This window comes from Strix aluco, chromosome 3, assembly GCF_031877795.1.
Source record: "Strix aluco isolate bStrAlu1 chromosome 3, bStrAlu1.hap1, whole genome shotgun sequence".
In the NCBI taxonomy this organism is placed as follows: domain Eukaryota; kingdom Metazoa; phylum Chordata; class Aves; order Strigiformes; family Strigidae; genus Strix; species Strix aluco.
Genome location: NC_133933.1, coordinates 16,719,505 through 16,791,402, shown reverse-complemented (window position 1 = coordinate 16,791,402; position 71,898 = coordinate 16,719,505).

Sequence of the window (71,898 nt, the reverse complement as noted above, 5' to 3'; positions counted from 1 at the left end):
GCAGCGGCTGCTGCCCAGCCATCCCTGCCCTCTTGAAGCAGTCCCTGTAATTGCATATTTACCCATCGGAGGCTCTCATTATCTCATTATCATGAGAGGTTAACCAAATGGCTCTGGGTCACCAAGAAGGTCACTAACAATGCTAGGAAGGGTTCAGATTCATTCGTTGGCTTGGCATCATTTTGGTGCTGAGGCACTGATCCTGAGGATGCTGTGGCCACATCGCTTCCCAAGCCAGGCAGGACATTCCCTCTCCCTTGCATGCCCCTGGCTTGCTCTGGCAGGTTGGATGCAGCGTACCATGCATGGGCGAGCAGGGGGGCAAGCAGAACATCCTCACATCCCTTCCCTTTGCACCCCAAACTCACATGAAATAACCGTGCCTTCATTGCAAACAGCTGGATGATTGCAACCAAGCCCCCAGCTTCAGAAGCCAGTTTTTTCATTCCTTCAGTCAAAATGAAGCAGCTAATAGGGGTGACACGGCTTTTCCATGCAACACGCCATCTCCAGGCAGCAGCTGCCGGTTCCTGCCTGCAGCCTGCTCCCGGGGTGTTTGCATTGCTTTCGGCTGTTATCCACCCTCACAAGGAAATGCAGAGACTAATAAATAGCCCGCCAGCACCGAGAGTGAGACTTGAGCTTGGAAAGAGCACCTAGAAAGACAAGGATTTCCACCCCACAGCAGGAGAAGCGGCCCCTTCCCCTTCCCCTGCCTAAGCTAACTCTTCTGCTATGTCAAATAACAGGCGGGCGGAAACCCTGCCTACACTGGCAAGGGACAGAGGCTTCCCTGTTTGGATTTGAGATGGGGATTTCTGTGGCTGAAAGTACCTTTGTTATTTTTCCAGGAAAGCTTCCTTTTTGGCTGGCTTCACCTCTGCGTAGGATGCATGTGGCAAATTGACTGCAGCGATGAAGAAGGAAAAATATTTAAACAAGCAATTATGAATGAGCTTTGGTTGCTAACTCAGAGAGCAGTTTCCTACGTCTGTGTTAAAATGTAAGTGATTTACCCTAGAAGTCCAATCGCAGTCTCAGGAGTTCATTAAGAACGCCTCTTAGATTAGAGCTTTGTGGCCAGAGAGGACCATAATTAGTCTGCTGTGCTCATTAATCACTTGTGCTACTAGAAAGCTGTGCTCCGCTTCCAGTGTGGGTATGCCTGGGAGCAGGTCCTGCCGACTAGTTCCCATTTATCATCTCCTCACCAGATTAAAGAGCCTTTTAGCACCCTGGATTTTCTGCCCAGGGAGCTGCTCCTATACTACAGTCAACTAATTTCTCAATGTTCCTGAGCAGCCTGATGTCAAGATGTCAAGCCCCAGTCCCTGCCTGTATGGCATATTGGTTCCTTGCTCCAGCCTTGCATTAACCTCACAGTTCTCCCCTGCAGCAGAGCCCAGCTCTGCATCCTCAGCTGGAAGACATAGCCCACTCCAAGCTAAAGCCTACAGAAAGGCACGAAAATCTTCCCTCTAGGTTTCTAAAAGCTTTAACTCAGAGCAGAGCAAGCTGCAGCACCTCAATAACCAAGCAAAGCAGGAACTTCAAATCAAACACCACTGCCAGCTTTGAGCAGGAGAATGTGGGGAGCTATAGGCCAACCAGGAAGAAGTCCAGAGACCCCTTCTCACCTCCACGATGGTGGGATTTTGCAGAAGGGAGTGTAAACACTGGTCCAGCCCTTCCCACTGTCCTCTTGGCCAATCCTGGGGAGCCCTACCCTACAAAGAGGGCCCAGGGACCCATCCCACCTGGGATGCAGAAGGGGAAGGTAGCTGTGTGGTGGCTCCAGGGTGGGGAGAGGTGACTGTGAGTAGCAGCAAGCACCAGGTTCTGGTTTCTTCCTCTGTAGCAGGGCTCTCCATCCTAGCCTAGGTGCTTCCCATGGTCTGACTTTAAAACCCTCATGTTTATTTGGCTGTTTTGAAAAAGTCAAAAGTAAAGGAGTGAGTAAGCACGAGTGGCTAAAGGGACCAATCCTGACCTAGCTCTAAGCACAAGATGGGGGTTCAGGAATGGTGTCTTTGAGTGTGATAAACTTCATTGTTGTTGCCAACAAGCCCTTGGCTGTGACGTGAGTGTGCAGGCATTTCTCAAGGACAGAAGAGCCCTCTGAGATCTGGCCTCACGGGTGTGTGCACGGGTGGTTTTATTGCCTCCAAGGAGTGGAAGCTGGCTCTTAGCTACGCGAGAGTATTTTAAGTTGCATTCTTTGTTATAGCTGTTCTGTTAGACCCTTGTTACAAAAGAGCTGTGCCTACCTGGATGTTTCAAAAGGCTAGGTGGAGATCAAAGCTTTCGGTGGCCTTGGGGCTGCAATGCTCACTTGTTTTTTTAGGAAATGTGGCTGCAGAGTGTGCTGCTGCCCTGAACTTGCTCTGAAGTCGGGATGTGTTCCCATGTGTTTGATGCAAACCATGGCATGTGGCCTCTCACACCAGGGATACTTTGATTTGAAGTACATATGCAGGCTGCTATAAGCACATGTGCTTAGAAAGGGATTGGTTCTATTTACAGGGGCTATTGCATACAAAATCTCTCCCCTCTCTCAGTCACTGGGGTCTCTAGGTGTGAGGATGAGCACTTAGGAAAAATATCACTGCATGTATCTTATCCTTCTAATCTTTAGATACCTATTATTTACTACTGAAAGGCCAGGTATGGACTATTTGTTCCTCTGGTCTGACCAGTCTGGGGGATGCTTATGTTCTTGCATGGGCTCTTCCTTCACCTACAAGTCCCACTCTGAGCCCAGTTGTACATCCAACATCTACACCACTGGCAGAATTAACGGTGCAGTGTCTCATCACATGGCATGTTTCATCCCATGAGGCACTAGAGACCTAAGCCAGTCGTGGGGTGCTCTCTGGATATTGGTGACCTTGGCAACTTCTCCAGACAGAGCTCAGTCCCATAAGAAGCTTTCAGGCTCCTTCAACGTCCTTGGGAACCTTATCTCCTTGAGTCACCATTAGCTGGCCTGTACAAATCTGTTTAAGGGAGTTGCCTCTTTGATCTGAAAAAAAACTGGCACAAGGAGTTGGTGGCCCGGCCCCACATTCCTCTGGTGGCTTTGGGGCGTGCCAAGATCATGAGGAACTTGGTGGCAGGACTCCCTGGGCCAAAAACCTCTTGAGCACAAATTTCTTTGCTGCCTTGCATCTCCTGAGTGGAGCTCCTGTTTCTCCTCTTGCCAGGAGGATGGTCTGCAAGCCCAGGTTGCCTTTTCCACCGTTCAGCTATGGGCATCCCAGGGTGACCAGCATGTAAATCCATGGAGCAAACGGAGGAACCCACCGTATTTTCCCAGCGAGCTCCGTCCAGCTTCCATAGACAGCCCTCTGTGACCAAGAGGGATGCAGGTAGCACGTCTCAGCAACAGGGGACCAAAAAGCTAAGGAGTCATTTAATTACTCATTAGATTTGGTATTTGATATGCTTTCCATCTGCAAGGGTGCTAGAGGAAAACCTCACTTGCATGAAGTCCTTAAATGTACTTGAGTGTCTGAACTTGGAAATAGCTGCAGAGTGAAAAGGGGCACTCATCTGTGCTCTGGCTAAGCAAGGGCTTTTTCTACCTGCCTGTGTTTAAATGCAATATCAGGGCTCTCTTACATGCAGCTGCAGTTAATAGGAAGCATTTGTTTCTTTAATGTTGGTGTGGTTGTCAGCTGCAGAATCAGTAAAGCATTGGGGCTGAAAGCTTTCCAACTGGGAGCACAGGGGGTTTTTGTTGGGTTTCCATTTCTGGGTGGGATAAATGGAGGGACAAAGCACTGAGAAGACCCTTGGCATGGTTCTCTCTCCATCACCACATGGTTTTGGTAGGCTCTGCTTTTGGGGCGGACAAACAAAATGTGCTGTCAGGGTTTGACAGGGTCAAGGGAAAAGTTCAAGCACCTTGAAGTTTGACTGTGATTCTCATTTAAGCTGGCACAAATCACCTTTCCCAGCAGCTTTATGGGGGCCTGGGGACCTACCTGTCCTTTATGCTACAGAATGGGGGTTTCTGTTCAAAACTGGCACAAACAAAAGCATTTTATTTGCTAAGTCAGAAAAAGCAGAACCGGCCACTGGCGCATTTATCAGTGTGTCCAGGAAGGGGGACCATTCACTCTCCTCTTAAACCACATCCTTAAGAGGTAAGGTCCTAAAAATCCCCAACACCTGGAAGAATCAGGCCCTCAGCAAACAATTTGGAAAAAGAAAGGCAATGCAGAAAATATTCAAGCCCCTTGGTGACACCGGGGGGGAGGAGAGGAGCAAGGCAGTCTGCATTCCTCCCCATCCATACATTATTTGCGAGGGATTATTTGCTCAAGCCCAAAGCGCACGCACACACACAAATTGACAGCTGCTAAGAAATACAAAGGGCTGTATTCAGATGACCAATATGGAGTGTATGGGCTGCCTGCTGATGTCTCAAACGTGCTAGCCCCATGTTTTATCCCAAAGGAAGTAGGAAAGAGTTTGAGGTTGGAGCAGAGGAAGCTGCATGCTTGATGGTGTAAAATCACAGGAGGTCTTCTGCATTAGCTTGGACCTGCTGGGAGTCCTACCCAGGTGGAAAAGGGGTTATATATATGTCCATGGGTGTATGCACACAGATAGGCATATGCCCAGGGAGCTGAGGGCAGGTGAAAGGAAATCTGCAGACGGCAGGCGGGCAATGAAACAGGGAGGCGTGAGCCAGGCTGTTCATTAGTACCTGGGTATGGCTGCCGCTGACCTGATGGCAAATATGAAATATCAAAGCGCTTGTCAGCACTCCTGAATGGGACAAAGAAAAGGCGCATTAATGATTAACTCCGCTAAAAGCTCAGGCTTTTTTATTCCCATGGCGCTTGGACTATCTCGCTGCCATGTGACATGCTTGGGCCATTTTCTAGCAGATTGGGGAAAGCTAGTGAGCAAACACAGGTGCTTTCGAGTCAGCAGCGCTGTCAGGGACAACCACAAACAACACCAGCTATGCCTGCCTAAATTAGCTCCTGTGTTTGCCTCCATTTTTCCTTCCTGGAGATTTTACTTTCTAAGTCCAGCGTCTTTCGCTCCTGTCTTCGACTATTCACACGCAGAGTTAAAAGAGAGAGAGAGACAGAGAAAAGAAAAAGAGAAGAAAAGGGAAAACACACAGAAAGGCTCTTCTTTGAACCCACAACGTTGCATGGGGACCGAATGCAAAAGACCCGAGTAAACTAATTAAAACTACTCAGGTCTTTAACTGCAAAAACAAAACGCGTTTATTGTGCTCAAGTGGAATTATTTTAGTGATCCTCAGCAAACACAAAGTCCTGCAAACATGTGCAGGGTGCTGCAATTGCAGTTTCTAATAAGCCCAGAGCAGCGTGTTGCTGGTGGGGAAGAAGGGAAGGGGTCTGGGCTGGGCGGCTGCCGGGCATGGGGGTGGCTGGGGGGGGGTTTGCCATAGCTTTGCTGGGACTTACAACTCAGACTATGTGTGTGACCTCCCTGGTGCCGCCGTTCAGAGTGAAGGTCCCTCTAGTGGTATTATTTGTTTTAATTTATTCCTTCCATAGCACAAATCAGACAGACTTTCTTTTCCTGTTCAAATATTTATATATGTGTGTTATTGCACTATGCTTAGACTCCTTGCAATCACAGCGGGGCAATAAAGAACAGACTATCAGAGTGTGATGATAAAGGTACTTTGGGTAAACAGCAGAAAATGAAATAAAGTTATAAAAAAGAAGGCCTGGGATGGTATAAATGTCTACAAATAATCACTATATCAGCCTGCCTGATATTGAAGCAATTAACAACAACAGGGGTGAAATTGTACCCAAGCTGTGCTATTGAATTGAAATGCTGCCGCCTCTTCAGGCCCTTGAAGGAGGAGTAAAGCATCCTGCCTTTCCAAAGGAGGGATTTGCAGCCTTTCAGAGGTTGGGTAATCCAGACGGCAGCCTCCCCTGACTCTCCCAGCTATGACAGGAGAGGGACTACAGTAATTCACAGCATCCCAGGCTCCCACAGACCCTTGAGGACTTCAGCTTTAGGGGACTGCCAAATTCAATGGGATGATAAGGGGTTGGCCATGCAATGCTAAGGCTGGTTGTGCAAAACATCTGCAATGTCCAAGAGTTTTCTTTGGGCTTGTGTTGAGTCTTTGCTGCAAATGCCCAGTGAGCCCGGCAAGGCCCCATGTGCCAGCCAAGTGCTGGGCAGCATCTGTGAGACCGGTCGCAGCCCATGGCAAGTGTGGGGTGAGTTGATGGTGGTAGCATCCCTTGTCTCAGATCAAGTGACTTAAGCACAAAGTGGATTAAAGTTGTATAAGCAAAAATTTATCGTGGTTCAGCTACTGGATGGCATTGTCAGGAGGCTCTGGCAGAGCAACCGTGCTTCTGCAAACCTGCCCTTGCAATATCGTTGCAGGTCAAACACCCAATAGGGCCAAGCAAGAAGGCAGTTCAGTCAGAAAGTGGACTTCTACAAGCAGTGAAAAATGCAGGAGTTTGAAACCAGTGTCCAGATTTTGTACCAAGGACAATGATTGCAGATGCAGCATAGTTCACTTAGGGGGGAAATTAAAATCTGTGTATTCAGTGAGATTATGCTTGAACTGGTACCAATTTATTTTGCCAAATTGAGCTGCAGCCAATTTCTCTCCCATGCGATGGTGGATAAATATCATTAAATAGGAAAAGATGAAGGCGATTGATGCCCTTGCATTAGCAGGAACTAACATCGTGTGCTCAAGAACGAAAGGACAAAATCGTGGAGATCTGGATGCAAATCATCCAAATGAGACAGATTAAGCAACAGGGGCCAAGAGAAAACGGGATCTGGAAAATGCGATGCTGGGAAGAGTGGGAAACTGCTCGGGTTGTGTTTGCTGAAGGAGTTAAGAATGGGGGCATGGAGACTGGGAAAACTTTGTCCTTTGTGTACAGGTGTTGGCCCCTTTGAGACACCCCAGATCTCCGGGTCTATTAAAGCCAGGGTTGCCAGAGTCACGTCCCATCTCTGGACATTGGAAACTTTGGGGAGACCAGAGCCTGGTGCCATCTGTGACAGGGTCTTCTGCCAAGAGCTTCACCCACAAGCCTTCCCAACCTGGAAGTCAAGCTAGGGCTTATTGAAGGAGAAGCTTAAAAGCGATTCTCTTGTCAACTCAAATCTGTTGGTGTTGGAACTTTTTGTTTTCCAGCAAAATTTTAAAAGAATCTACAGGAGTGGTTTGTCATAACTTCTGGCTTTTGAGTTCTTGGCATAGTTTTTGAAGAGCTAAATATTCCTGAGTTTGGGAAACTTTGTCATTTCTAACAAGACTTTCTTAGTGAACACAATGTCTGATATTTTTATAAATTACAGTAAGTTTTTGGGTTGATGGCAGAATTCATAGAAATGAATTTTACAAGTAGTATCACAGCAGGGAAAAAACACCCCAAACACTTCCTTTTATCCACTACAGACTCACTTCCATGCAGTCTCAGTGAATGCCCCCCTATTTCTGTGTTTGGATAGGCCAAAGATAAATCTCTGGTTGCCACCTGTAACAGATGCACAGGTACTGTTTAACCCTTCCTTTGCCTCCTCACTAAGCTAAATACTTGCGGTCTTTGATTTGTTGGTTTTTTTTTTCTAGTTAAGAATTTTTTCCTATCTATTTTTATTCCTCTTTATTCCACCAGCAATTAAACTGGTTTTGATGACTACCTATTGAATACATGCTCCACCTTTCCTTGTGCAGTGTAACACAAGAAGCCTGCTTGCTGCAGCCCTCATCGTCCCATTGCCTGAGCCGCAGCTCACCACCCAGGCATGTTGCCGGTACTGAACTTAACAGCAACATGCTTTTCCTCCTTCAGCACGCTGAAATGTGCTCATCCATTTACCTTCTTCATTTTTCTGCCAAGCAGTTTCTGATCTGTGATGTAACACTATCATGACTTGACAGAGCTGGGTGCCAGGTTCTCTTCCCTCTGTAAATCCTCTGCTTCATCAGACTCTGAAAGTCTGACTAGATTTCCCTTTGACACGCTGCTTTTGGTTTAGAAGAAGAAAAAAGTCTTCTAGTGGAGAAAAACCTGGGTCTGGGGTGTGTTGGGCTGCTCTAGCATAGGGTCATCACTTGGATCTTTTATAAACCCATTTTAGTGATTGCTTTCTAAGAAAGCTTGCAGATTAGTATTTCCCAGCATCATGGAAAGATGAAGAAGTTCCAAATTTTCCTGCTTGTAGAATGATTGCTGATATAGTTATAAATATCACCACTTTCTTCTTGGGTTCTCTGTGACTATAGACCCTCCGAGCGGGAATTGTTTGACTTTGTCCCGTGATAGTTGATATGCTTGTGGGCACTAAGGGGGCTTGGTCTCTGTCCCCAGCTGGAGTCTGTGGGGAGATTCCTAGGGGTTTTCTTGGTTTGAACACATCTCTACCTGACTCATCTGGGACAAGGAGGACTCTTTGCAAAGCTGGTACTTAGGAGGATGCGGAGAGGTAATGCAAACCGTCCTCCAGCAAAACTACTTCACCTCAGGTACAGGTAGAGCTGGGGGAGGATGTGTGTGTCAGTACCTCTTGCAGGGTGAGACCCGGGAGGGTGAAGAGGGAGATGCCAAGGTACAGGGGAGGTGTGGGGGTGTTCTGCCTTGTCCTGGGATTTGTCCTGGAGAGGGCATGGAAAAAATGGAGAGGAGGGTCCAGAGGCAGGCAGGAATGGGCACAGCTTGCAAGGCAAGCTGTGCGGAGGCATGCTGAGCTCTGCAACCTGCACAGGGTTGTCACCATCTGCATGAAGGACTCAGGGAAAGTCACCATGGGTATTGCAACATCCCTGCCCACCCTAGCCTCATCAGCAGCCTTTGGGGAAATAACCGTGACCCAGAGCACGCTCTCCCAGCCTCAGATATTCAGTAGAGGGTTTGGGATGTGCTTGCAGCTGGGTCAAGTTATTTTTTCACTGCTCTATAAAAAAAGAATAGGGGGGAAAGGAAGTGATACTGTTGCAATCAGCATGGTGTGTGATAAAGATTTATTACAGGTAGAAAGCAAATAAAGGTATGGTAGGAACTTCTTTATTACCCATATCATGATTGCTTATGTGATCAGTGACCTGGAATACATTCAAATTCATGTTAAATAAAAGCCTAATAGAATTTTTTTCCCCTGCCTTATGGTGACATGTGGGCAGTAGAAAGAGCAGCCAATTGCCATGTTTACCTGCTTCCTGCTTTTCTGGAAAGTCAACAGTTTTTAAAGGCTTAGGCTGGCTCTGAATTAAGAAACTTGCACTGGTTTAACTAAGGTCATTGGCAGACAAATGGGATGTAACTGTGTTGGGTTTTTTTTATTAAGAAGTTGCTGTGCCAGGCTTACCCCACCCTGCCCCTCTGCTCCCATGATGCAGGCTGGTCCCTGATTTGAGAAGAAGACATCACCACAGGCAGGCAGCAGAGGACTAAAATGTCCCAAGGCACCCAAATGAGTTGCAGACACCATGTTCATCACTGCCCTAAAGTGGTCACAAACCCATCCAGGCACTTTGGTTTGCAGGGCAGCCCAAGAGGTGCAGGCAGACCTGATGCCACCTCATTCCCAGGTGGTCATCACTGATTGCACCAAACCTTCTGCTTTGGGCTGAGACCTCAGAAATTTGCTCCACGGGCAAGTCCTGGTGGTTGCAGCTCCAGGAGGTACCCATGGGCTCAGATAAGGCCTGGAAGGTCTTATCTGCTCACTGCTTTCAGACCTTTCTTCTTTTGGTCGTTCATCCATCACTAGTTAACAGGGTACCCTTGCAAGGCTGGCTTTCTTTGTGTGGTATCTTTAACCTCCTACAAGTAAATACCCTTTGTACACATGTATCTCACTCCCTGATAATGTATTGTATTCCTTCCACCACCAAAAGCATTGGTGGCATGAGGAGAAACAGTCCATTTAGATAAAAAACAATTAGCACCTCCCAGGCTGGCTTGGTATATATTGTTAAAGAAAAGGGCCCTTGCAGGAGGCTGGCAAAATTCCTCCTGGCTGGGAAGAATAAAAAAAAGGCTGAGGTTATTTCAAAGGAAACCTCTCCTACAGATTTGCAGATATTGCTTTTTTTCTGAAAATCAGACAACAAAACCATATTTTCTTGCAGCTTTAGGCCAGGAGTTAGGTTTTGGTAAACAAGTTGTTGTGGTCTCTTGAGAATGGAAGAAAAGTTAGTAACAAGCATTAAAAAAAAAAAACCAAACACATCTTTCATTTACTTCCCCATGGTGTGGTCCTGGTACACCCAGCTGGCTGCTGCCCCGGGCAGATCTAGGGTGGGTGGCAGGAGGGGTTTGGGGGCTGGAGCATGGAGATTCAGCCCAGCAAAACATTTTGATTTATTTTATAGTCCCCTCCCATCAGTTTTATCATTATACATGATGGGCTTTAACAACACAGTGTGAAGCAGTTTCTGCAAGTCTCTAGGAAGAGTCATGTATCTTCATTTATATGTTAATTTGCATTAAATAAATGTCACTATAAACAACTTGTATCTCGGGAGAAGGTGGAAAACATATGGGCGTTTGCCAACCAGGGGTTATTAATTTTACACTTTCCATCTGGAGCCTATAAAGGGTCCATTCTCAGAAACAATAAAGATCCAAGGTCGCCGGAGAGTGCGGGGAAGGCCACTGGCAGGGCTCTGCCGTGTGTGATGTGAGAGCCATAAAGTCTTTGTTCCACCTCTGAGGTGCACATGCCCATGTACGAGTGCCTCGATAAAGCTGGCGCACATGCTAGGGCATGCTCTCCTCTTCTGATGAACTATCCTGCCTCTGCAAACCCAAGAAGCAGCTGGCGTCTGTGCCAGGAGGAGGCACAAAAAAGGACACCTTACTGGCGGGGGTCCAGGGAGGAAACATGGAGCTTCCCCCAGCCATGCTGGGGACAGGATGTGCTGCTGTGAAGTCTCCCTGTCCATGGAGAGGAGGGGGTAGATGTCCCACACCTTGGAGAGGTCCAGCCTGCATGGGACATGGGTGGGAAGAGAAGGGAGCTTGGTCACGTGGAGGATGTGGGTGGTAGGAAGCAATGAGGTTAGTATTTCATGCAAAAAGTAATAAGATTGTGCCCAAAAGATCACCCCCTTTCCATTTGCACATCGGGTTCCTTAAGAGCTGCTGCAGGGAAAAAAATAAAATGCCCTAAGGAAGGTGAATGGGCCCATCCCCAGCATCCTGGGGCTGGGGACACTGGTCTGTGCTGGCCACCCCAGAGGTCGGCAGAGCTGATGGTGGTGCAGTCACACCTGCTAAAAACAGGCTCATGGTAACAAGAGTGCCAGTACACACTTTTAAACACCGTGACGTTGTTGCCTCATATGGGCTGCTGCTTTTCAGATACTTGTGTAAGCAGCCCCTTGCCTGCCCCTCCGGCTCCTCCTAACCTGTCGTCCTCCTGCTTTCCTTGGTTCTTGTTCCCTTTCTCCTCCTTTTGTTGCAGCCCTTGTTTGCTTTTCTCACCGCCTGCCCCTCTCCCTTCTCACGGCTGCATTTATTGGATTTGTCTTCTTTCTTCTTTCTCCTCAGTTCCTTCCTTCACCCGCTTTCCTGAGCAGGAAACAAAACTTGACGGTTTTGGTGTTGGTTGGATGAACTTTTGACCCTCCTGGGTGATGTTTGAGTGAATTTGAGATGTAGTTGCATAAATGCGCCTCTACCCCTAGCACCTGGATCCTAAGCATCCTCCCAAACATCCTCCCGGGTGGCCTGGGATGCTGGGGCTCCAAACTAGGCTTGGCAATTGTGTCCCAGTGGGACCCGAGCTGCAGAGAGGAGAGCAAGGAGTGACCCCAGATACACATGCAAGGGCCAGAAATGTGTTAGCCATGAGTTTGTCAGTCTCAAAGGCAAAGGGAAACCAAAACCAAGGCGATGAAGCTGTACTGAAGCACCTTCACTGGAAACAAGCTACTATTTTTTAATTTTTTTTTTAATTCCCTCCCAGTCTCCTGTTTTTTTCAGACCTCCCAGTGTGTCAGCCAGGAGATGTTATTCCCTAAACCGAAAGGCCTTTTGTTTAAAAAAACCCCCAACAAACCCCCAAACAAACAATAAAACTCCATCTTAAGTTATCACAGGAGAAAATGTCAAAAAAATACCCAGATTCTTCTGGGCACCCAGGTTTTATTCTAAAAAGTGACTGAGAGGCTAGACTTTTAAAGGGCGCCTGAAGTTTTAGTGGGGTCTGCAGCAGTGCCAGGGTATTCTGGAAATGCTCCCTGGATACTGGCCATCTCGGCATGCAAATATCTTTTAAAACTGGTTCCCTAGGAGCCTCAAAAATCACCAAGACTTACATTCCTAAGTCATTTAGGTGAGCTGAAAACACTGTCCTGGAGCTCCAAGTAGAGCTCCATTTGTTCGGGGTGTGGGGTTTTCGGTTTTTTTGGTTGAAAGTTGATTTACTTGCTGGGAAGAGAAAACTATTTTAGTGTTGTTTCGAAGAACATCTTGAGAGGAAGAGTTACTGGGTGGTTATTTCTCAAGAAGGCTGTTTCAGATGTGGCGCCGTACAATCCTTTTCTAGCCTTTCCAGCCTGTAAAAGGGGAAAAGAATGCAAAGAATAATTTCTCCTTCTGTGGCTGAAATCAATCCAGCCCTGAAATGAATGGGATGGTGGGGTATGAAGCATACTGAGGGTGGTGGTTGGTGCCAAGCCGGCTGCCCTGGTTTGCAGCATGTTGCTTTGCCCTGTGGCAGGGTTTGTGTGCTGAGGGCTGGTGTGCCCTGGCTCACAGGTATCCCATCCCCACTGCCCCACCTGCCACAAGAAAAAACCTTCCCAGCGAACTTTCTCGCACCCAATTAAATACAACCACGCCAGCTGCCTGGAAGCGCCCGATTTCCAAACACACATGTTTTTTTTCAGACGTATAAGGCTGGCCGGCCTCTTTCTGGGTATTTCCATACCACTCCTGCCTGGCTCCGTCCTGCCCCATTCCCAGTCCGACCCGTCCCGTCACAAATCTATTCAGGGAGGCCTCTGAAAAGGGAGAAAGAAATGCCATCCATTCAGCAGCCCCTGCTCCTTCTGACACCCTCTGTCTCCCCATCCAGTTTATAAAGGACTTTCTGTTGGTTCGCAGCAACCAGGGAGCAGGAATGCCGCCGGCCGATCATGGTTTATGTTGTCTACAAAATGCCAACAGTATGGGGATCAGATGACCCTGGACGTGTTTATTGTAGTAGGGGAAATTAGCAATAAATAAAGGCAAGTGGGCAGAAGAAAACTGGGACCCTCTGGGACTCTTGTGTCTATAGGGTCAGAATCAAAAGAAGGCTTGATTTGCTCCTATAATTTAACCCAGCCCCTGGGCTCCTTTATCAGAGCAAGGACAAGGACATGCTAATCTGAGTGCCCATAATTTAACGGAGATATACTGTACTTACACTGTGCATTTAGAGGCAGCTGGATGGTTCTGTGGGGCCTCTGGTCCTGGCCGAGACAGTTTCACATGAAACTGCTGCAGTGGGCTTGTCCTGCCATCAGAAAACATCAGATTTTGGTGCTTTGAGGCTGTTTAGTGCCCGTGTGGGGTTTCTGGCCAGAGCTGCTGAGCACAGGGTTTTAGGGCATGTTTTTGCGTTGGGATGCTGATTTTCTCCATCATGACCCTGCAGCGTGGCAAAGTGGGGGAGCCAGGCATTGCTGCCTTATTTCCAGGGGATGGGTCCCCTCGTCCGACCCCTCTGTCGGACACTGCATGCTCAGACATGTAGGCACTGTGGGGGGGTTATAAGCCCCCTCTTCTCTTGCACTCCCAGCACTCACCCATCCCATCCTGGTGGAGGGGAGGCATCCCTGCAGAGCCCGGTCCTGCTCCATCCCCTCCACCCCACTAAACAGACAGACACTGGTCACCTCCCCTCCTTATTTAGGAGGTTAATGGGATTACCCAGTGGCTAAGTGGTGTGTGCATGGGTAAATGCGGCGCTGGATGAGGTCCCAAAGGCCCTGCGCTCCCAGGAAGAACAGCAAAAATGGCCCTCTGCAAAATGCCACCCCCATGTCCCACTCCTGGGGCTGCCAGTGACTTCGTGCTGGGCTGGGGGACCTGAATTTTGACTTGTGTCAGCTTGGGAGAGATGGTTTTTTTCCTTCCTTCGAAACTACCCACTTGCCTTGTTCCTAAGATACTTTCCCCTTCACCAAAGATTGTACTTCCCATGGAAAAAAAAAGAAAGACGTTGGGGTTTTCAATAATCTGGGATGGTGAGCAAGCCAATAAATTCTCTGCTTGAAAGATGAAAGACTACAGTTAAAGAAAACAAAAAAAACCCCTAACAAAACCCTCTTCCCTCAGCCCCTGTGTGCTGTATCACAGGTGTCTGCAGCACCTAACCAAACAGCCTTCTGCATAGGAAAGGCAGGGACTAACAAAGTGTTTTCTTTCCCTTGTAAAACTCGTCTTCAATGACCAAAAAAAATTTCAGCTTTTTTTTTTTTTTTTTAGTGCATGTGTGTGTACAGATGCTTTTATCTATTTCTGCTCTGTAACCACTGCGTAAAACTGCAGTTTTTGGCTCTGGCAGCCCATGGGTGCATGGGATTAGGTGCAGGAGCTGGGGCAAGACCCAGTGGGCTCCCATCAGCTTCAGTATTTGTGCCTGGCAGCTTTGAAGGGGTTTCTAGCCCAAAACTTGTCTGTGGCCAGGAGTCCCTTTGCTCTCTCACTGCAGTGACCCATGTGCACGGGCAGTCTGGATCTGTGATGCCAGCATCACTGCATCCCGCTGCCCCAGGAGTGATGGAGCTGCCAGGAAAACACCAATCCCAGGTGCCTGCTCCCGCGCCTTCCCTGACGAGATGGCGGTGGGGAGCAATTAGGGACCCCACTGAGACGTAAAAACCTCTTTATATAAAATAAAATGTTAAACCGTGTGATAATGGAGGAAATTAATAATGCCCAGATGACGCTAAAGGTAAATATAATTGTAATGTAAACATAATGGCTTTAAATATTGGCTTTCATGTGACAGCTGCTCTCTAAGCACCTGCTTTAGGCTCTTATTCACAACAGTAATTTGCAGGCAGCAACTTTTGTTGCGTGGCACAAAAAAAAATGAAATATCCCTATAATTCTTATTGTCTTGGGGTTTTTTCCCTTCCGTTTCCTTGCACAGGATGTATTATTGACTGCGCTTCATCCCCGACCCAGTAAGACACGTTAACGCTGTTAGAATCCTGATGCTGGACCACAGACTGCAAAGGAACGCATGAAAATAACGCCTCAACCCCTTCCCCGAGAGCAGCTGGTATTTGCTCTTTGGGTAGCCAGGTTTTTTGGAGCCAAGAAATGTATGGGGCTGGGGGCAGCTGCTTGAGGGGTGCAGAAGCTTGAGGGGACAGACCCTGGAACACCAGCTCTCTCTCGGCTTGAAATATTCTTGCCTAGGCATCGTTTGGCTGTCTAAATATGGGATGGCAGTGGTGAGGTAGAGGGATGGAAACAGTTTTAAGTGCTGCGAGCTCAAAGTGCTGATTTTCTGCTTTTACACAAAAAAATGTGTTTTCTTTTTGGACCATATAGTTGCTTATTTAGGAACTGCACTGTCCCTATGTTTTTCCCCCTATAGATGTTTATCCGCAGGCCCTGGCAGCGGCAGGGGGAGATGCCGGCGGCACCACCTGCACCACGCACGTTTATGGCCCCAGGGCCAGTGGCCAGGCACCTGGTGCTGGCCCGGGAGGGGTGGAGGGGGGTCTGGCACCGGTGAGTCCATAGTACAGCCGGTGACCGTGTTTGCCCTCACCGCCTTACCCTGCTGTGTCCTCCTCCCCTGGGGGTTCCTCGCTCCCCCTCTCCTTTTTTTTTGCGACAGGTCTTTTCTCCCCTGCAATGAAAGATGGTGCAAATCTGGCAGCAGTTTTTCTCTGGGCCCCTGCGGTGTTCAGCTCAGCGATGCACAGTGCAAGAATTGCAGGAGTGCCCGTGACTATAAAAATTATAGCAGTTCTCATTTTTTTGCATACTTTGCTGATTTTAAAATGCCAGTTTCCAGAGTTGTGTCATTCTGCAAAGAGTCTCTCACATTCACCTAAAGAAAAATAAGCTTCCCTCTTTTTTTTCTTTTTACAGCCTCAAAACCAAGGAGGGAAGTAAAAATTATAGCCATCCAGGATTTTTTTAATTATGTCCTTTTAAAGGTCATTCCATCACTGGATATTAGTTTCATGGAGTCCTTTATGAATTCTGGTTGTTAGCAGCAAAGCATTTCTAAAGAAAATTCAACTCTTGGGAGCAGGACGGGGTGATGGGTGTCCAGCAGAAAGGTCCCCCTGCACCCTGGCAGCTTTTTCACAGTGATTACAAGTTTTGCCTCTGGATGAGGCTGTGATTTCTAACTTTGCAGAAGTACTGCAGAGCCAAGGGGTTGCGTCACACTGGATTTGAGGGCTGGAATATTCCCAGTGATACCGATATGGGGAGTATGGTAAACTTTTACCTTAAAAGAGCTGTGGGGATGGATAAGAGATGTACCAAGCTTTGTATTTACTTTAAGATTAGCGAAGAATTGGCTAGAACAGCATGTTTTCTGTTGACTGCGAAAACAATCATGGCCCTGGCCCGGGCTGAACCCAGTGCGGGGACGAGCCCCGCGCTGGCAGTGTGTGGTCAGGGTCCCTGCCTGCAGCTGGGTGCAGGTTAAACCTGGCAAGAGCCCTGCTTTCAGGGTGGGATGGCAAAGGCTTCAGTGGTGGTGGCTAACACAAGCCAAATTTGCGCTGGTGGGTGTGAGCCCACTGATGCTGAGGGGGTGGCCAGGAGACCCACTTGGCTCTTTGCTACTCCAGGATGTTTTTAAAAGGTAACGAACGTACAAACGTGGGAGGGAAAGAGTGCTTGGGTAGTGTGGCTTAGGCTCATGATAGAAAATTCAAACAATATTAGACTCAAAAAGTCAACATTAGACACACTTCTACTAAGGGCCTACAAACAAACAGAGTTCCTCTGTACACACATTAACAAACACAGCTCAGATGATGATGGCTGCTTTCACCTTTTCACTGCCTCTGTCTTCTACCCGGGCATTGTGGTGGTTATTGGTGGCTCCCGGCACGGGGGAGGCTGCGTTGTGGAGGGCTCTTGCTGCCCACTCACCTCCATCCAGCCACCTCTTCTCTACCTGTTGAGCCTCTTTGGGGAGCACAGCCCTGGATTTAGCACATCCTCTGGGGTTTTGTCCCTCTGGGTCCAGGAAGGCGGAGAAGAGTTCACTGCAGGGCTGTCAGCATTCGTGCGAGCCCCGTGGTGGAGCATGGAAGGGTGCAGGCTCCCTTCCCTGTTTGCTTAAAAGGTTTTGGACCTTGCTCTCAGCTGGGTGCTGCTGCTGCTGCTCCTCGGATTTGCTCTGCGGTGAGGAGCAGGAGCACGAACAGCAGCGGCTGGGCAGAGGCTGCCCTGGCCTGTGCTGCACCTGTGGGTGCAGGGCAGCTGAGTGGGTTGCAGGTAGATGTTGGTGGTGACATAGGAGGGCTGGACCTGCAGGCAGATGGACACTGGCTCTGCCTGAATCCAGTGTCACTGCTTCAGCAGAAGCCACGGTTGCTGCTAACAGAGACGAAGTGCCTTGGGCACAGCTTGAAGTCTGATTTTCCATAGCTTTGCAGTCGTCCTTGGGGCTGCGTGTTTCTAATGTGTGGAGGGAGATCAAGGCTCTCCTTCCTGAAGCTGAAACGGTCATGTTCCCCCAGGCCCTACTGCTTAAGGAATGAAGTGGGAGATGATCTCCTTTGAAAACCTGCCTTTAAATATCGAACTGAATAATGAGCCCTGCATTTGGGGAAAAGGAAAAGCAAAGGGACCCCGTGGGCTCTGCTGCCGCTGTCTCCTATTCCATGTTTCACCCCAAAGATCGGGGGGGTGGGGGGGTGGGGGGGGAAGTGAAGGGAAAGCCTCCCTCCTAAAGAGCATCCTAATTGTCATTGTCCCCACGCCAGACAGTCAATAGCACCCAGCAGGCACATCCAGGGCTGCTGCCGCTCCTCCAAGTCCCTGGTAATGCAATGCTCTTCCCCAGGATCAAGGTATTAAGGTTTAGGTTATTTGTATTGATTTTATGTGCTGCCATGCTGTGTCAGTCATGCTCATATTTGTGGTTCACAAATTCCTCCTTTAAATGTCACAGCCATTTCATCTCCCTCTGCCATCAATACTTCCAGCCACGGGGGCTGTTTATTAACCCCTGGTGCCGAGGGCGGCTCCTCACACATGTACAGCACTTCTCCTTTCCAGACCCCTTTTTATTAGCAAAAAAGGAAAAATAGAGTTACTTCCCCACCGAGGGAAAATACCTCCTGAAAGTGCGTCTCCCTGGTGCGGGCGTGTGGCTCTGTACAATTTTTGGGCCCTCTAGTGGTTAATGTCATTTTTGGATGAAATTTCGGCATATCCCTGGTGCTGCGGTCGTGGCGGTGTGAGCAGCTGTGGCTTCCTCCTGGCAAAGCTGGGACTGTGTTTGGATAATGTGATTGCTGAGCAAGCGCGTATAAAGAAAACAGCAGAGACGGCTTCATCGGGAGTCCGCCTTGCCCAGGGATTCCCCTGGAAAAGTTGGAGCAGGTCTGGCACGTCACCCTCCCCAGAGCCTGAGCTATCCAAACGTGCTGCCCTCTCCGTGAAGTGACCGGGAAGACCCATGGATACCTCCAGAGATGTGGGGGTAATGACTGTATTTATTAGTCGGCGTCCTATTTTCTTTGCAATCCTTTAACAAACAGGCAGTGGAAATAAAAACAGCAAACATGTTTTTCCCCTATTCTTCTGCAAGCGCTTACTTAAGCTTTTATTATATTTGGCCATGGGACGTTTGGTAAACTTACTGATGATATCAGAGAATGATTTTACAAACAGTAAAAGTTACACTATTGACACCTCCAAATTCGGGAGTATTTACATTGTGTTAGGTGCACACTTGCTCAGCGAGATTAACAAACATTACTCGAAAGGCTATAGCCAAATCCACCGTGGTTGTTTATAAAACCTTTACAACTCATCAGCTTCTACTAACACACTGGCACTGTTCAATTACCATCACTTTTAGAGAGCCTTAGCAAAACACCCAGTGCCCATGTAAATAGACAAATCTGAAAACTAGCTGGTCTGTTGGCTTACATACTGTAGGTAATGTTTTCTTTTGCTCAAATTTGTTCTAGAAACTAATCACGCTCTGATAAAGCCATCTGCAAATATGAGAAAGATTGACATCCACATGTCAAAGTTTACACAGCCTGACCAAGTGTACATATAGTGCGGGCGATGCGAGGGCCTCGCTGCGCCGAGTTCCATAGGGCCGTGCCGGCAGGGATGCTGCTTCAGGGACCGAGTCCCCTGCCCAGGTGCCGCTCACCACAGCCCAAAACACGACGCCTTCCCGGGGAGCGGGTTAAAGCCGAATTATTCCAAAGCAAACAGCAGATCTTGGCTGAGCCCAGCCAGGATAGAGATGCTCTGCTGCATCCCCAGCTCCCCCGAGGCATCAGGGACTGGCCCTGGGATACTCCCACAATAGTATGCTCCCACAACAGTCTGAACTTAGCTTCCATGTCCCACTTAGAGCAACTTTACCACCTCCTCCTTCTCCAGGAGGGAAATAAATCTCTCTTCTCCCAGGTTTTTGCCCCGGGTGCATGAAGGAGCCTGCGTGGAGCTGCGTCGTTGGCGGGGTGCCTTGAGGCGTAAGGCCAAGGGGGCAGGATGCCGAGTGGTAATGCCACGGTGGGGCTGGAGGCAAGTGGCTGCACTCGTGCCACCGGCTGCTGTGCAATGCTTTCTGCATGGCAACGGCCAAAAAAAGTTGGAAAAAGCTTCAAGGTGAAGCTTAGCAAAAGGTTTTGACACAAGACTTGTTATCCCGAGGAGCGATCATTAGACTTGGTCCAAAGTACAGATTTCCGTTTGGCTTTCAGTTGCTAAACATGGCTTTTGTTGACTCCTAAACAAGCCCAGTGCTCGAGATTTGGAGCCGACCCCAGCGGCTGGCACCCAGGCCCTGAAAACCCAAATACAGAAGAAGAAAATAAATCACTAACGTTTCACTTAATCGTATTGCTAAAGAAAGGATTTAATGGACTTCCCATCCTTCTTTAAATCAAATAAAATATCCTGCCCGCACGGGGCCAAGCCTGGACATTTGCCTCGCCAGCACGGTGAGGGAGCCAACTTGGAGTGTGTGCTGGGGGGAGCCAGATAAAACCTCGGGCCAGCCACCCTGGGCTCAAATCCTCATTTTTCAGCTCCCATGGGCCTGGGGCAGGAGTCCGAACTGAGAGGCTGGGGAACACTGCTGCTGCAATGCATGACCCACCTATGTTCTCTGCTGATGCTGCTTCGGGACCTGTGCTGCCCCTGGGATATGGGGTTTGCTATCGCTTGCCTTGCTGCTATTGGCATTATTTGCACGTTGTTACGGAGCCAGGCTGGGATGGAGAAATAAGGAGTTTTTGGAGCTGAGGGGGAAAATGCACAGAGCTCCTCTCCTGTGCTCTCCCGAGCAGTTTTTTGCAGGTTCCCAGAGCAGAGAAGTCACAGGCAGCATCGCTCTTGGCATCCCCTCAGTGCTGAGCCAAAAGGAGTTCTGGATTCTCCCTTTGTGCTAAGTGGCTGTAATGGCTGTGGCTGGCTTTTTCCATTGGTCCTGGTTTTGGCTCTGTATTTCCAAACAAACTGTTTTCTCAGCCACTTGGGTAAATAGACAGATAGATACACAGATAGGCATAATGGAAATTACATGCCCCTTCCCTTTTTCCCTGCCCCTGCTGGGGCTGGCCATGCTGAGCTGCTGCTGCCCGCAGGAGCAGGCACCTCTCCATCAGGAAGGGGCAGCTGTGCCATCCCGGCTTTCCTCACATCCCTGCAGAAAGCCAGGCCTGATTCCCTGGGTTTCATGACGTTAATGGGGCCGTCTAAGCAGGGATCGCTGGGGTAAACCCCAACCGCTCCAGGGCTGCTCCTCACCGGGAGGCTGCTGCAAAGGGGACCTTGTCCAAGGGGAAAAGTCAGCCTCCAGAAGGACCTTTAACGGAATAAATAAATAAATGGCTAAATCCAGGCTCGCGTTTAATAGGGGCTCAAGCTGCAGGTCCATACGTGCTAGCATTAGGTGTTTAAGGCGACTTGTTTGAAAGCACATCAGCATCAATCATTGTCTGCTGCTACTTGAAAAACAACGCTGATAGACTAGCGGGGAGCAAAGCTTTCTGCCTGCCTCCGCAGCATGCTGCAATTCAATTAGTCATGGTCAGAGGGTGGCATTATTATTCATACATTACTGATTGTTCCCAAAGTAAACAGCGCGAGGATGGGGTCTGTGATCCTCTCCGTGCCCTTAGCCAGGACACAAAGGGAAATGTGATGCAGACCCTGGGGTGGGACGTTGTTTGCAAACTTCACAGTCAGATCGTGCTGGTTTTCATCCTCCTTGCAGATAAGTGTCGGTGTATGCATACAAAAAAGCCTTGAGATATTTTACCCCAGTCAATTCCATGATGGTTTCTTTTAGCACTGATAACTTTTTTTTAAAAAAAAAAAATCAAGCCACATGCTAATTTTAGATAGGATAGATAGCTTAAACTATGCAAATACAAACCCTGTCACCACAGAATATAATAATGATCGACAGCTTAGCAATTAGCAGTAAATAACCTCGCTATGCAACACAGCAATATCATTTGCATGCTTGCAAAATAGTCACCCAAAGCTGTAATGGCCTTTGAAGCCATCTGTTTATCGGTGGTATGGCAGCAAAAGCCAAAACATGAAGACTGACCAAAGTACTGGGGACCAACTTCTGTCCTTGCTCGCTCTTGGGACTGCAAGGGGCTGTGGCAGCAGGAGAAACCTTTCCCTGGTTTCAGGGAACAAACATAAGGAAGAAGGTTCCTGACAAGACCGCTAATTGCTTTACACCTTTCCGTCTGTCCCCCCCTCGCCCCCCTGCTCAGTTTATCACCTCTGCTAATGGTGCAAATTACTGCCCAGGCTGATTTCCTCGCCTTACCCACAATTTAATAAGCGAATGCAAAGCTGTGGGGAAGGAGGTTAGCATTGCCTGCAAAGCAGTGACAAACTTGCAAGAGGTCACAGCACCAGCGAAGGCAAAACTCCTGCCAGCCCTGGTTGCCATCCACTTTCCTAGTGATGCTGTGGAACAAAATATATGGAAATATATGGAAATATGATGGGCAGATGTGGGATAATCGGTCACTCTGGTCTTATACTAAAGTAGAGGTTTAGGTGGAGGCTGGTGCGCGGGTGCTTCACAGCAAGTGTACAATAAAGTGTTTAAGGGCATGAGTATCCTCTGAGTGAAACAACATTACAAGGAATAGAATGAAAACAAATACAGTCACAATTAATATAAACATCACCTATGCAGGTACTTATATATGATACTTATGATATATGCATTGGAAAACATATTTTCAAACATTCAAGCTTGGCTTGATTAAAGGCTAAGTAGATTTCGAGCATTGAAAAATACAGCACTTCCCATGAATCCCACATGAATGCAGAAGGGTTTTATTTTTGGTTTGTCCTGATGTATTTAACAAACTTGCAAGCTCCTCCTTAATCTTTGTGCTTCAGAAGCATTAATTAAATGTTCTGCCCAAATAGTCTTTTCTTTTGGGGCAGGGGGTTTGAAATGCAGGTGGTATTTCTTCTTCTTATCAAAAAATTAAAAATAAATTGTACAAATGTATAGAAAATTAGTCTTCTCCCTGGAACCAGCTCCTGGCTCCTCCCGTGGTGGGGATGTTCTCTTCAGTGCAGCTTCTCCACCACTCCCCAGCAAACCCCTCCTCCAGACAGCTAATGTATTTGCACAAAACTTGAAGGAGTGCGATCTACGTGAGAGCCCTACTGCCTCCGGAGTTATTATAGAGACTGATGTGCAGATGCCCTGCAAATCAGCGTATTTGCTCCATTTCCTTGGGGAAGCCAGCTGGCTACAATAAAAATGTGCTCTTTCATAACTGCTGCCCTGTGCACCTGATGAAGAGGAAGAGGAGGAAGATTGCTTTGGGCAGGGTGAGGATGAAGATGTCCTACTGCTGCTGTCTGAGGAGAGTAAACTGAGTGAAGAAGTTGTGGTACCTATAGGTAAATAGCTTTAAGACTCAATAGCAGAGCTGTTGATGTGGCTGACCCATTCCTGGGAGGCACGCAGCACATAGCTTACACATAAAAAAATCTGAAGGAAAATAATCACCTGATATGCCAACGAACTCTAATTTTCTTTTTTTTTTTTTTTTTGTTTAAAAAGAGAGGCCATCTTTTCCATCTCATTGAAATTCTTCCCCTGCCCTATTCCTCTTCTAAAGGGCCAACCCAAACGTAGAAAGGGAGCAGCCGCAAACCTCCTGAAATGACAGATGCAATGCCTGGTGTCAGTCAGCAGCGTTATTTTGCATAGCAGTACTGTTCTGGCCCCTTGACAGCTTGATTTAAGGCCGCCCTCGCTTGTCGTGTTGACATGACAACTGTGGGATATGTCGTAAATATCCCAGGAGTGGACAGGAATTGTGGGGCTGGATTGTACGGGTGGTATTGTACGGCATGTGGCTGAGCCCTCAGCCCGTCCCGGTGGCCAAGCAGGGTTTGCTGTGGTTTTGTCTGTAAAAGAAAGAAATAAGAAAGAAAGGAAAAAAAAAATGTAAAAAGAGTAAACATTATTTTTGGTTGATTTTGTGACTCTTTGCAGTTGTGGGATCACTCATGGCGATCAAGGACCCAGCCGGCTGAAAACCGTCAATCAACCAGTGGTTTTCTTAAAGACTCAGAGATATCTATTCCCCATCCCCAAGGCTGAGCTGCTACAGAAGGTGAAGCCAAGGCTTTTCAAGACTTGAAGTGGAGGACGGGCTTTTAAATCTGAGCAGGCAGGATGTTGAGAAGGAGCGTTATCAAAGTGAAGTCTTGACCTAAAGCCTGTCAAAGCCAGGGCAGGGTCTTACCGAGCACTGCACAGGGTCCTGCTGGCTACAAGAGCCTTTGGAGCCAGGTTTTGGGGCATGTTGGTCGATGGTAGCCCCCAGCCATCCTGAATCCCATTGATGTTATTGGCCTGTTTCTGTCCTTGGTGACCGTGGAGCAGAGGTGGAGTGGCTCCCACCACAGCCACCCCATCCAGCACATAGGAGCAACCGCATCCTGGCAGATGGGGAGCAGAAGATGGAGACGAGAAGGTCCCAGAGGCACAGACACCAGTACATAGTGTTGCTCTGCCCAACTACACAGTATCTGAACAGCTTGGCAATACCTGGAAACAACGGTTATAGATAAAATGGTACAATTGGTACAAAATACAATTTTCCAAAGAGACAGTATTTGAGCAGTGAGTTGTACTGAAGCAACAGAATTTCATTATTTCCTGGACTTCTGACACCATTCTGGGGTAAAACAGAGCAATCCATGCTTGGAGAAATACCTGTCATCATCTTCAAAACATACACTCAGGTGGAACCCATTTAAAACCCTTTTCTCAAGCTAGCATCCATGGAGGGTGACATTTCCATTCTGTTATTTTCTCTTGGGTTTGGAGTTTATAAGGCAGCACACACGCATATTGAGTTTTGTTTCAAATTGAAATGAGACATTATTGAGACAAAGGAAAAGTTTCCTTTCCTCTCCCTCCATTCTTTTCTGCTATTATATGCAGTAAGACAAATGATGGGGAAAAGCTCCTTCCCACTTTTTTCTTTTCTTTTTTTCCCTTTGTAATTTTGAAAAAAGACCCCCAACTTGAAAGGAAGATGAGCCAGAGCAGCAAGGGAACAAAAACCATCAGCAACTCCATTGCTGGGATTTTAAAATGTTTAAATGCACCAGGGTTACAAGGGAACAATCTCTGTCATTTCCAAAGTTTCCCTGAGCTTGAGGAGCTGCAGAAAGGAAAAAGAGGTGAAGGAAAAAAAAGAGGGAAATAATGACAATTTCTGAATATGAAGGATCAAATGTGAAAAGTGAATTTAGACTCAAACTTCAGATTCATTTTTAGGACAATTCATTCAGAGGAAGGCATGTGCTGCCTTGGTCTCTGCAGCTGCTCCCCTGGAGATGAGCTGATCCTGAGTCCTGCTCACAGGACACAGGGGCCCCGCATCCCCCAGCCCAGTTAATCATGGTCTTGACCTGGAATGGAGCCTGGAAACTGAGTAACCTTGATTCAATCTGAGACAGGCATGAATTTACCGGGAGCTTTACAAGGACTCTATTGCTACTCCTACCTTCCCTATTGATAGCCCCAAATCGTCAAAATCATCAAAATCACTCAGGCACCTAAAATGCCCCCCACACCAGTTCCCTTCCCTGCAGCATGGGGTGGGAAACCTGGTGGGTGCAACAAGCATCCCACCGAAGGTCCCTCCTGCCCTGCCCCACCTACAACAGCAACATGAGGCAGATGGTCCAGGGACAGCAGTAAGAGGAGGCTCAGTACATGAAGTTCCCTTCCCAAATATTCCTTGAGCCTTCAGAAAGGACCTCTCTAGCTAGAAGTGGTTTGTAAATATTTAGTAACTCTCCCCTTGCAGTGCTGATTTATTCCAACCTCTTCTAAAGTTTCTTCTGCAGCTGCAGGCTGGTCCTCTTGAAGCAAGCCCTGATTGCCAGAGCGCCAGTTTGGTTTTTGCATGGCCTATCCTTGACGTGGTGCATCACCTCTGAGCATGGCTGCTGCCTGGAAATTTCAGCATGGAAAGGTGTTTGCATGGGTGGGTGGGCTTGACACCCAACACCTCACCCTCTTGGGTCATTTCATAACTCTTAGCAGAATATGTTTATTAATGAGTAAACTATAATGGGGAAGAGCATCTGATCCCACCACCAGCAAAAGCATCACCTCTGCACAGGGCTGCACAGTGGAGCATGGAGCCGCTGAAGGCAAGGGCCATGAGAAATCCTAGAAAGGCCCTTTAGTATTGGCCGGGGCACATCCCACCGCCTAGTATGTGAGCGGCTTGGCAGTACTTGCAAGCAGAAATCATAAATGCAACACTAGTCCTTCCTTTCCTTCCTGGATGCTGGGAAATGTCTTGATTAGTTTTTGTTTGCCTGTTTGCTTGGGCTTGTTTGTTTGTTGATGTGTGTTGTGTATTTGTAGGTGTGTGTAGGCTTTATTGACTGAACGCTAAGTTGACGCATAAGTGGGGTTACAGGGAGGCATCGAGGAGGAGAAGCAGGCTGGCTGGATTGATAGATATGGCATTTACATTCTCTGTTCAATCTGCATCAGCGAGGAGGGTCATTGCAATATTAGTTTTGACTGAGATGTACTTTGTAGAGCTCCGAGGAAGGCACAGGCACAGGGCTAGCAGAGGGAAACCCTTCAGCCTTCCCCAAAATCTGGCCAGAACCACCAGATTGACCTGTCAAGTTTCATCCCATGGGCTGGTGGGAGGAGAAGGGGAAGGTCACAGTTGAGGGGCTCGTAGGGGAACTTCTGCTGCTGGGAGCAGCTGTGGGGCTGCCTGAGACAATCCTTGTCATTGCCATCACCATCACCATTGCCATTACCATCGCCATGGCCATTGCCATCATCGTCACCATGACCATAGGAGTGCCAGGAGAGCTGGGGTTGCTCGGGGGGCACGTCGCCTCCGTGCTGGGTGACAAGTGCTGTGCCAGGAAGCTTGGCTCTCCCTCCCTGTCATGGCAGTGGGGGCTCCAAGCTGTGCTTCAAGAGCACTTATCAAGTTTCAGGACCCAGAAGGTAAATAAAAGGCACATTTTTTTAAGATTCCATACTTACCAAACCAGTCTGGAGCTTTTTTTCTTTGAGGTTTGACTCAAGGTTTTTAAACACTAGGCGTAGGGAAAGGAAGATGAGGCCAGATGGGAAAAAAATTACTTGCATCCTCTCCCCAGTGGGACAGCCAGCCCTGGCTGTCTCTGGGCAAATGGCTCCTTTCCCTCTCTGCCACAATATGTAAAAACAAGATATTTATGCACAGTTTGTGATTTGGCTACTTCCACTGTTGGCTATCTTGACCCAAGATTGGCAGCAGAGGTCTGGCTCCCAAACAGCCCAGGAAAACTGGCTCCAAAATGGTGCCCAACACCAAAAATCAAACCTGCAAACCAAAAATAATGTCTGAAGGCTCCAAGATAAAAGCGAGACAAGTCAACAGAAATTCATCCCACTTGCACTGTCTCTCTCCTGATTTACATCAGCTCAGTGCTTAAGCAATAAATATGAAATAAATATCCTCTGCGTCCAACTATCTATAATACAGGTGCATGCATGGACAAGTGTGGGGTTCGCAGCCTCCGCACAAATGGGCAACATCTGCAGCTGCCCCTAGACAGACAGACAGACAGACAGACAGACTGATGTGAATTATTTAACACAAAATGCCGTGACCTCTATTAACAAAGGGAGATGCTTCCAGACCTGCGGGCAGCACCATGGGAAGCAGCTGGATCCAAATCAATCTAATTGAAGACGGGCCTGAATTTATTATAGCAGCCGGTGGCAAGCATCCTGTTGAGGATGCTGAGGGGGAATAGATGCCGGTACAGTATCATTCTTTTAGCTCAGCTGGAAATATCACTGCCATAAATTGTGCTTAAGCAAAATCTCAGCAGCTGAGCATGTCCAGACATGCACGCACATGCACTAAGAGGGGGGATTGCTTCGTGCTGGGGCGCTTTGGAAAAATAAAATTATCTTGAAATTTCCTGACTTTTTTTCTTTTTTCTTTCCCCTTCCCCTTCCTCTGCAATCAAAAGAAAGAACTGAAAGAAACGTGCACTTCAAGGCTTTAAATCTGAAACTTCCTAATCCCCTGAAGTCCACACTAGACTTCTTGCCTCCATGGAAACCCCAAAGCATTCATCCAAGTGATTGGCCTCCAATGAATTTTAGATAAGACAGAATGGAACGGAATTGATGTGATTTTAATGCAGAAGAAAGCGGTGGAAGGGAGGTCCACTTGGTTCATATTTGAATAAAGCAAACATGACAGACAAAAGGCTGACAGCTGTAAATGACATTGTCAGTACAAAAATTATCAGCCAGTTTACAATCTGTTTGCTTATGTTGAACAAACAGAATGTGTGTGGCATCCCTTGGCTTCATGAATGGCAGAAATACTTGCAGGCTCCAGAGAGAGGCAGATATCTGTTCCCTCCCAGCCCTCCCACTATAAGATATCCATTTGACAGCCGCATGAAAAGGAAAATTCTCTCTTTTTTTTTTTTCCCTTCTCCTCATGCTTTTTTTCTTTAAATTTTTTTAGTCTTTTTTTTTTTTTTTTTTTTTAGCCCTTCTCTTTTTCTCTCTCTTCTCTCTTTGCCTTAGTTGTGGGGTTTTTTTTGGTGGTGTTTTGTTTGAGGGAGGGAAGAGCTGCAGCTGGGCAAAGCCCGCGCCAGTGCGGCAACAGTGCTGGATGAAGCCGTTCAGCAGCGGAGGCTCCGGCATTCCAGGCACCAAACCTGCCATTACCTAGCGAAAGCTGCGACCGAACATGCCTTCATTTTATTTTCTTCCTTCCTTTCTTTCTCTTCCTGCCTGGCACAGGAGGCAGATCCCAGGTTCCCCTTTTTGGGGACAGCACTCCTGTGGCATTGTCCAGGTTGCCACGGCACGGGCCTTGGCTTCAAACCCCTTTGCTCTTTCATTCCTCAGATCAGCCAAAATGTGAGCACCTCCCAGAATGTTAGCTGTGACAAAAAAGCCCCCTTTTTCCTTTGGGTATGAGTTTAATAAAGTAGTGATCTTCCTCCTCTGAAGACACACGTCCAAGGCACATGTGAAGTGAGTTGTGGAGTCTCAGCTTAGCACCGTGGGGCGTTCAGGGCACAGAAGCCATCCCCCTTGTTTCATAAAACCAATTTTTATGTGCATATTTAGCTCAAGTGCTAAATATCTTCCTTTTTTTTTTTTTTTTTTTCCTGGAGGATTTCTATGGTCATCCTGCATCCTTGGTTGTGTTTTTCTGTCTGTTATTTTACAGTCAGACTTTGCAGAAGCTCTTGCCCATACCCCCAGCCCATCCCCGTGACATCAGGCTGTGCTGGCACCACATAGCTTGCAATTCCTGGAAACGAGCTGCCTACTGGCATAATGTAATTCTTCATTAAAAAAACAACTGAAACTGAAAGCCCACCTTCGGGTTTCCTATTTGCCCATTTTATTCCGTCCTGACCCGAGCCTTAAAGATAGAAGGAAACCCAATGGCTTGTTGCAGTGAATCAAGTTCCCTTCTTTTATGTAAATGTAAGGGGGAAAAAAAAAAGAGCCCATGCCAGAATTTGTTTAGTGGCACTTGGCTTGTTCGATCAGAAGGAAAAAATAATGACAGGTGAGTACGGTCTGTGTGGGTCAGATAAAGGGACTAGAATAACACCGGGAGAATACGGCAATTGCTTTCTGGTCAGCCAAGCATCCAAACACAGGCATTCGTATGAAAAGTTTATCCAATTATGGCAAACCGGATGACACTCATTATGTTGTGTTACTCTTTTCATTTTAATCTAAATTGCCGTTTCTTTCTCTCTGATATGGCAATCGGTCATAAAGGGTTGACCACCATTAAAGCTGTTTGATTTGGAACCCTGTAGTGTTTGACTAAGAGGGTAAATGCAAATTTGATGACAGAATAAGGATAAATTTACATATCAGCTTCGGCTCACATGGAGAGAGTAAACATTCTGTTTATCTCAAGTGTCACTTTATGATTTCAGTAGAATATAAAACTGACCTTGGTCCAGACATTGCAAAAGACCTGAATGAAATATATTGTTGTCTAAATACAATTTACTCAAGTAGAAGTTGTCAGCAAACCCAGCGTAACTCAGCAAACAGGGTTAGACAGCGGGGTCGCCAGGACAAAATTGTTCCGGTCGACTCCGAAATGAAAATCTCCATGGCTTTCTAGCTGCCGAGCAGGTGGGAAAGGGAAGAAGCTTCCCCCGCCGAGGCTGTTCCCTAAACCACGGCGCCTTTTTCCAGCTGCAAGCTCAAGGGAGAATCTGCAGAATTGCAAACTCTGTGATGAAGCAGGCGAGGGACACCAATATGTGGAGGGCAAATTTATTTGGACAAAATTATGTTAAAATCTACATTTGGTATTTTGATTTTTTCAACAATTTTTTTAACCTTCTGGCTGTTTCACTTTCCTTAAGTTTACAGTCATCCTTTACTCAACATCACCTACAAATAACTGCACTTCAGGTTGCACACAATTCAACAGCCCTTTATTTCTTTTCTGCTGCTTTGGGGTTTGTAGTTATGGGGAAGAAATATGAAACTTTAATGGTTAATGGAGATTCTTCCACTGCAATACTTCCAGGCTATTTAAATTACACTGAGCATTTTTTCCCCCTGCTCCGTCAAATCATCCAAAAGGAAAATAATGTACAAAGAAACGGAGATTTTCTCTCGCTGTCAGCTAAGCGATGCCTAATAAAGGCTCAAAACATGGACCGTGATGCTTAATGAATGACTTTGTGTATTTAACAGAGAGATGAGTGAAAATGACTGAACAAATAAATAAGAAAGTAATCGGAACCGACACACAGAAACAAGAGGAAGCCCAATCTGTTTTTCCAGGTAACTAAACAAATCGGCTAGTGCAATGATGCCGTGGGCTCTCCCCCGAAACGCAGAGCTGCCCGCAAGGCACAGGACTGAAGTGAAAGGAGCAGACAGTGAGCAGCGGGGTTGATTTGGCTCCATACCCCCCTCGCAGCAAGGTACAGGCAAGGTACAGGCTGGTGGGACCCCTGGTTTGGGGAAGGCAGGGAGGGCAGAGCATCCTCGGGCCCCGGCGGCAGCACTGCAGGCAGCTGATCCCAGCAGAGCCCAGGCACTGGCAGCAGCCCCGGCCCAGGGAGCAGCCTGGGCTCGGCAGAGACAAAGACTGGAGGGGAACAAAAGGCAGAGGGAAATAAAGGCGACTCGTGCGGGGTCGCTGGTCTTGCTGTGGATGGGGTTGGTAGTGGGGTTTGGTTATTCATCAGTAAAAACATCTGCATTTTAATGCTTATTTTGACTGCCTAGAAACTGTGTGTCCAGGGGCCGGATTGCAGGAACTGTTCTGCTGTCGGTGCTACTCCACAAGTGGACCCTTTGCTCGCAGACGCTATCAACACGGGTAAAACATACCATGGGTAAAACATACCATGTCCGGGTGATGCACCAGTTGCCCCAGACTCTGGCATCCACGCCACGTATCTGGGGCTGATTCATGCTTTAACGACAGCCCAAACCACGGCTGCCACGGTAACATTTTGAAATTACTGTTTACCTGGGCCCAAAACATGTTTAGTTTTTTTTTTTTTTTTTTTGACTCATGAGCATCGGTGTAATGTGGGAACCTCAAAAAGTCAAAAAGCCTTGAGCTACTATGCGGGGACAGTTTCAGTCCCCCTTCGGGAGCCACAGAGGAGGGATGGGTGTGGAGGCAGAGCTCTGAGACCCATCAGCCTGGGTTTGGCCGCTGATGGTATGGAGCTACAGCCCCAATGCACCTCTTGCTTCAGAGCTGGCAGCCTAACCCCTTGATAGAAAACAGAAAAAAAAAAAAAAAAAGCAGGAAAAATAAACCAAAGCAGATGAAAAACCAGGGAGAGGCAGCTCTTCCCCAGGACAGCCCCGTGCTCTCCCAGGCTGCATGGGGAGAGCTCCTGCCCCATCGCTTGATCTGTTCCCCCCATTTATAGAGATTATTTGCACTTCTAAAAGCCTGAACAAGGCTGCAGCTCCTGGGGGCCGGGAGCAGGCTGGGAGAACAAGGGATTTGGGTTGACCCCAGGAATTCCGGCTGCTGCATTGTTTCAGGGCAGCCAAGAATTAGCAAAAAGGGGGCACTTTGCCTTTCAGGGGAGGGAGGGGATGCATCGTCCCTAGCTGTGGAAAATCATATTCTGCTGGGTAGAAAGATTCATGTGTTGTCTATTCTGATGTTGTATTTAAATTAAAAAAATCCCAGGAGGGGGAAAAAGTTACTGGGAGAAAGACTCAGGGTTCCCTGCTCCAGAGCTGGCCACATTTTTCCTAAATTTTGAATCGTAAATGAGATTATTTTCCTATGTTTTCAAAAATATGGGGTTTTTTTGTTTTTAAGAGAGATAAAAGTTTTTAAAATAAATAAACTTGTGGCTTTCCTCTTCTTCCCTACCCAGGGGACATCTGGCCCTTGGCACAGCTGGTCCTGTGTTTTATTGGGGTTGCAGTAATGCAGGTACCAGCACCCGCAGCCCTTTCCTGGATTTCCTCAGTGAGCAATTGCCTTGACGCAATGCTCACTCAGTTGCTCTCTCTGATCTTGAGTGACATGAGCAAAACCTGCCTGGATTTGCCTTCCCCTCCTTTTTAACCCCTTTGCTTACAAAGGCAACTTTCCATGGCTCTATCTTCTTTGCAAAAGGACATACCTGCTCTTTCGGAGATTTAATCTGACAAGGTGTGAGTGAGGGCTTGGCCACATGGGCCCTGGAGATGGTGATGTTAAGGGTGCTCTGCGGAGATGAGCTACTTTCCAGAGAGAAAGGCAAGAGCCTGTTTCCTGGATTGCAAAGCATGAGATGGGATTTGCTAAAGGAGGATTTGGATTTTGCTGATGTTCAGATCCAAGGCAGGAATCAAGAGGATGCTTAACGAAGAAAGGCCAATTAAAGATGGTCCCTGTAAGACCAACCACATCCATGACAGTCCAAATCTTTCACTTTAATCCTCTGACTCCCAGGTGGCTTTCCCAAAGCCTGATTCCAAAGCAGCTGGCTAGAGGGAGGACCAGCCAAACCTCAGCTCCATGGAGAGCACCCAGGACATGGTGTGCATGGGACCAGGTTCTCGTCACGCCTTGGGGCTGCCCTGGAGGACACCAAGGCTACTCTAGAACAGCCTTCCAGGTCATTGTGGTTTCCAAGCCCCCACAGAAGGATGCATGCATTTACCAGCTGCCCAAAAACCCCCCTTCTCTCCTGCTTCTTCTCCTCTTGGTACTTGTCCAGCCTCTTGCTAATCTGAGGGCTGGGGCCAGTGAGCGCTGCAAAACCTGCCTGGCTCAACTTCTTGCACATCTCACAGAAGCCCCTGGCACCCACTGCCCAGCTCATGGCATCCACCAGCACCTTGGTGGGTTCCAGATAGGGCCCTGCAGTCCAGGATGCCCTTTGCTGCCCATTCCCAGTTCTTTCCAGCAGAAAGCCCAACTCTGTAGCCTGTGTAATCCCACCGGCTTTCACACCTCATACCAATCTCCTAAAACCAGGACTGGTCCCACAGGCTGCCGTATCGGAAGGTCGTACCTGAAGCATCATCCTGCCCAGTGATACCTATAAAAAGGAGAAAGGTGGCTGCTCTGGGCTTTCAGCATCGCAAGCACAAACCTTCCCCCCTGGTGGAAACCAGGGCTTATAATGGAGTTGCTGACACAACCTCAATTACCGCTGTGCTACCTGCTGCCCCATAATGAAGGAATTTTCCTCCTTTTGCAGTTTGAATACTAATTGAGATGGGCTCCAGCGCAGCACCAGCGCAGGAGGATGGTGCCATCTAAAGGAACCAGAGGCAAAGAAGAGAAGCAGCCGCCACCGAGAGGGTACAGAGGGACTGGCAGCATCATTTTGGCTGCTGTGAGGTGGCTCAGCAACAGGGTCCCAGCTCAGCAGAGGCTTCCAGAGGAAGTTTCTGATGGGTGTTTGATGGTTTCATGCCACCTTAGAGATAACGGGGGCCCTCATTTGCAGAAAATTTGCCTATTCCCTACAAAGCTGACATTCAAGGGTATTTTCCTCCTAGCATCTTCTTGTTTCCACCATGTAGATAGGTGATACCAGGGAAATCAAGGGTAACATCTGACTGTCTGGGATCCTTGATCCAAGTGAAGCAGGGCCATCCACCCCACAGCCAAGTTGTTGTGATCCTAGGGTCTTTGGAAGCAGGTTTTGGAAGTGCCTGTACCCCATGTGTACAAGCTTGGTCCTGCTCCGGTAGCCTTGCTGGAGCATCAGGGATGGTTACAGTACAGGCTCTGGAAACTGGGACCTCCACAGAAAAGCTTTTGAGCTAACCAGTCAAAGTCAACCCATGGGCACATCTGCTGGTGCTCTGACCAAGCTTAAACTCCCCCCTTTGTCAAGAGGGCTGCAGTCATCAAAAAAATCCTCTTGGCATATGCAGCTAACAAGCCCAAACCAACCCCAGCATTCCTATTTTACCTTTTTGACTCATTGCACACTATGAAAGAAATATCAGTTATGATTTACAGAGCCACTGCAAGAACCCAGCAAGATGGGACTGCCTGCCAAGTTCCAGGTATGTGAGGAAGGCTGACACTTTTGTTTTGGCAATTAATTAATTTTCACCAGGCTTTCACTTTTACAACCTCTTTTTCCACTTCCCAGGTTGCTCAACTCGAAATCAATAAGACCACCACATGATAAAGACGTCATGCTGAATGTATATGTCATTAATCACTTGAGGTACCTTTCAACCCAGTGTGTTTCCTTTGTTGGAGCCTTCCCTTGAGGTACTGGAAAAACAAACAGACACATTTATAACAACCCCTTAGGGCTAAGTCAACAGTTGCATTCACCTCCTTAATCAACATCTTGGGCTTAACCAAGATCATCTCTAAACTCCTCAAAGAGATACAAAGCAGTAACTGTACTTTCTCAGTACAAATAATAAGGATATTTCATGGCATGATGATAGACTTAATTAAAAAAGCTATCCTAACATCATTTCTCGCTGCTGGGAGTCCTAAAGTCATTGCCCAAACTGAAACAAGCACTCAGATACCCGATGGCATCATGAAGACGCGCTCAGACATGTATTCCAAACCATTAATATTTGGCTGTGGTGCAACAGAAGATGAAAGACCTGGAGTCCTTCACTTTCAGCCACCCAAAACACGTAAAACACGGACCCATAAAACAGGCCCCACCATGCCTCCGTCCTATTTTTATGTGTCTCTTATAGAAGAGTCATGCAAAGGTCAACAAGTCAAGACCTGGAGCGCCCAGGACTGCCAGGGTTACACCAGACCCACTGTGGGGTCCATCGGTACCTGCAGTCCTTCACCCAGCCAGGTCACCTCCTCTTCTGAAGCTCTCCACAGCCTACCAGGAGCAATAGAGCCTCTGCTGAAGTATTCAAAATATTTTTGAATGAAAGCGTCAGTTCGAGATCCTCAGCATAAAACATACCCAACAAAGCCTATTTGCAAAGTAAATTTACTCTGGATTTCCGATACCTAGGAAAGTTTTTTCTATTATATTTATTTAAAATTACAACAGTTTACATTAGAAACAAGCTCAAACAATTAAGGTAAAAGATAAATAACTGCATACAGTTTAATTTTACAAAATGCAAACATACATCTTTCATTGTTCCATTATCCGAGTATTAAGTGCAATATAATTGTCCGATGCATTTTCGCTGACTTAAATGCTATAAAATTAAACTGGCTTGACTTTTATGAAATAATTTTTATTTTCCTTCATCATGCAAGCAGCGGCCTGCGATGGCTCATATTTTTTGGAGGGGGACACTTCCAAACGAAATGTTTGCTTGCTGCTGTGCAGGGTTCCTCTGGATTTCAGATGGCCAAAAGCACCACCTAGCAAGATGCAATCCCAAGAAGCAGGAGTTGGAGGTTGCTGTTGGAAAAGCAGGGCATCATCCCAGCTATTAAGTTGGCAGGGAGAGCTGCAGGATGCTCTGAATGCCATGGTGAGTGAGCACGCAATACTTCCCATGCTTTCCTTTCTCCCCTCACTAAACACCCCTGGGAAACACGCTCTTTATCTGGATGCAATTATAAAAATTGGCTTTGAAATAATCCTTTTAGAAGGATAAAAAAAAGAAATAACAGGAGGCTTATGTGCTTATGGTGTAAGGTTGGTACTGTACGTATTACAGCGACTTGTAAAGGCAGTATTATATCAGCAGCAGAGTGCCCGGAGGTCTTGGGAAGTGGGTTTGTTTTTTGAGGAATATACAGAGACCAAAGCAAGAACAGGGAAAGTTAAAGCCATCTTTAAAGCTAATAATGCTATCTTATTAGGGCCCCGATATAAAGAGGGTGAAAATGCTGCTGCTGTTTAATTTCAGAAAGAAACAGGAAAGGAGGGACGTGGTGAAATAACAGCAAATAATGCACAACCTGGAAAAGGCGGGTAGGAAGCTCTGTCTGACCAGGCAAGCGGAGGGGCAGCTGGGAGCAGAGCTGGGCACCTACTGCGCGGCAGTGGTTGCCAGGGGCAGAGTGAAGGCGAGCTGACACTGTGCCGCTGTGGCATCATGGTGTCCGGCGGCGCGAGCCAGAGGCCAAACCAACACCAACTCCCTGTTGCTAAAACCAGAAGCACTTGGTGACTAATTGGGGTGTAAGTTACAGATGAATCATATCGTTTTGAGCCAAGGGCCAGGCTTACAAAGGTCTGCAGGTGCTTAGGGATAATCCTGTAAACCCCTGTTTCTTCAGTCTTTGAAGATGCCTGCAGCTTTCAGCAAGCCACGAGGAGAGGCGACCTCTCCTGCCGCTTCTGAAGGGCTGAAATGTGCCCTCCAACACACTGGCCTTATCCCAGCCCTTTGCGTCTGTAAGGTGCATGCTGTGAAAGACAGCTATCCCCCATCAGCCTCCCAAGCACCTTTACTCCTCCTTTGTAGCTACAATACCTGCCGGCTTTGGGACTGAGAAGGGGATGCAGCCCCTGCATCCCACTGCTGCTGATCCAGTAGCATCTTATTACATTCCCTGAGTTATGAAGACTGTATTTGTCTTGAAAATAAGCACATTCCTCTTGTACAAGGATGCCTCCAGCCACCTCCTGGGTGGGTATGAATCACACCAGCCCACTGAGATTGGCCCTATAACTCCTGTCTGCAGCAGCCCCAGCACGGGCTGCTTGTCTGGAGGATGCTGGCGAACGCCAGGAACGTTTTCCAAGGCAAATCAAGTGTTTCGATAAGACGAGCCTGGCGTGCAGGTACTAGACATTGATTTGTGGTGGCTCTCACGGCGGTGGTGCTGAAAGGGCAGACCCTCAGCTGGTGTAAATTGGCACCGTTCCCCCCCGGGGCCCTGGGTCAGCTCATAAAATGGTGTAACTCAGCGTAGCCCTATGGATGTCACCGCATCCCCACTAATTTACCCTTATTGAAAACCCACTCCACAGGATGAAAGCATTAACTATGCGGCCGGACAGCCGCTAGGATGCCTCCCAGACCTCTGCCTGCAACCAGAATTGAAAAATTGCAATACAACTTTTTTTTTTTTAATAACCCTTTAATTCTTTCCCTTACAGCTGCATTCTCTGATGTCTATTCCTGCATCCACAAAGGGGCTGCTAAAGGAGAAGCCGGCATGCTAATAACTCACTACCTAGGCAGTCGCAATGCCCCAGCCTTCACTCGCACCCCCAGACAAAAAGGCCATGTGTCACAGCCCTGAGACAAATGCTCCTGGCACAATGCTGTGACACAAGCAAGGGGGCCGGAGGTCAAAAGTTATTTGTGTAAACTGGTATGCTTTCAGCAGGAAGACATAGCTGGAACAAAACTTTAAAGGTCAGTCTTGTCTTCTTTTTTTTTTTCCTGCCCGTTCTCCTGCCTGCACCTGTCCTGAAAACCCTGCCTGTACAAAAGGCAGGCAAGGGCTTGCAAAATGTCCTGGCAAAGGGTAGGAATCATCCCAGGAGTGGGCATGGGGAGAGGTTTGCTCCTGGGAAGCAGGAGGACAGAGCCAGTCGGGGAGAGCCATGCTCCACCTGCACCCATGGACCAGCTCGATTTGCTGGTGGCAGCGAGGAGCAGGTGATGTACTTAGGTTGGGTGCAGTTTTTCCATCGGGATGTTCTCCACTAGCTCTGGGACAGCCCACTTTTAGAGAGGTGATGTTCATGAGATGGAAATTTCAGTGATTTGCATGCAAATACATGGACTGGAGAAGGGGAAAAGAAAAGAAAAGAAAAGAAAAGAAAAGAAAAGAAAAGAAAAGAAAAGAAAAGAAAAGAAAAGAAAAGAAAAGAAAAGAAAAGAAAAGAAAAGAAAAGAAAAGAAAAGAAAAGAAAAGAAAAGAAAAGAAAAGAAAAGAAAAGAAAAGAAAAGAAAAGAAAAGAAAAGAAAAGAAAAGAAAAGAAAAGAAAAGAAAAGAAAAGAAAAGAAAAGAAAAGAAAAGAAAAGAAAGGAAAAGAAAGGAAAAGAAAAGAAAGGAAAAGAAAAGAAAGGAAAAGAAAAGAAAAGAAAAGAAAGGAAAAGAAAAGAAAAGAAAAGAAAAGAAAAGAAAAGAAAAGAAAAGAAAAGAAAAGAAAAGAAAAGAAAAGAAAAGAAAAGAAAAGAAAAGAAAAGAAAAGAAAAGAAAAGAAAAGAAAAGAAAAGAAAAGAAAAGAAAAGAAAAGAAAAGAAAAGAAAAGAAAAGAAAAGAAAAGAAAAGAAAAGAAAAAAGAAAAGAAAAGAAAAAAGAAAAGAAAGGAAAAGAAAAGACAGCTCATGGCAGGCATGAGCAGACAATGGTGTCTCTATGGAGATAAGGAGGGGGAGAATGGTTGATCATGGCTGAAAGGTGGACACTCAGCCACCAGCCTTCTTGAAACTTTTTGGGGCAACCCTTTTGGATGTGTGCATTTAGGTAAAGCTTGCTTTACCTAAAATTCACCCAGCCTGGTGTTGGGCCTCTGTACGCTTGCTAACAAAGTCCTTGCCCTCAACTTTGGTGACCAAGAGTAAAAGTGCTGTTCCCAGCTGTGCCTTCTCCAGTCACTAACTGGTTTAAACTGGAGTACCAGTGGGTCAGCAGAGATGCACCAAGGGGATCAGGAAGCCTCAGCACACTCTTGGATGGATGCTTGCTTCTCTTATCAAGGAAATCTGGGCAGAAAAATGATATAAAATTCCCAAGAGCCAGGAACTTTGCTGGGATGGTCAGAAGACAGAAACAGAGGAAAACCCATTTCTCTATCTAGAAATGATATTCATTTTGCAAAATAAAATTAAAAAGTAGTTCTAAAATTTATCCAATAGATACAGCTTTTTTCCCCATATGGGATTCATAAATTTCTGGCTTTTCAAAGAAAATTGCCAGTTTTCCTTTTACACTCTCACGATAGAGGACTAACAGCAGAGATTCTGTCTGACAGGAGAGCAAGGTACCATGTGCTCCAGCAGCTCAGACCCCCTGTAGCAATGCCTGCTGGCAGGACAGGAGGAGAACAAGTGAAACCAGTCCTGCTAACAGGCAGCTCCCTCCTCTCGGCCATTCTCCCACCTCCCCTGCAAAGAGAAGGACCAGCAGTAATTCAGCAGAGTTGCACGACTTGCAGTCGTTGGGGATGCTGAACTCAAGCCCAGGCATCCTCACTGAAGCTGCCGCCTGGGCTTTGGGAGCAGGCAGGGTTTGTCACAGAGGTTCTGCACTGCGGGGAGACCTGCCGGGGAGCAGCTCATCCCTCCCAGGAATGTGCCCACCCCCTCCAGACAAGAGAGCATCCTTGGAGAGTGAAACAGGGTCCTCACCTTTCCCTCTCCTTTCAGTTCCCTGGGACAAAACATAAATACCTCCAGCCAAGTGCAGTCAGTATGTACTTGTTTGCCAAGCCATTATCTACTCCTGGGTTATGAGAAGGCATTTGTGTTTTGACGGGAATCCAATCAATAGATTCCACAGTCTTTCACCCTCTCTTCTCAGCAAACATATCCATCCCACCCCACTACACCAGGTTTTCTCCCTTTGCTGGAATTAAATATTTGTGGGGCCTCTTGTTAAAACATTGGGAGCACCAGGCTACAGCAGAGGACTCTGGCCAGCACTAGCTGGGGTTCTTCACAAGGAAAGGCTCCTCCTTTGGGAAGGGGTGAGTGATGGAAGGAGGCGATTCTCCTGCAATTCTCCCCACACCAAAAAATGGTCTTGGTCATGGAAAAGACAAATGAAATGAAAGACCATCTTCCTTGGAGTTGGACTCAATGATACTCATGGGTCCCTTCCAACTTGAGATATTCTATGATTCCTAATACAACCTTTTAAAATGGTACCTTGCCCATACTCAGTTGACAAGATGGACATTTCTGGTTTCAAAACAAGAAAACCTCCTAGTTTACTGCATCAAAGATAAATTGGATGACAAAAGGTCCCCTTTGAAGTCCCCTGGGCACCTCTGAAACTAATCCTTGGTTTGTAGGAGAGGTACTGGGAAGGGACAAGGCTAAACCACAGGTCAGTTGGTCCAGGAAGGTCTTTGGCCCCTCTGAAAGCACAGCGATATAAGGTGGCGGCAGCTGTGACAGCAGCCCTTTAGTGGCTACCGGTGCCTCCAGATGTTCCCAGATGTGCCCCGAACCTACCCGCACCCTCTCCAGCCTTCTGCTGGCATTGTCTTATCCGAGCCTATATTGCCTTCTCTCTGGCAGGGTGCGAAGATCTGCCATAACCACGGCACTCCTGGCACCAGAAAAAGAAAGCTTATTTTTCTTAAACTTTATTTTAGAGGCAACAGCAAGCTGAAGTTAATGGAAGGTGTTTTCCTGGTGCCAGATCCATTCCCATTCTCTCTCCTGAAAAAGAGAACTGTATATCCCAGAGATGTTCAGCACTAATTAGGAAGTTTTATTAGGAACTCGCCAACATTTCACACTGTCTGCAGAAACTACTGCTCTCAGCCCTGCATTTAATAACTATCCACATCTCTGCTCCCAGATTTCTCTCCACAGATTCTTTCTGTCTGGAGCAATGGAATATGGAAAAGTATGTTTCCAATTAAGATTATCAACCGCGTTATTAAATGAATTCAATAAGCACTAAGATCTGGAAGTTTTTTCCATGCCAGATAGGTACCAGACATGCTATGCAGACACTCTTCTGTCTTCTCAACATATGGCCTTGCTTTGTGCATTCATGATGTGCATCTCCAGTGACTGACTTAGAGCCTGACCATCCCATCAAGTCGAGATGCATTAGACCAGCTTGTGGGAAATCTCCCACTGGTGCCAGCAGTGAGATGGGGTGGATTATACTGCTGAAAGCACCACATGCAAGCAAACCCCTCAGGTATGGACAGGATATTTTCCCAAAATGGACCTCCTACCCAGCCGGGGGTAGGGTCTGGCTGCAGAGCTTCCCTCCCTGCGGCTGGTGTGCCTGCTGCTCCGCACCCGGCAGCTCCCCTCGCCATACCTGGTGAGGAAATTTTGATGTTTTCTTAATATCTTACTATATAATTAAGTGATGTTGCAATGTCAGACTGAGCTGGGCTCTTTCAAGGCTTTGCTCTGAGTCAAAAGACCTTTGTGAGACCCTCAGTTATGGGCAGAATTGAGGGGATGCCAGGCTATAAACTGTCTTGTTGTACCTGTTTGTGTTTTCTGTAAGATGCTAGGGAGCATGTCACACATTCACAAACTTGAAGATAGATGCTAAAAGTCCAAGAAAAACAGTCATATTTCCAGAGAGAGCTATCCTGATCATCAGCTTTAATGTATTCTCTTTGTTAAAGTAAAGTAAAACACTGAAGTCACTGGAGGCAGGACTTTTGTGGCAGCTGAGACTCTCAGCTACTTCCTTTAATAAAAGCGTTTGGTCTCCGCATCAGGAATATCTCATGGAAAAGAAAATATGTCGCCAGAGCAATGGGGAGTTTCTGACACAAATTATGGGAGTTGAAAGATATTGGCTGCGCTGAAAGAATCTCTCAATCAAAAGCTGATATCAAACAGCTAAGGCTGTGGCAAGGAGGGAGGAAATTTGTAGCAGAGCTTGACAGGTGGGCAGGAGCTGCAGGCACTTGGCGGGGAGCTGGGCCAGTGCCAGCTGCCCATTGCAGAGCATCCTGAGCTGGGACATCCCGCAGGTCCCAAGCTCCCAATGGGGATTTCAGGCATTTTTCCTGAATAAAATAAGACATTCCCTGGATTATTTTCCATTCCTAAAACAGGGGCATCTGCTTGCTAGATGAGGGCAGGGTCATCCCCGTGGCAGGGCAATGAGTCCTGAGCGAGCGGGAGGGCAGCCGGTGTGCAGAATGTCAGCTGTCTCCTCCTGGGACACCATCGTGTCAGCAGGGCTTGTCCTGCAAATGGCACAGCCTTGGTTGAGCAGGGTCTGTTCCACACAGATGGGAGCTTTGTGAAGTGCTGGAGCAGGAGATGGGGTGGGAAGAGAAACCTGTGATTTCAGCCTGAGTTCATAGGGTGCTTGGTGCTTGGCTGGGATGCAAACAGGCAGAGAAAGAGAAGGAGTGGAGAGACATCCCACACTTGCTTGTGTCCCTAAAACCATGACACTGAGACCTTGGGGTGGGTAACTAGGGATGAGGGAGCCCCGGATTTGTCCCAGAAGCAGCTCCTCTGCAGTGAGGGATACTTTGGGGCATGCTGTGGTTGTTCCTGGTCTCTCAGTTTACACATAGCCGTGGACACGGAGCTTTGGGTGGACACTGGAACAGAGCACATTATCCAATAGCATATTCCTCCTTGGCTCCATCTATAGTTAATTGTAGGGGAAGAGGCACCATTGGAGAATGAGGGGCATTGTGGCAGCACCATATGTATCAAAAAAAATGAAATAAAATCAGACTCTATTATAATAACTGTATTATATCGGGCTAATTCTTAATTAGGGCTATTAGAGGGATAGTCCTGCAGTCATTGAAGTAAACGGGAACTATCTTTAAGCCTTAACCTTTTTAATCATCCCCGCATGGCATGCCAGAGCTTGTGAATAGGAGCCTTTTGTTCCTCCAAAAACATCTAGCAGACAATTGCATGTGAAAGCATCATCTATATTTAATAGACAACCTGTCAAGAACCGAGCGGCGTGTTACCCTCAAACCGCATGCCTAGATAAAGTAGAGGGTATCGGGCCTGATTTTCAAAGGCAAGTGTGCTCACAAAGGCAAATTAAAGGCCTTGGGAGCCCTGTTTACTCAGCACCTCTGGAAATGGTGGCCTGGTGGCCACAATCCAGGTGCTATTGAATTCCCTGGAAAGGCTCCACCGGGTGTCAATGGGCGTTGGATCAGGCCCTACAGAGGCAGTCATGTCTCGAGGGAAATGTGACCTGAATTAATACAAATAAATAAATCTCTCTCACACACACACAAACCCAACTGTTTAAACTGTAAACGAACTATTTGGGACTTAATGTGTATTCATGAGTCAGGCAACAGTGTGAAGGCTAACAACTAAACTATGCCGGTAAACCACAAATCCTCTGAATCAATATTGTTCAGTTTACTGTACTAATAACAGCGAGTGGTGCCATATGCAGTGTTATTGTGAGGGTGTTACAGCAGGTTGGGGTTTTTCTGCCCTTTGCATGTCCTCAGACAAAACAGGCGTAAAACACACCTTCAAAGTAAGGCAGGATCCGACAAAAACATTTGAAGCCCCATCATGTCCTCCTCAAAAGCATGGAGCTTCCATGGAACTTAAAACCCATGGAACTTCACCAAAAAGTGATGTTTGGGGATGCTGCCCACAAATTTTTGAACACCTTCAGGCAGCTAAAGCAGCAGAGGCATTCAAACCTGTGGTGAAGCATAGAGGCTTCAGGAGTGGAAGACCTTGCTGGGACCAAGGAGAGGGCTTCCATCCAGCATCCAGTTCACACACCCAGAGCACGTTTTGGGCACAACAGCTAAAAGACAGACTGTGAAAACCATTTAAGTACCTCGAGAGATGGGCAAAGGCTGGAAAAGATTTGGGGAAACAGCAGGCTTTGCAAAAACTCAGGCACCTCATGATCTCCTGGTGGGAGGCCGCAGGACCCCCTGTGTGGTGTGGTCAGCATCACTCAGCGCTTCCCAACACTGATGCCTCCACGCAGGAGGGTTCTGAGGACTGCATCTGACGCGGGGAGAACAGGGATGCTCGGGGTGCGTGAGAATGAGACTGGGGCGTGAGTGACAACGTGTAAATTTGGGGGGGGGGAATGCTTCTCATCTTCTCTTATCTTTCCTTCATGTCACCGAGGTTTTGAGGCCCCCCAGGGACATGGCAGTGAGGGTGAGGACCAGCACATATTTTTTTGCTATACCACTAGATAAAACTGAAGCGTATGCTAATGTGTGGCTCACCGAAAGAGTTTGGAAAATATTGAAATTATGCAGGTTCCCCAGTGCAGGACTAGGTGACTTCTATAGCTCCCCCAGGATTTCAGCTGATTTCATTATATCTGTGTAAATATATATTTAATTTATTTAAAAATCAAGGTAACTGTGTTGAGTAATAAACTAAATTAAGGGGAAGTTCCATGGGGTGCCTGGAGTTCCCCTCCCGACTGCCTTCCCTGTAGGAAAAGCTCTTTGAAAGGCAAGAAATCAGAGACGAGAATTAAACAAATCGTGCTTCTCTCCGTTTTTTAATTTTTTTTTTTTTTTTTTTTTTTGCTTGAGCAAGACCTAAGATGCTTCCCTAGCCCTCGTTTAAATGCAAACCTATTTCAAACCCATGCCCCATGTATTGAATCGTTTGCCGTATGCTCCCTCCAGTGGGCGAAGGACCTCAAAGCAAAGACAGCAGAAATGCTCCGACTTTCTGCTCTGGGACTCTACGGCAAACCTTACCTAGCCAAAAGAGCTGGGGCCAGTTTGGGTTTGACACCCAAGGGCTCAGCATACTTTTCTGTGTTTGCCCTGCTAAAAATCCACCTTTAACTGCAGGAGGAAGGTTAAGTTTTGCTGGGGCTTGTTTAGCATTGGTCAATCAAGCCTTACTCGAGCTCAGGAGGTCTCAGACCACCCATTTCTTCTCTGTTTATTTTCCCTGGCTGGTTTTAGGGTGACTTTTTAGGATCCCTCACCCACCCATCCACATGAGCACCTTCAAAGCCTTAACCAGGACCTTCACTGCCTAAATAAACCATCACAAACTAATTCTTTCTTGAAGAGCCAATATTTCACTAAAAAAAACCCCTGATGTGCAGCCTTCATGCAGCTACAAAATCACCTTGTTCCTCTTGCCTTGGTCATAACTAACTTTTCAACACCCACAGCTGCAAAATGGAGACCTTTGGTTAATGAACAATGGGAAACCCATTGTTTGGCAGTTGTAGAGGCTAGGCAGAAAGAATGCACACTGTCAGCATGGCTCTGGGTCTCAGAGGGAACAGAGTAAGAGCACAGTGACCCACAAGCTGCCATCCAAAACCAGCTTTCCCCTTAAAGTGACACGTGTGCTCAGACCGGTGCTTTTACACCTCTGGGTTGCTCAGGTTTGTAACTTATGGCGTGCTCAGAGCTTGAAATTTGTCTTGTGGGGCAGTCAAGGTGCCTAAGGAAGCTGACTATATCCCCCATCCATGCTGTACCCTAAAAGGGGTGTGTAATTCTGTGATACCCCCAGGCACAAGCATAGGGTGGGGAAGAGCACATCATCCTGTGCTGCTCATATGTTTGTTTAGCCATAACCTTATCCCATCTCCTTCTGAACCACTGATGTATTTGATCTCTTCAACATCCCGTGGCAGCAGTTTTTCTAATTTCTCGTTGATATTGTATTTTCGCAGTGCTCCCCCAGTTCAGTGTGGCTTAGAAAGGCTCCTTTCTGCCCATGTGGCTAGAAGTCTGCAGACAGACGGGTTTAATTGTGGGATCACGGCCTGTGTCATTACTCCTGGCATCCTGCACTCCCAGGAACAATAGAGCTCCCTCTGCTAAAACAAGCACCTACAGCATTAGTTAAATCAAAGCCCTTTCAAACTGACCAATTCCCCCCAAGAAAATGCAGTTTTCCTATTAAGCCTGAAAGCAATTATCTGGGATTAGCATCAGATCAAAAGGGATTACTTCCAGTATTGTTTTCAAAAACCCTCAGGGCTGGCAGAATTATGATACTGCACCACCACCACCGGCATGCCGAGAGCCGCAGCGCCTGTGCCAGGCTGCCAGAGGTTGCTAACCGTCCAGCACCCCTCCATGGTGGGGGCTTTGGGTGTCCCAGGACGGCAATGCAAGATACCTCAGCAGGCTCAGCTCTGATTTCTGTCTGCTTCCCTGGCGTGCTTTGGCAAAGGCTGAATCATAATTTTGCAGATATCTTTGCATGATGGTTTGCACAACCTGCTGCCCCTCTCAGAGGGGGTGACAGCAGCAGCATCGCATGCAGGGCTGGATGCAGAGAGTGTGGGCTGCTCAGGTACCCACAGCGGGTTGGTATCACTCTCGGTCTGAGCATCACAGTGTGAAACCCCTGCCCTGCAGCCCCAGAGCTGCACCCAGCTCTTCTGCCAAACAGCTGGGCTCATCATGCTGACTGCCTCAGTTTCCCCACCTGTGAAAGGGTCAGGGGTTGTGGCAATCACCTCTGGAATGCCCTTTGGGAACACCCACTGAAGCACACCATATAAGAGCCAGGTGTTTTACCTCCTATACCTCGGAAGCTTTGTTAAGATATCAGAATGTGAAGGAAGGCTTTAGAGAGCAAAGAAGTCAAAGGTGCTTTATAATAACATGGGCATTTCTCCTTAATCCTACCTGCACCTCCTAGTGACTGGTCACTGCATTGCCAAAATAATGCAAAAAAACACTGTCGTGAAGATGTTAAAGCTAAACTGGATGCAAGCATTATTTCAGGTAAGATACAACAGGACCTCAAGGGTGAGGGGTCTGGACCCCCGGGGCCTCGCAGCCCCCTGGCTCCATGCAGCAGCTCTCCTGGCTGATGCTGCTTGCTCCGCCTGCACGATTTAGTGGGGTAGGTCCTTACGGGAGCAGGAGCTGTAGATCTGCTCCAGGCTCGCTGGTTGGCATGGGATAACATTTCATCCTCCTTTCCCCCGGCAAAGCAGGAGGTGAGGCTGGTTCGGGGTGATGGGGCAGGAGGGTGACCTGTGAGCAAATCTACATCCAGGCAAGGCAGCTCTGTGAAGGAAAGTGTGTTGAAGTGGCAACGGGTTATTATTAAACCAGCAGTGTCACGAGGCCTGCAAAGGTCTAGAGATACAAGCCACATAGGAGGCTGTACAGGGAGGTGAATATTTTTTATCAGACAGCTGGAAAAAAGACAGGCTTCTGGGCTGAGTGAGTTGGGAAACTCCTGATTTCTGTGTTTATATTGAGCAGACTAATAAGACAGCTCAACTCTTATTATTTGGCCAATTTTATTTTTAGAGTTTGTTCCTCCTTCCAATGTGAACAAACTCCCCTTGGCCACACAAAGCAAGCCTGCATTTTAAAGGTTTGGGCAACACCGCATTTGAAAACAGTTATTTTAGGCACTTCCCATGAATACTATATAATTCAGCATTTTTGAGGCAAGGTTTAGTCTCATCTTTATTAAACTTCTGGAAGTAAACAGAATATTATTAACTGCTAAATTACAGCTCCTCCTGTGTGCATGAACAGGAGGATGCCAGCAGTATGAACACCTGATCATCAGTGACAACTGGAGGGAGGATCCAGCAGGTCTCTGCCCCTGTGGCAGCATGGAGCAGGGCTGGCAATTTTCAAGTGGCATAAGTCTGGCACAGGAAAGCCAGAACAATATGGGGGAGGGGGGGGTTAGACCTGTCCCAACGTCTGAAGCAACCTGGGAGTCCCAGCGAGGAAGGGATCAGCCACTCTGTGATGCTTTGTGAGATGGGAAAGGGCTTTGCCTGTGACCTCCTGGTTTTTTTTTTTCCTCTTACTCAACAGAGCTGAATTTTCTGCTTTTAAGAAGTGTCTCCAGCAAACAAGCTGAGAAAAAAATAACCCTTTGAGGCTCAATGGAGAGGGCATAGCAGGCCTAGGACATGCAGAGCTGTTAAAAGAAAATTAGGTAAACATCATGTCTACTTATAGATTCATCACAACTAATCTTCCTGACTCAGGTTTAATGGCAGGGATGCTGGGTTTTCTTCTCCTATTCCACCCTAATATTTAGCAGTTCCTAGTTACCTGTCATGGCACAGTTAGTGATCTCTAATTTTTCTTTTCTCGCTGAAAAGGAATGATTCTTCTTTGCCCAGTGCCAGCAAGGTAATGAAAGTCAGTCCAATTTTTATTTTAGAAAAAGCAATTTTCATAAATGGTCTTCCACTAATGGCTCATGATCACATATAAGCCCCGCAGCAAATTACCCTTAATCCAGTTTGTCTGTGTTATGTTACCTGAGGGAAATAATATCAATCCTTTCTCTTTGCTAGCAAACTGTTCACTGGGACTTCTCCAATATATATTAATCCCATCATTTATCTTTGTCAACTGAGAACAAAAATAATTTGTGGGAGAGTAAACGGAAGAGCATACAAGACAGGAGCTCAGCATTATTAAACAGCGGAAAGCAGGTGTTCACAAAACCGAGCTTATTTTTATTGCAAAAACTTGAGTAATTCTCCTTCTGCATCCCTGCATAGTAAACAAGAGTTTAGGGAGATTCTAATATTTTAGAGGAAACTGAAATTTCATCACTCCAGGAACAATGTAAAAATAACCAAATACTTCATGCAGCCTTTTTATTTGCTGTAAAATTTGCTCGGGACAAAGGAATGAGACAGCTCCTCGGAAGAGATGCTTGGTCCTGAGCTGGGCGGAGGCAGCAGGACCTTCCCCGGGTTGCAGCAGGGCTCAGAGCCTGCAGCGTTGCTCCCTGGAGTGTTTTTTGGTGCTGGGAGGGTGACACCTCTGGGTGTCTTGCATGCAAGGCAGGGTCCAGGGAAGAGACCCCTCCCAACCTGCCCTTGCCCTGTCCTCCTCTCACAGCTCCTGGTTCTGCTTGGAGGCGAAGCCCATCCTCAGTGCTTTGGTTACAGTGCTGGTTGCCAGCTTGCTCTGAAACGCCCCACATCTCTTCAGGGACACAAGCTCTCAGCTGCTTCTCCTCCTCCAGGATCTTCCATGTATTAAAGCATCACATCGCTTCTCATTCCCCATCCATCCCATGCATGCACCTGGACACCCTGTTGTGTCTCATTTTCTATTGGTGCTATTTTTGCTGGCATGGCATCTCTGGAGAATCATTTCTAGTGACTCTGGAGATACTTTGAGTTTCTGCAGTTTTTGGAGGAGGAAGCCCCGCCGTCAGCAGCACGCTTCTAATTGGGGCTGCTGACCTGCTCCGTGCCACAGAAAGAGCTATTTTTCGTCTGGCTTAAATGGGGCTTTAAATAGGGCTTCATAATGAGCCTCATTACAGCAGGTACTCTGATGTAGCAGGGATTAAATTACCCGCAGCAGGTATTTCCCCCTGGCCACAGCCTGCCTGTGTGGCTGATGGCTAGCATGCCTGGCCAGGCAGCCTGGGGGAGGACAGCCCAGGCATCACCCCTCGCCCCATAAAGCACAGGCAAGGAATGAGCTTTCCCACGGGGCTGTCACCTGTGGTGTAGGGGAGCTGAGGGTGCTGTCAGGTCATGGGAGTTATGGGGTGCTGGGTAGCAGCGGGTCACATACCCCTCATTCACCAATGGGGACATGCACCCCTGCCCTGAATAAATAAATTTTAAAACCCCTGGCCACTCCTGGGGCATAAAGACTGCTTTATTAAATGGCAGCATCCATCGGTGTGTTTGATTAATGGCACTGGGGAGGGTGACCAGGCTGAATGCACAGCCAGCAGGGATGCATCTCTGCAGTGCCATTGGCTTGGGGACACAGCGGGCATCTCCCACAAACCAAGAGACCACGAGAAAATCCAAGAGCTCCCCCCTCTGACGCTTCTTTTTTTCCCTCTCCAAGTTACGTTTATCCAAAACCTTGTAAAAGAAATAATGTGAATTTGAAACTATTGTTTTCATACCTAGCTGGCCATTTCATGCAGCTGGAGGTGCAGTGCTCAGCACCACATATTTCCAGGTTCTTAAAAAACAAAGGGAGGCATGATTTCTAAATGAAAACTGTTTGCCAAACCTTTATTATAATTTTGTTGCCAAAAGACGTTTTCTCCAGCTGTTGGCTCCCACACACCAGGAGCTCAAACCGGGGCGGCTGGAGGCAGAGCTGCCCAGCCTGCCTGTCCTTGCATGCCAAGGTCTCAGGGGAGACCAGGAGACCATCAGTGGTGGTCTTGGCTTCCCAAAGCTCACTCCTGAGCCCAGATTTGGTGGGTAGCTGAGATTGAAGAGGGAGCAGGCAGGAGGGCCCAGATGACCCAGTGCTGCAGCAGACTCCTGGGCAGCTGCAGCTCCGTGGATGGGGGTCTGTTGCCTGGGTGGCTTATGTGCCCAGCACCTGGAACAAACAAGTTCATCCAACTCTACAAAGTGAACCCTCTAAAAGTGCTGGTCCTTCGTCTTCAGAGTCACTAGGTGGCAACCTAAGGCATCCTTTGTTTGGAGAAGCCTGGTGGAAGATAGAAATGCCTCTGCTTCTGCCTCCGACCTGGTCCCCCTCCCTTTCTCTTTTTTTTTTTTTTTTTTTTTTTTTTTTTAAAATCCTGAATTACTGACAGACACTATAAAAACATCTCTTCCCCCATGTTCTTCAGCAGTCGAGGGTGGAAGACGCTTCTGGATCTGTTTTATCCCAAGATTGCACCCAATAACGAGGCAAAGGCAAGCAGGTGACCACATGCTGTGCAAAGCCGACAAACGATGAGATTTCTGAGAGGAAAAAAAGTGATTGAGGGTGGAAAAGGGGGAGAAGAGTCCTCGGCTGATCTCGCCGGCAAATGGGCTGGCGAGGTAACAGACACTAGAAATCCCGGATTTGGGTCATGTTGGGGAAGTCTGTGGCCAGCTTAATAGGAATTGCTGGTTGGGTGCACGTTTTCAGTGTGGTTTTGCCTTTATTTTTTTGCCCACATTTTGTGGGTTCTTTTTCTGGGCCTTTTCATAGAAATATCTGAAAATATCGATTTTTTTTTTTCTTCTAAAAGAGGATGTTCTGCCCAGGAACACAGAGTTCATTATGCATTTGCAGCTTACAAAAAGCAGCCAGGATTAGAAGCAAGGGTGCTTTTTTCCCCAAAATTTCTCATCAGCACTGATGTAATTATCTCTTTCATCCCTGTAAGGGATAGTAATCTTGGACATGGAGAAGTCCCTTCCAGCTCAAACAACAGCAAGCTCTCTCCATTCCCCCTTGCCACCAGCAGTGTCCCCCGAAAGGGGATAGTTGCAGCTCTGTCACTCAATAACCCTTTGTTTACCCCATGATTTGTCACTGCTTAATCCATCCACTCTCATGACTTTTTTTCCCCTCATTGCTTTATTTGAAGCTTCAAATTTGTCCTGCCATCACCTCGTGTGAGGAAAATACACAGAGCTAATCCTCAGTGCTGCAAAAGGCACGTGCTCCTGCGTTGCTGGATCTTCCCTTAATTCCCTCCTGGTGCCCTTCTATTAACTTCTGCTGAACATCGAGTCTTGCCTGAGACACCGAGCCTCTTTGCAGCTCCCAGACCCACCAGCGTCAATAACCCCAAGCAGAAAGGAAACATCTCTCTCTGGCGATGGGAGGCAGGAGACCCACTGCCCATCCTGGTAGCCATCCAGCCAGGGGATGAAATCGCAGTCCCTCAGCAGCACATCCTTCCTGGGCATCACCTGCCAACGGGAGCTGAGCTGCTCCTTCCCTGCGAACTAGGCTGGAAAAATGTCCACTGGCTTTACCATTTCTCCATGCAGAGAAAGGAATCCATTTACACCTTCCTCTTATTTAATTTGGCTCCCAGCAGATCTGTTTTATAGGACTGTCTACTCTGGGAACAGGGATTTTTCAGAGGTTTTATTCTCTCCAGATGTTCTGACTGTCTTTGGTAACCCCATTCTGGTGTGAATGTTAGACAGCATCCTCCCTCTTCACAGAGTGTGATTAGGCAAGACAGCTTGCTCCTGGGTATAAATGTTAATTGCAAATGAAAAGGAGTCGTGATTCAGTGCAAAAGCTGGGCACAAAGTTTTATGAGACCTCAAACACTTCCCCTGTCCTCTGAACTGTGCTGAAAAGTCAAAATCTCAAAGGAAAAAGTTGGAGGGGACTGACAGCTTGAAAAGGTTTTCAGATGCAACCAACAAAAGGTTTTGAAGTTTCATTTGGAATTCAACCCCTTGAAAATATAATTAAGATGTTCACAATAATTCAGATTTTAGAAGAAAATGGCTTCGTCCCGTTGGTTTCCAACACCCTTGCTATAGCTGTATTTATAGAAGCACAGTCGGCTGTTGGGTATTGCCCGAGTTCAGGGGATGGTCAGGTCAGTTATCCTATCTTCAGGAAAACAGCAACTCAGTACTTTTGCCCTGGCATGGTCTGCTTCTCTTTTTTTTTTTGTTAGCCTTCATTGTTGAGAGGAGCAGATGCTCCACGCAGGTGACGTGAGATGCTTTGCCACAGGACATGCAACGGTTTGATGGCAGAGATAGGAACAACAACCAGCATCACTCCAGCTTGCCACTGGACCCTGCTGTGCAAGCTGTACTGGCACTCGTTTGTCCCACCGACTCAGTTAAAGCCGGTCTCTCGCTCATGCCCCTGGTTCATGCCTTGGTGGCCAGTGCTCCTGGCCAAACCCAAGCCCCGGTGTAGACAAGACGAGGCACAACCAGAGCCGAGTGCTCCAGCCAGAGAAAACAGCCTTTGCTGGAGCATGGAGAGAGAATGGCCATTTATGGGTTTCAGACTACAGAAACATGATCTTTTACTAGGTTTATAATGTGGAAATAGCCCAAAAAGACTGGATCTCTCAGACTGGGCATTTGGCTTTCGGACAAAGAGCCCCACACATCATTACTTTGGCTTTGATTCCATCCCCGACACAAAGGGCTGCTTTCTTAGCATGGCTCTTGCTCCAGGACAGCCACCTTAATGTGCCCACCATTGTCCAGTTTCTCACAGTAATTAAGTGGCGAGAGTGAAGAGGTTTTGGTCTACTGTCAGCCAAATGCCTCTTATGCTTTGTTCCTTGGTTGTTTAATTACAGTTCCCTCCTACACAAGCTGAGGAAGAACATAATAGGTAAGATACCCTGATACACTTTCTGCCTTAGCCTTCAGTCATGTCTAGCTGGAGTTTCTAAGTCTTGCAGGTTTCACACCTGTGTTTTGACTCCTTCCATGCAGCCCAGGTTAGGAAAAGGCATGAATGACCATGGCCAGGTCTTCATCTGTCAAGAGAGAACAAAGTCTCCCGGTCTGATGGAGACAACCTGCTCCTGGCTGCTGATAGGTGGGAGCTCAGCGCCCTGCAGGAACACATTGATGTCATGACCTACAGATTTACATCTTCACCCAGCAGCTTTTTCCAGCTCTCAGACACCTGCAGTTGTGGACAAGATCTCTGCTGCTCCCCAGTACTTCCCTGCTCTGTTTAGACCACAAATGCTTCATAAGAGGCACCATCTCTCCAGCATACATAAGGACCATCAGTTCCAGGAGATGAAAGCTGGCAGCAAAAGGATCCCTTTGTGGAAACTGAGTTGAATTTGCCTGGTTTTGGATCAGTTCACTCATTAACAAGTTGGAGCTTGTTTTTGGTGATACTGTATGCTTGCTCGTTCAGTGTCACCCAATCTTTCTCCTGCTGCAATGGTATGAATATTTCTATTTCCCTTCCCTGTACAGACCTGACTCCATACCTCAAAGAACTATTTATTTTATAGGGTTTTTTCCAGGCAGATCACTGAAAAATATTCCCGAGCAGTTGTGCCAGGTTTCGATCACCAATCTTAGGCAAAAGCACAGACAGCAGCTGTGGGACAATATAAATGATGTGCCAGAGTCCAAGCACATTAGACAAAGCCCAGGACGTGACATTCTTAGAACGATATGACATCCAGGTCCCTGGGCTGGACCAGAGCAGGTTTATTGAGGTCAGTGGATAACCCCACCATCTACAAGTGAAAATGTAGTTTGTATGTGCTCTGTGCTTGGAAGGCTGTCCTCACTTCTTTCAACAGCAACATTAACAGAGGGGTTTCAGCTGTTGGGATGCAAATAGAAAGATTTGTCATCTTCTGAAGATGTTATTTTTTATTAGAAACACATCACAGGGCGGGCTTGCTGAGCAAAGACTTCTCATAACCCTCTTTAGCTTTGGGAAGAGTTAAAGTAATTTGTAGCTGGGTTAATAAAGAGCTGGTCAAGATCTTAAAATGATTCAGTTTTGCTTTATTTATTCATATTTATCTGACCTCAAAATACTGGCACGTGTGTGTATTGCATTGATAATTGTCAAATAGTTGTGTTTACAGAACCACGTAATCCTGGGGCCTCTCTTCTCCTTTCTCCCGATGGGCTGCTTCCACTCGGATTTAGACATGATTGGCTTCAAAGAAAGGCGCATACAAACTAACCTGATTTTCTTTGTGAAACAGCGTCATATTCTTTTATGTCCTTCAGAAAGCTGGCCAGCTGCTTGTGATGCAGACAAAACTGATCACTGAGGGTTTCCAATGGCTAAAATTCATGTCAGATTTTGAAGCCAGCAGCTGCAGGTTGAGTTCTTAGAAATACAGATCTTCAGCACAGGTAAGCAAGGGAAAAGCTCAAATATGCATGATGAAGGCGGCAGCTACGTTGTCAAGCTGTGGTGTGTGACAGGGCAGGTCTGCAGTACAGCACACAGTGGGCTGAGTGCCTCACATCTGCCCTATCTGTATTTTCGGTGATTTTATTCCATCCTGTTTGGCTGGTGGGAAGACTGAGAGGGAGTCCAGGAGGAACCACAGAGAGCAGGCGAGATCCAGAAACCATAACCTGCAAGGAAACTCCAATCCATCAGTGTTGTTTCCTCAGCAGGCTGAGAAAAGACACAATAAACATGTAAGAAATTAATACATCTGGTGAGTGCAGGAGCATCACCACTTCTCCCATTGCTCCTACAAGGATGGCAACCCACAGCTGACAGGCAGACCACAGTACTGAGGCAGGGAAATTCTTACTCGGAGCTAAAATAACACATCAGGGAGTGCAGAGCATGGGCTGGAGCCCCGGTGCAGTGCCTGGGGGCTTCTGCCCACTGAACCCCTGCCAGCTGCTGCTCGCGGGTGCCTGTGCAGCAACCTGGCCCCACCAGGCATTTCAGGGCTCGGGGTTTCATATGAGCTTTATTAGTTTCAGCCAAGTTTTATTTCCTTTTGAATTTAGGAGACAGCATAAAATGTGATAAGCAGAATACAGGAAACTCTTGCAGCAGGAGGAAAAAGCTGGGAAGAAGCAGAGTTTCAGGGTAATGAAACAGCTAGCGGGTGTTAGCACCATTCCCAAACCAAAACCAGCCCCTTCCCCAGGGCCACGAGCCTGCAGAGGCTGCTCTCCAGATAGCTCCCACCTGCGGAAAGCATTCAGGGATGTCGCTGGGGCTGGGAGATTAGGGGATCCACTTTTCCAGGGCAATGTCCCGAGATGCCAGGTTGCCCTGGAGCCCTGCAGGCAGAGGGATGGCGACAGCAGGGCAGTATCTCCATCGCCATGCCCTTGCCTGGAGAAGGGTGCAAGAGCAAGGGTGCATGTGAACCCCCCCTGACATTTCACAGCTGTTTCCTGGGTTAGAGGTATTTTTCAATGTTTTCAGCCACCCTCAGCAGATCACTGTCCCATAAGTCTGCTCAGCCTCTCCTCAAAGCTGCGTGAAGCTTCAGCAGCCACAAGCTGGGCGGTTTGGTGGCATGGTGTGCACAACTGCAGCCTGGTCCTTCCAAGACTCAGGTCCCTAACCTTCTCCTGAGAGCCAGGTCTGCATGAAGTTGGGTCACCTCTTTTGTAGCTTCTCTGGTGTCTGAGGTAGGGTTGAGCTCCTACTGCGCAGCTGGGCTACCCCTCCTCAGCTCCTCCAAAGCCTCTGGGTACATCATACATCTCAGATGTCAGTTCCTCTGTCTAATATTCTTGCACCAAAAGGTCCAGAAGTTATTTGGGGCAGGGGCAGGGGAATTACAGGCAGACAGGCAGCGTGATTGCAAAAGCCGTGCTTCCTTTGGAGACCCAGCTAACAAATCTTGGGGTGATGAACTCAGAGTTTCTCTGTACTTCCAAGTCTATAGGTATGTGCACTCTGAATCATATTCCTCAGCACAAAAGTGAAAAAGATGTGTCCTATCTTTGGCCAAAGAGAGAATGAAAATGAAAAAAAGAAAAAAGAGTCAGTGATGTGCCAGAACTTTTACTTTTTATTAAAAACTTAAGTGCAGATGACGAGGAACCCACCTGTTTTTGATTTTTTTAATAAAAAGTCAAATAATCCCCACAAACAATTCCTTTGCAATGGTTTCAATATCGGAACCGTAAAGATGAACTTTAAAGGCGCTTGTAAAAGAAAGAATATTACAATAATTTTAGTGCAAAACTCCAATATCATATTTTCTTTTATTTGAAAGAAAAAGAGGAATGCACAAATGATTTCTTTTTTCTTTCTCAGGATGCAGCAGTTTCAGATAATCTATTTACTTATGAGAAGGGAAAAGAGAGGAGGAGGAGGATGGGGAAGCTGGGCATATGGGCAGATGCTGGGTGGGATGTGCCCTGGGAGCAGAGGCACGCTGCCTTCCTTGCACCAGCAGCATCCTCTCCCTCCCTGAAATTAGGAACTGCAGCCTCGTCTTCCCTGCAACCATGTGGTGTCTAATAAGGGCCGTGCTCCTTCATCAGCCTTGTCCTCAGCTAAGGCAGAAATAGTGTCTCCCTTACCTGCCCACTTCCATGCCCTCACAAATCTGGAGTGAATTTGTATTTTGAGATGCTCAGGTTCAGTGATGGGCAAAAGGGTCTCAAAATTGCTGGGAGAGACGGGCAGAAAGAGGGATCCCAGGGATCACGGTGGCTCACCTCCCTCTCCCGAGCAGGGCAGGCTAGAAAGCTTAACTGCTTGAAATTCCTCCCTCAACTCTGATCAACCCAAAACACAACCCAGCTCCTCATAAAAGTGCAGTACTATTGTTTCTTTAAAAAAAAAAAAAAAAAGAAAATAAATTCATAGCACTGAGAGAAAACAGCCTTACCCTAATCTGAACTTTTCCTCCCAAAGAAAAGTGTCAGAAACATAATAAATTTTTTTGAGGAGTACTGTGCAGGGGCAATGCTCTGACCCCACAACCCACCTGGGATGCCAACAGACAGTTGGAGATGGGGACAGGCTCTGCCAGGCACAAAGAGCAGCAGCTCCCCAGACCAAAGCCCTGCAAGGAGCAGCAGTGCTGTTGATGAGGAGCTGCAGCATCCTCTGTGGCTCCCTGCCCGGGGCTGCAGGAACTCAGCTTGCTGGTGGGGAAGTTGGCCTTACTCTGACATCAGAATTTTAAAACATATGAGAAGCGATAAAGTAAACTTTAATCTCCTTTAAAATGTATTTCAAACTGGGGAATTAAAGCTGGTGAGGATTAGGAGGAGGTTGAAGAGTGCATTTCAAAACTGCTGGAAATCTGAGGATTTAAAATATATTAGCAAACAAAAGAGAAGCTTTGGAAAAGCTGTGCAGGAGGCACTGGAGCCAGGAGCAAGTGGCATTGTCATGGTGGCTGTACCCAGCAGAAGGGACCACGGGAGGTGTGGGAGATCCTAGGCAGAGGAGCTTTTGCCAGCTTCAGCACAGTGCATAAAGAGAGAAATGAGAATACAGGCTTAACCGGGGCAGAAATTCTGGCAGAAACAGAAAAATGAGCCTGAATGTAAGCAGATCTGGGCTCGGAAGAAAAATGCAAGGCTGACCAGTAAAACGTATTTTTGCCAGTGGCGGCAGAGGGTTTCTTTCTGTTTCATTTCCCGGTTCTCTAATTTTTTTTCTCTGTCCAAAATTGGTTTACCAGCTCTGATTTCCTGTTTCCACTTTGGCAAAAGAAGCACTCACACAAAAATGCCTCTGCCAAAAGTCACGCTGAAAGCATCTTCAGGCGAAGACTTGCTCCGCTCTCTCTGCTGGGGTGAGCCAGTAGTCATGTCGGAGCAGCCTGTTCCATCTCCTCCAGAGGCTTGGAGGACAGGCAAGCGATGGTTTATAGACATGTAAAATCATGGCAGCAGGCTGAGAGGCTCTTTGAGAACTCGCTGCTCCTAAACATCCCTGTAGCACTGCAGAAGGGAGCAGCGCAGCATGAAAGCATGCACGGCTGGACTCTGCAGCACAGCCCCTGCCCGGGAGACCTCCCGGCCCTCGCCTCTCACTCGTGTCATCCTTGCCTTGAGACCCGCACTCGGGGCACTCATAAATCACCCCCCCGGCCTTTGCAGCATGATTAGCAGGGGGAGCTGGTGGATGCCACAGGGTGGAGGCAAGAGGAAAATGTCCTGCAGCAGCCGTGTGTTGGGAAGGGGCTGGTCAGAAACCTGATGAGGATGGATGGGCTGAGGAACAGTGAGCAAAGTCCTTGCAGTTTGGTCAGATTCATCCACGTGCTTGTAAACGTGAAGCAATTTGCTTCCAGTGGTTTCAAGGGCTATTCTCGTGATGTCCAGCTTTTTCCTGAATTTCCTGCTCCCGGAGTCACGGGACAACACGTGAACTGCTGCCTTCAGACAGTGATGTTTTCCACCCTGTGGGTTGTGCAGGAAATTCTGGAAATAATTGAGGATGACAAGCATGAATTTTACCAATGTGATTTATGCTGCTTTTTTTTTTTTTTTAGAATCCTCCTGATCTCCAGTCCTCCCAGGTGTGTTTGGCTGCCCCGAAGGCACCAGCAGGGATGAAGGCTGCCGCTCCAGCGGTGATGATAACTAACTACATGCACTTTCTTATCCTTTCAACCTGCCCAGGCACCTGTGTTGTCCCACCAGCAGCAAACACAGCCGTCCCACCAAAATCATTTAGTTAGGGACTCTGTAGAGATGTGTCAGCAAGCGGGGGGAGCCTGGTCCCCCACCTTTGGCAGACCCTGCTGCCAGGGAGGAGCAGGGCTCTTCCCCCCAGCCCCTCTCTGCTCACCACTTGTCCAAATAGTCGTAAATCACCAGCAAATTCCTGGGTCTGCTGAGGGGGTTTGGGCTTCAAAGGCAGCAAGAGGCAAACAGGAACCTTTCATTAACTGTGGGAAAAGCCTCCCCGCGCCTTGGACCGCATGAAAAGTCCTTGCCAGGTATTTGAAGTGGTGGAAAAAGGGGTAAAACATAAAAGAAGGGCAACAGCGACATCATAATCTGCTTATCTGGAGCTCTTGTCTGGTTTGCACCCCCAGTAATTTGTGGAAGACAGCAAAGCAAGAGTGATGTGATACTGCATTTCTTGTGCCTTTGTATTTATTGATGAGTTTGCATGTGTGTCATCCAGTTAAGTGGGAAGCTATCCAGCAGCACTAAGCTGCTTGTCATTGCTTTTTCACCCTTGTTTTTTCTCTCTGTTTTGTTTTTTAATATTATGCTTTTTAACACTGCAGAGAAAACACGAGTTGTAACAGGAGCCTTAACTGCAAAAGGGTGACCTGACGTCTTCAGCTGGGATTGTCATTTCCTTCCAGCGTGACCCCAGCATCAGACATTTGACTTTTCAGGAATCAAGGTGAAGAAGAACAAACACGCACCCAGACCACGAAAATAAAAATATAGAGCACCCAAACTGCGCAGGTGCTGGAGGTGGATCTTCCTAGCTGCCAGCAAGCTGCTGGGCTTTGGAAAACTCATCAGTGGGCGATCTGCCAGAGCTAAACCTTGGCGATGGGTGGTCACCAACAAAAAGCAGAGAAAAAGAAAGGAAAATGTCTACAAGCAGATGATTTTCCATGAGGTGATGGATATCTGTTTTACTACATGGTGTAACTGCCGCCGTCCTGTTGAAAGATGAAATTATGGTGATGTAAGGAGGAGTTGTAGGAGGGTCAGCTTTGACCAGGGGCGGGATTCCTGCAGGTCCTGAATGTGTCCCCAGGCCACGTGCAGTTCAGATGCAGCAGGCTTGGTGCATCCAGGAGGCTTTGACCTTGTGTCTGTAAAGCAGCATGGTGGCACATTCGTCAGCTGCATCTCCAGGGCCACACAAAGCAGCTGAATGGTGATGGGGAAGGATTGGCAGTCACCTGCCTGTGTCCCTGTGCTGTGGTGTGGCTATACCACCCAGGGCAACACCTCCTACAACAGACTTTACTCCATATATTTACCCCATATATATATTGTCCCATATATTTACTCCATGTATCCCTACCCCTGCTGCAAGCAGACCCTCTTATGATCTAAGAAATGAAGTCAAGAACCTTGAGGAAACTGAGAAGGAAAACATAAAAAGGAGAGCAAAACCCAGTGTGTTTCCCAAAATGTTGAACTTTAAACGTGGTGCATGCTCCCGTCCTGCACTTGTACAGCTGTTTCCTTAACCCCCAAATACACAAACACTTTGGATGATGATGGTCTAGAGTTAGCAGAAGGTGCACAACTGCCTGCCATTGCATTGAACAGAACTTGGAGCAAATTAGAACCCAGTTACAGACTGCATCAAGCATGTTCACACCTCTGGGCTGGGACTAACTTCATCAGTCCCTAAACTCCCAGCCACCTGCAGTTAGGCTGGATTTAGGGAAAGCTCAGACTCATCACACTCACCTGGGAACAACCCAGCCTAAGTGTCAGGGAAGGGGTTAATCCTCCCACTTACCACACCTATGCCTAGCGACACTGACACTTGGTATTGTGCCAGGCAGTCTTGGAGCCTACTTAAGCCATCCGCAGGGTGCTCCCTGGTTGCTGTTAGTCTTATGCTGCTGGTCATCCTTCCTGGAGGCTGGCTGTGCTCCCGCCTAGCTGTGCCAGGGCTGGGCTGAGCTGCCTCGGTGCTTGTGGAGAATGCTGCAGCTTTCTTTAAATGAGGTACACTGAGGGCACAGAGCTCTAAAGCCATGAGTGGACGCTGGTGGTGGCTTAGCAGGGGGAAAGGTTTTGAAGAAGATGATGCTGAAGCAGAGCCTGAGTAAAGATAAGACATGAAGATATAGGAAAAAGGAGAAGTAGGTGCAGGGAGGCTGCAAAAGAACCAGTGGCCAGGCTGCTGCGTGTAGTCAGGCTGGTTAAGAAAGTCTGAGCATGGCTTTCTGGTGAAGCAGTGACTGGTGCTGGTTGAGAGGAACAAAGTCATTGTGCTGCCTCTGTGGGGGCTGGTCTTGCCTCCAAAAGCAGCACTGAAGAGTCACTGGCTTGATAGTTTGGGGGGACTGCAGCTGCTTTGTGTAGAAGTGTATAGTAAGCATCAGTGCTGGTGTTGCTCCATGTTGGGAGGAACTGGACAGCTTGTTCCTGTGGCTGGCAGGGAGAGGAAATGTATAATAAAACCACGGTGCTTCTTATGTTAGTCCTGGGCTAAAGGTGCTGACCTGGCTTAACTGGAGTCTCCCATTCTGCATTTCCTACAAGAAACAGGTTGTGTTTTTCAGCACAAACCCCTGATGCTTCAGAGAGACTTAGGGTTGTTGTCTTGCAGGTGACAGAGCTTAAGATGTCTCTTCTTGCTAATACAGCCCCTTTTGCAAAGTGCTTCAGTATTGGCTTGCTGGTAGCACTGGGAGGACGCACTGGCATGCGGTGGGGACACTGGGAGAGCACAGAGGGCATCAGGGCAGCTCTGCGAAGGGTGTCAGGTCTGGATTTGAGCATTGAGCTGTGCTGAGGGATGATGCTGCTGAGGCCTTCCTCCCCTCACTGTCACCTGCGCAGGGGATGACCTGGAGGGGCCTGGGAATACAATGGAAGATCGGAGAGGGGGCTTGTAAACGTGCTCAAGTGACTTGCAGCTGGGGTGTTGAAAAACATGTATATGATACTAATTGTTGTTTAGCTTGGTGTGCTTAACGGGTAGAACATCTGCGTTTAGATAACACAGGACTGTGACGGACCTGGAGGCAACTTGTCGAACATCCTTGAGATTCCTGCCCTGCTGTGGGAAAGCTCAAAGCACAGTGGAAAATTATGCCTGTTAAAATCCCTGATATAAAGCAGCAGGCTCGAGATCTTTTCTTCCTTCTCCTCTTTCTGGCTAGCAAGGACCAAGCTCCGTTGTGGCTGCATCTCCACTTGCATGCCTCTGCCCGGGTGCTGCTGTGGAGATCCCCTGGTCATGAGGTAACGGGAATAAATTTGCTCTTTACATTTCATCCGTGGTTTTGTGGTTGTTTCTGCGACCTGCCTGTGTCAGCTCAAAGAAGGGGCAAGGCCACTGTGAGCAGCTGGAAATCCTTCTGCACTGTGCACGGAGCTCCTGGGTTTAGACTTATTTTTGTTAGTGAGCAACAGCACTGCGGACCTCATCGATGTTTTCTTTTTTCTGGAAATAAGGAACAGTGACTTGCCCTGAGTTTTTGGAAGCTGGCCCAGGATCTCCAGAGGACCTGGCTTGCAAATGCACTGTTGTACAGTATAATTGAGTTTATTTTAACAGACCATATTCTCTGAGAGCCTGCAGCCCTGTGCACTTGCACGCATGTGTGTAAGGGTACCGGTTCCTGCAGCTCAACTGCACCACTGCATCACGTTTCCTCCTGGCTTGGGGATTTTTGTCCTTGTGGGGGTAAAAAGGCATGCCACAAAGCATAACCCTTCTGCTCTGTCTGCTGAGATCCCCCTGCCTGCCTGCTTGCCAGATGCCATGGCTTGGCTGCTGCCTGCACCAGGCAGACACAGGCAAAATGCTGCCCTTGAGGTGGCAAGACTAAGGAAGCCCTGCTTCGTGGAGATTTTGTGGCTTTGGAGGGACAGGGGGAGGAATTGCAGGCTGCTTTTTCTCTCCCTCTAGCAAATCCATGAGCAAGGGATGGGGTGTGCTGGGGCTAACGGGAATGGTGTGGATGCTGCTGGCTCTCTGGCATGTGTACTGGGCATCCGGCTGGTGCAGGCATGGAGCATTCCTTCCCTTTTATAGTTTCTCTTCTCTGGACAATTGCTGGTTTTTATTTTATTCCTCCCTAATTTGTTGAGCCCTAATTCTCTTTTCTGTCTGGCTGGAGCTATGCAGCAGACTGAAAAGCTATGGGGAGAGATTTTGGTTTTGGTGGAGAGATGTACACTTGAGAGATTACACAAACCTCATTTTTTTGGGAAGCCAGGCTGAAAACCCACAATACTTATTTTCTTAGAAAATAAACCGCTTCAATACATCAACTGTCTGCGCATAGGCGGGACGATCACTGTTTAGCAAAATAACTATAATTTTCCCTTTTCTGCCCTTCCAAAATGACTCTTCTAGGCTTGGACCTCAAGCAGCCTGTAAAATGCAGCTACCAAAAAAGCTCAGCGTATGCAGATGCTGTTTATTACATTACTGCTGAATGCTTCTGTGTCAAAGAGCTCTGAGTTCAGGGAAATTGGGCCAGCGGGATTTTTATTCCAGATGCGTTTAGCGTGAGCTCTGAAATCTTCCCATCTGGGGGCCATGGGGGTACGGCAGCTCCCTGTCCTCAGGGCTTGCACCCGAGGTGCGGTTAATGTGCAGGTACAGTGCTCGGTTCCCGTGGGATTTATTTGCACAGAAGCAGCGCCATGCGATGTGGCTGTGCTGCTGACAGTTCTGGTGACTGTCACATAGGCTCTTCCCTGCCATGTGCAGACCATGAGATGCTCAGTTATCTTTCTGGAAGAAAGGGGTAGTTCAGGTCAGGAGAAATTGATTGGCAGGACTCACCAAAGTCTCATTGCTGATCCTCTGTGTGAGAATTAATTTAACTTGCCACTGAGCATGGACATACCTGCACAGACTTCTAGTTTCCCATTAAATACTTGTTGCAGTAAATTCAAGATGTCTCAAAAAAAGCCCAACGATATTTGTCATTGGTTTGAATGCAGCTGGGGACAACCACTTCTGGCACTTCACCTGAAGTTTGTATTTCTGATTGCTTTCTAGAAAAGAAATGGTGGTTTTGTTAGGTTTTGTTTGAGTTCTGCTTTGCTCTAAGGCCCAGCAGAAAGGGAGAGCCTTGCCTTGGAGGGGAAAAAGGGGCTTTAGATCCATCATGTTCAGAGTGGAGCTGGCTGATGAACTTGACCCACAGCCTTGCATCGAGGTCTGATGTAGATTAGCAATTTCTGATCCCTTTTGGGCAGGGATAGCCCTGTCCTGTGCCTGATCCAGTGGGAACTGGTTTATTGGTCCCCAGCTCTGTTCCCTACACCATGTCACTGCCTGTGTCCCACAGGTCAGGCAAGAGCTGTGCCTGCCAATGCCAACGGGAGCAAGACATGCTGAGAAGGTCCTGCTAGACTCCCCACATAAAGTCTTCTTAGACTCTACTCCAGGGGTCACGTCCTCCAAATTTAGGTGCTTTTGAACTCTTGTGCACCCAAGAAATGTATTGGATCTCACCCCAGATTGGGAAGATTAAATGAGTTCCCACACACATGCTCCTCTGACTTAATGTGCTTGTAATATTCTAGGTTGCTTTCTGGTCCCTGATGGCTTAATTCACTGTATTTTGTATTTGGTTTATAACTTGCAGGCAGTTAATGTTATTGGCAAAAGAGTAAATAAAAGGTAAATGGTGCCTGTGTTCTAAAAATAAAAGCCATGCTGCTCAAAAGAAAAATATATAGGCACCCCAAAATCCAAGTTCCCTGGGTTTGTCTGTGAAGAGGCTGAAGCTTTGCCTGGCCTCCTGTTTCTGAGCTACGTTTTGTACCTATTCTCATTTGCCCAATTTAACCGCAGTTATTCATTAGCCCAGGGGCAGCTGGTTAATGGCAGTGTGAAATCAGACTCTCCCTGCTGTCAGAGGAGGAATGTCTCCAGCTCTGGAGGTGGGATTAGGGTTTGCTATAGTCCTGCCTAGTAGGAAACCTCCTTCCTGGCAGCTTCCACCACCCCGCTTGGCTGCATTCGTAAAAGTTGCTTCTATTATTTATACCGCTGAGCTTGGAGGGTAGTTGCTGTACAGGCTGCTGAAGAGACCCAAGAGGCTCCGGTATTTTAAGAGGCGGGGGAAAAGGGGGAGACTTGTCTAAGAAAGTGCAAGTCTGGCAAGAGATTTGAAAACAAGGTAAATAAAAATAACTGCTACCCTTGGTAAAGCTGTCTATTAAAATTTCAATTTACCAACTTTAGTCCTTCATTAGGGCTAATGGACAAAACCATCTCAGTCTCTTTTTGATCCACTGTTTGGTGAATTTGTACTTTTTTTTTTTTTTTTTTTTTAATTAGATACCCCCATTGCAGCACTAAAACCTGACTTTTTCCCTGTGTGGAGCTCCCTTTGTGTTAAGGGTGAGACCGTGGCCCATTGATGTTAGTGGCTAAGTTGCCATTGATCTCAAAGCTGGGATTTCACCCAAAACAGCATTCTACATTCTCTGGACTTTGCAAGCAGGAACTCATATATGTGTGTGTATATATAGGTGTATATATATATATAAAGCTTACTATCTGGCATTGGTGTATTGAAGCTTCATCTTTATTTTTGAGGCCTTTCAGGACACAAATGAGGTACAGAAATGCGTGCAGTTGCTCCCAGCCTCTTCTGCTGGTTAGACTCATGTGCTCTGAGTCATCTCTCCATCACCAAGCCTAATAGGTGTCACAGAGAGAGCAGCTCTGCTTCTGCTCAGGCAGAATAAAAAGGGTTGTAGTTACACGGTCTGAGGGCTGGAGTGTTTCTAGATGTTCAGAGGTGGATGGTGACTTTCACTGGGGGAGAGAAAAGATCTGGTCTGGTTTCTGCTTCACCATTCAGCTAGATTTCTGTTCAATCCAAGAAGTATCACTTATATTTACCTTTAGAACCTCATATATCTGAGTACAAAAAAATGCACATTTCCCCATTGCCCAGGATGGAGCAGATAAGTGGTACAGTTTGCAAAACCCTGACTCAGATGTGCCTTTCATTTTTTATCTTGATTTGAATGCTCAGAGGAGCAGGCTGGGACCTGAGGCATGCAGCGTGAATGTGTCTGCAGGAAATCTGTGTCAGAGCTGCGTTATGAAACAAGAGCTGCATCCTATCCTAGTGCTTTAACCACAAACCCGTGCTCTCCAATAGACTATTTTTTTCCTCATGTCCAAAACCCATTCAAGTGTCTGGAGCAGCTGAACATCTGGTATTAACTGCTCATCCCAGCACTGGGTTTTGGAAAAAGAGTTGAAACCACTGGAGTAGTCATATCCCAAACAGATGAGTTTATCCCTCTAACTGACCATTTCATTCCAGTTTCTTCTGTGTTTCTCACTCTTTTGCTATCTGTCCCCTTCCAGGACCAGCCAAGCAACATTTTTGAATGACTGGGACTTTGTGCTGGACAAGGGGTAGGAGAGGATCACTGCTAGAGATGTAGTCATTATGGAGATCAGGTAAGGTTTTATCTATCTTAGTTTTGCTGCTGTTGTCTTTGTACTGTGTCAAAAAAAGTAGCTCTGACTCAAAGCAATGACTGGTTCAGCCCAGCATCCTGTGACTGATACTGGTCGGTAATAAAAAATGAAGGACTATGTGTAAGAGACACCAGGTCCAGGGGCTCCTCCTCTCCAGCTCTGCATTGTGGGGCACGGGCAGGAGCTGCTGCTCTCCTCTACATCAAGCTGAACACATCAACCTGCTGTGGTCCAGGAGCAGTGTGGGGTGTATGTTTGACCTAGCACCTCCAGCCTCCAAGTACATGCGCTCCTCACCGCTCCTACTGCAAAGTCTAATGTCCATGGGAGTTTGTCAGCAGGTGGGATTTTCAGATGGGAGCAGTGCTGCACCCTGCACCAGAACAGCAAAGAGAGGCATTGGTGTCTGCACTGGGTCTGTCCTTGTTTGGGGAAAGCAGCACAACACATGTCAGGTACTACCAGCATCAAGCTGTACAATAGCTTAAAGGAAGAACAGAAAAGCTGGGATTTTACCATACAGCTAGCAGTCTTGTTTACATCGGGTGGAAATTGTTGCATTTTGATGTTTTTCACCCTAGATCAGAGTGGAAAGTCAAGACATGCTTGTTTGGTGGCACAAGAAGTTCAGAATTATGTATGATACAAGAAAGTCACCCTGTTTTCTAAACAAAATATTTCAGCATATTCAAGCCTGAAACATTTGGACTCAAGTGACGCTTCTAAGTGAAATATTTCATTTTAAAATATCTTCTCATAAAATAAAGGAAAACATTGCTGAAGTCAGGTTTTTCCCACAGAGATGTTGATTTTGATGGAAGTGCCTATTCCAATGAAAAAGCTTTTCAGCAGAAAGTGTTTCACCAACAGGACTATTAGGAAATACCACTTTGCACTTCCATGGACACACACTGTTTCAGCTTTAAATCGCACTGTATTCTATATTCAAACATCATCTTACACCAGCAACACTGTATATGCATTGTGTGTCTTAGTGAGCTGGAAGGGAGCATTGCACTGAATTGTAGTTTAACAAGATATATCAGGGCTTGAACCATGGCTGGTGTCTGTTATACAAATGCACTTCTATGTTGTGGTGAATATTATTGTAAGGATGCACAAGGGTGACAGGGATCAAATAAGAATTAAAACTTTGCCTTGGTGGGGTTTTTTATATACCTTGCTTTGAAACGGACATCACCCCATCTTCAGTCAGGGTCTAGGACATAGATATCTGTTCATGGGCTTCAAAGTAAGGAGGTGGGAAAATAGCTCTGCTAAACTCTACCTTGAGTTTTTTGGGGACTTTTCTGGCAACAGGATTTCACCCTCTGGTATGAGGCTGTGCAAGCAGGTTTTCCTGGTCACAGCTTTTGAGCTGGGAGTTTCATTGCTGCTTTAACTTCACCCTTATTAAAAATGAGGCTTGACTGCACCCCATCTGGAGCTCTCCGAGCCCAGTTTCTTGGTGTCTTCTGCCTGGTGCTTCCTCCCAGCTAAGTTTTGTCAGCAGAGAATGGGTGAGATGAGGCTTTGTGAGGGTTTCAGTGTTATCATGTGGGGTTTTTTTCGGGCAGTCGATGTTGCAACATTGAGCTCTGTGTGTCTCAACTAGATGCCTGCCAGAAGGAGATTTATCAGTGGGATAACAGGGTGGTATCCTCCTGTCCCCATTTAATGGTTGGGAACCGGTATGTTGATGTGATTCTTGCCTTTTTATCACATCCCAGCCCTGCCCGGTGACCCTGAGCAAGAAAGCTCAAAGCTAACAGCAGGTATAGGATTGCATTGCTCTACCTGTGATTCCCTTCTCAAAACAAGGACAGATCTTAACACCAATAGACTGGAAGACCTCAGAAAGACATCAGTTAAAATAAGCCCTCCCCGTATTATTTTCCCAGTGCGGACGCTTAAGCCTCTGGAAGGGAGGGGATGAGATTATTTTTTTTTTATTTAGAACTGAATGAAAACCACAGATCTCGGCAGAAAGCGCAGTTGAGAGAATGAAGAGTGATTTGGGAAGCAAGATTCACCAGTGCCTCTCCTGGAAAACAGTTTTTATTTAACTTGAAAAACATGCCAATAACAGAAAGCATAACTCATCTTGTGAAAGTTATGGTTGGCTGTAAAAGAGAATACAGAAAATTTTCCTACTCAAGCTGAAATGTTTTTCTTTTAATTCTTTGGTATTCTCTCTGCAGCATTATAAACTCTAATTCATGTCTTGGCCTGGGCTGCAAGATCTAGCTGTGCTTAGCAGAACGGGGTCCACTTTCAAAATTTTTGAGATTTTAAGTCACACACCTCCCATAGCATTAAAACCCACCATATGTCGGTTGGGTTTTTTTGCATTTATGATACCTAGGGCTTAGGAGAAAGGCAAAGAGGAAGATCGGAAGGTAAATAGCTAACTAAATGGGTTTTAACTGCTGCATGTTGTTTTAAATATCCTTTTAAAAAAAGTAATATTGTAAACTGAGATGGGTTCCAAGTTCAGGGGATTGCAGATGTCATTTATTTTCCTTCCAGGTAGTTCTCTTAGACCATATAGTTCCAGCTGTGATTTAACGTTGTGAGGTTAAATGGAACTGTATGCAATTAGCCATTGGGCAATATAACGATGTGGATTTCAAAGCACACGGAACCTCCCCCAATTTTTGTTAGGAAACTACTTGCTGTGAAGGTCCCTTACGTTTTTAGAGCTATATAGACCATCAGCCTCACTTCTCCCTGGACCCCCACCATATGAAAAAGGCGTCTTGGCAGATACCAGGCTTTCCTTGCTAGGCAGGGCTTGCTGCCGTGCAGGGCTGGGGGTCCTGAGGATGGGGATGGGGAAGCTGGGTCTGCTGGTGGAGCTGGGTGAGGGGCTGCTCTCTTGCTTTCTCCCTCCATCCCTCGGTTGGAATTTGCGCTTTGTTGGATGTGTCACCATCTTGGGCATTGTTTTCTTTCTGAAATAGTGTGAAACAAATGCTTTGGAAACTTCCAAGGAAGAAAATGAAAATAAATAAATCCCGGTTATGTTTGCATTCTGGTGTCTTGAAACCCACAGCATTGTCTTGGATTTTTTGCTTTCTTCAAACCATTATGTAGCAGGATATCACTTCCACTGGACAGTCTACTCCCTTTTGTGAGACACTTTAATTCCCTGAAAACTGTCTTGTTTCCTGAAAACAGGCTCTGACTCACAATTTCCAGTCCACTCCACATACAATATGTAATGTATTTACTGGGTATATTGAGTATAACTCCAATGCACTGGACAAATAAGCACAGAGCATTAATTGTGGCTCGTGCTCTAGCCTGTTGGTAGTTGCACGTTATTACCATGCTTGCAACGTCAAAAACTGGGACGTTTACTGTACACATGAACAGGACTTATTCTGCAGACTCATAATAAATCTTTATAACCGCATGTGGCTGAGTTATAAATATCTGAAGGGGAAAAAAAAAAAAGCAACCAGCATACAGAAAGGTGTCTTCATGGCTTTAAGGGTTTAATACTGTTTTTAAGCATTTGATAGTATTTTTGAGACGGTATACTTTTTTTTTAGTGGGAATATTATATTTCAGAAAGTGAAGGGGAATTACCTCAACAATCTAGCAAACCAGGAATATCGACAAACAGCCTGAAGAAACAACAAAACACAATCTGTAAGACTTCAAAACATAAACTCTTTTATTTCTAGTTATGTGAAGAAATCTCTTTAATACTTCTAGCCTGAAAGCCAGAAGTTTAAAACCTTACCAAAGCACAAGTCTGACAGCCCTGGACTCATGTTCTTCCCCAGTCTGGGTTTTTCTGCATCCAACAACAGGTTGCTGCTGTGAGCCCTTGCCCCAGCTTCCCCGCTGCAAGAGCAGCTTCTTGAGACTTTAAATGTTTTGCTTATAGATGGGGGGGGGTGGGGGGTGTGGCGGGGGGGGTGTAGAGGAACCAACAGAAGCTCAGGGATGTCTAAGTACTTTTTGAAAAATGAGAATAAAATAAGGAAATATTGGGGGATTTAATTTAATTTTTTTTTCCTAAGGGACTTACTTTTAGGCTTCCTTCTGGGTTGGGTGACAGTGGGGGTGTGTTGCATCAGGACTGGCAGGGGCAGAGTTGCAGCAGTGCCTGCCTGCCTTCACAGGTGGAGAAGAAGCAGAGCTAAGCCTTCAAGCAAGCGCAAATACAATGTTCTTCACCTTGCAAGAATCTCCTATCCAGGAGACATGTCTGACCATAAAGTTTCATAGAACCCTGCATGGATCTGGACCCTTTAATGATATAAAACAGAGGTAGCTCTGATTATTTTATTTTTTTCCTGGTTAAAAATGTGGTCTGTATGCTTTCTGGAGACAGGCTGTCCTTGCAGACATTCTCCTGGATGTGCTGCATCCCTGCTGCTGGATGGCCAGGTCGTTGTTTTTCCAGTGATAGCTCGTAGTTAATAATAATGAAATGAATGCAACAAAGAGCTCTCCTATGAGAAAAAAGAAATGGTGCAGGTGAATGCTAGGCAGGCTAGACAGCTATTCATCTGATGTTCATAATTCATAAAATATAGATCGTTTGCAAAGTAAATGATTTATCATAGAAAAATAAAGCATGGTTTCCTATAGGCTCCTTTTCAGAAACCTTGAATTTATTTACCTTCACAGCATGGCTGTTTGGAAAATGTATCTCTCATGAAATATTAAACACACTTTCTATTTTTGAAGAACTGTCAACATTTTGGGGAAATAGAATTAACTAAAAAGAAATCTGGAAAACTGCAAGTGGGAAGAAAAGCTGCACATTTTTTCTGTCTTTCAGATGGGGCAAATTCTGCAAGTGTCAGTAAAATGTTGTGGGGTTTTTGGTGGTGCTCCTTGATCAGCCACAGTTTAAAAATCAAAATGTGTTTGTGCGGGATAGCTTCCTCAAGGTGTGATATTGATACCTTATGCTGGAATACTATCGTATCAAATTCCCCGGTTTTTCTCCCAGTATAGCCAGTGGGTGCACGGGACAGTTGGGAATGTGCCGTGGGAGGATTTATGGCATATGCTGCCTGCCAGGATTCAGCTGAGAGTAGCTCTTATTTTAAATGATAGCTGGGTATATTTATCCAAGGTGCTGTAATAATAGAAATACAATAATGCGTGATATTTTTCATTTTGCAATGGAGGTAATCAGGGCTTTTAAAAGGCAGAGAAAGTTTTGGTTTGGTGAGCTGAGTACTCATTTCCAGGTGAAAAAAAAACTCCTTTACAAGGGCCATTTTTAACAAAACTGCAATTATTTAATTACTGAAAAAAAGCAGCTCCGCAAGTAGAATACAATTTAATTTGGACAAACAGCTATATGGTTTATTCATATTTTTTCTCAAAGACATTTCACTGCATGTACTGAGTTTGTATTTACACAGTGTTGGATACCTAATTGACAAGCTGTAAGGAGCTCAGCAGTGTGAAATAAATACCACACACTATTAATGTTTGTCTTCACATCTGATCAGAAATATCCTTTCTGGGCTGCTCGGCTAAGCCCCTCTGATCAGAGTTGAATAGCTCCCTGTCCTTAATAAATATTTATTATTTTTATAATTTTTTAAAATAACTTTTTTATGTTTATGACATCCGGAAAAGGCACTTTTACTACATAAGGCAGTCAGCTTCTTTCTGGAGTGGGGGGTCTCTGCCTCACCAAGGAACGAGCAAGGCTGGCAGAGGCTGAAATTTCTTCCAGAACCAGGAATTTCCTGGTGATGGCTGGTTTAAGCTGTTTCATTCAGTGTATAAATATTGTGGATTTACATAGAGTATGATTTCTTTTCAGTCTTGCAGA